Source organism: Carassius auratus, unplaced genomic scaffold (assembly GCF_003368295.1).
Source record: "Carassius auratus strain Wakin unplaced genomic scaffold, ASM336829v1 scaf_tig00217424, whole genome shotgun sequence".
Lineage (NCBI taxonomy): Eukaryota > Metazoa > Chordata > Actinopteri > Cypriniformes > Cyprinidae > Carassius > Carassius auratus.
The window spans coordinates 1,541-66,465 of record NW_020529063.1 but is presented as its reverse complement, the minus strand read 5'-3'; the positions used below and the strand labels follow the sequence as shown (position 1 = coordinate 66,465).

At 36.3% G+C, this 64,925-nt stretch overlaps 1 long non-coding RNA gene across 1 annotated transcript; it reads right to left on the bottom strand.

Moving 5' to 3' along the window:
• Window positions 1-10,458: 10,458 nt before the first annotated feature.
• On the bottom strand, window positions 10,459-40,683 carry LOC113100950 (uncharacterized). The gene is made up of 2 exons (XR_003289861.1): window positions 40,540-40,683; window positions 10,459-10,688 (listed from the first exon to the last, which is right to left on the bottom strand). It is a non-coding gene; the product is annotated as an uncharacterized LOC113100950 (long non-coding RNA).
• Between the last annotated feature and the right edge of the window lie 24,242 nt (window positions 40,684-64,925).

Below are 64,925 nucleotides of genomic sequence, written 5' to 3'. Positions count from 1 at the left end.
GGAACATGCTCCGAAGTGCCGATCTGAATCAACCGAGTCGCGAAACAAGCTCCGAAGTGCCGCTCTGAATCAACCGAGTCGCGAACAGCTCCGAAGTCCCGATCTGAAAACTTCGATATTTTTCAATTTCAAGGGTAGAGTAAGAATATTTACAGTATTGCGCAAGTTAGTTCATACTTAGATATAATTTTATATGCAATATTACTTTTATTTTCATCATCATCTTAAGAGTTCATGATAATTAATGTTCAACTTTATTTCTCAGTTGATTAATCCATCCACAATTCATAAAACACAACACATGCAAACTGAGGCTACAAGAAGTATTGACATCCAAAAGTCATTGAAATCATTTAAAAATCACATTGACAGTTTAAAAAAAAAAAAAACTCAGGTCAAATAATTCATTTATCACAATAAAACTGTTTGACAAACACTCCGAAGTGCCTGATCTGACCGAGTCGCGAACATGCTCCGAAGTGCCGATCTGAATCAACCGAGTCGCGAACATGCTCCGAAGTGCCGATCTGAATCAAGCGAGTCGCGAACATGCTCCGAAGTGCCAATGTGAATCAACGGAGTCGCGAACAGGCTCCGAAGTGCCAATCTGAACCAACCGAGTCGCGAACAGGCTCCGAAGTGCCGATCTGAATCAAGCAAATCGCGAACATGCTCCGAAGTGCCAATGTGAATCAACGGAGTCGCGAACAGGCTCCGAAGTGCCGATCTGAATCAACCGAGTCGCGAACAGGCTCCGAAGTGCCGATCTGAATCAACCGAGTCGCGAACAGGCTCCGAATTGACAATCTGAATCAACCGAGTCGCGAACAGGTTCCGAAGTGCCGATCTGAATCAACAGATTTCGCGAACAGGCTCCGAAGTCCCGATCTGAAAACGTCGACCAAAGAATGTAAAAAATAACTCTATTTCTCTAATAACTCTAATAACTCTACAACTCATGAAAGACTCACACCACGTATCTAAAAATAAATCGCTATAGTAAAAGAGAAATAATAAGAAGAGTGAAGTTTCCTACCGTTCTGCTGTGTTTGGTCCTCACGCGCGTCTGACTCTCCGCGGCGCGTCTCCGCCCCATCACACGCGCGTTTACAGCGCTAAATTAATCATCTTTGCTAATTATTATACATTTACTTCATTGTCAGCATCAGGTAATTCATTTATTATTGTTCAATAAACTGTTTGATACAAAAAAGGTTGTATTTCAGTAATAATTCAAAATTATCAAAATAAAATATATAAAATAATGGTTTATATTTTAATATCCTTTAAAATATAATTTATTTCTGTGATGTGCAGCTGTATTTTCAGCATCATTCCTCCAGTCTTCAGTGTAACATGATCTTCAGAAATCAGTCTAATATGATGATTTATTATTAGAATTATTAATAGTTGTGATGCCAAATATTATTTTTGAATCTGCGATACTTTTTTCCGGATTCTTCGATGTATACTTTTTTTTTTTAAAGAACAGCGTTTATTCAAAATATAAATCTCTTCTAACAATATTAATCTTTGATTTCACTTCTTATCAATTTAATACATCCTAAAAGAGTTATAAACTTTTGAACTCTATTGTTTATTGTTAGAAAAGACTTCTATTTTAAATAAATGCTCTTCTTTTTAACATTTCATTCATCAAAGAATCCTGAAAGAAGTATCACAGTTTCAGCAGCACAACTCTGATAATAAATCATCATATTATTCTGATTTGTGAAGATCATGTGACACTGAAGACTGGAGGAATGATGCTGACAATCACAGAAATAAAATAGATTTTAATGTATATTAAAATAAAATAGTTGTTTTACTTCATAATAATATTTCACTTTTTTCCTGTATTTTTGATCAAATAAATTCAGTTTTGATGAGTAAACTCCTGTAAAAAAAAAAAAAACAACAACAACAACACATAAAAAATCAATCTGATCCCAAACTCTGACCGGTGTGTGTGTGTGTGTGTGTGTGTTTGTGTATAGCACTTACACACTAATCCCCACAAGAATAAAGATGTTAAATACTCATCTGAGGAGAAAACTATGTTGCATAATAATGAAAGGATGTGTGACGTACACTTTCTGTAAACTGAGCCAAACATTTTCACTGATTTAGGGTAGAGTAAGAATATTTACAGTATTGCGCAAGTTAGTTCATACTTGGATATAATTTTATATGCAATATTACCTTTTCTTTTCATCATCATCTTTAAGAGTTCATGATCATTTCTGTTCAACTTTATTTCTCAGTTGATAAATCCATCCACAATTCATAAAACTCAACACATGCAACTTCCTGTCATTGAAATCATTTAAAAATCAAATCGACAACTTAGAAAAAAAAAGCCTCAGGCCCAAATATTCAGTTATCACTAATGAACTGTTTGACAAACACTTCTTGCTTCGAAGTACAGATCTGAATAAAAAAAAAAAAAAATCACAAACAGTCCCCGGAGTCTCAATCTGAATCAACGGAGTCGCGAACATGCTCCGAAGTGCCGATCTGAATCAACCGAGTCGCGAAAATGCTCCGAAGTGCCGATCTGAATCAACCGAGTCGCGAACATGCTCCGAAGTGTCGATCTGAATCAACCGAGACGCGAACATGCTCCGAAGTGCCGATCTGAATCAACCGAGTCGCGAACATGCTCCGAAGTGCCGATCTGAATCAACCGAGTCGCGAACATGCTCCGAAGTGCCGATCTGAATCAACCGAGTCGCGAACAGGCTCCGAAGTCCCGATCTGAAAACTTCGACCAAAGAATGTAAAAAATAACTCTATTTCTCTAATAACTCTACAACTCTATGAAAGACTCAGACCATGTATCTAAAAATAAATCGCTATAGTAAAAGAGAAATAATAAGAGGAGTGAAGTTTCCTACCGTTCTGCTGTATTTGGTCCTCACGCGCGTCTGACGCTCCGCGGCGCGTCTCCGCCCCATCACAGGCGCGTTTACAGCGCTAAATTAATCATCTTTGCTAATTATTATACATTTACTTCATTGTCAGCTTCAGGTAATTCCTTTATTATTGTTCATTGAACTGTTTGATACAAAAATGGTTGTATTTCAGTAATAATTCAAAATTATCCAAATAAAATATATAAAATAATGGTTTATATTTTAATATCCTTTAAAATATAATTTATTACTGTGATGTGCAGCTGTATTTTCAGCATCATTCCTCCAGTCTTCAGTGTCACATGATCTTCAGAAATCAGTCTAATATGATGATTTATTATTAGAATTATTAATAGTTGTGATGCCAAATATTATTTTGGAATCTTTTTAAGGATTCTTCGATGTATACTTTTTTTTTTAAAGAACAGCGTTTATTAAAAATATAAATCTCTTCTAACAATATTAATCTTTGATTTCACTTCTTATCAATTTAATACATCCTAAAAGAGTTATAAACTTTTTAACTCTATTGTTTATTGTTAGAAAATACTTCTATTTTAAATAAATGCTTTTCTTTTTAACATTTCTTTCATCAAAGAATCCTGTTAGAAGAGATACTTTCAAAGTATCACAATTTCAGCAGCACAACTCTGATAATAAATCATCATATTATTCTGATTTGTGAAGATCATGTGACACTGAAGACTGGAGGAATGATGCTCACAATCACAGAAATAAAATAGATTTTAATGCATATTAAAATAAAAAAGTTGTTTTACTTCATAATATTTCACTTTTTTTCCTGTATTTTTGATCAAATTGTTGCAGATTGTCAACCTTGTTAAATTTTCAGTTCTACTGGCGGACAAATATGGACATTGATTCCGGTTAGAGAATCAGGCATGGTCGATGTGAATCCTTTCAAGCTTTTCTTTAATAGTACTTTCAGGTAAGCAGTGATATCCCTTACAACATCATCTGAAGATGTGATGGATCAAATGGCAGTATTTGACATAGGTTATTGCGTTGTGTGTGTGGTCTGTTAAACAGATAAAGAGAATACAATATGAATACAACATCTGTATATATTCACTGCAAATTAACTCACAAAATATCAATAACTGATTAAATCACTCATCACAAACGAATATTTAACTATCAGATAATATATGAATATTATATATGTAAACTCCAATACAAGGCATGACGCAGCATGAAATACAACAACAGGTGTGATCAGACTAACGCGTCTTATGGAAATTAGCGCCTATTTGCGGTCAAATCGCGATCGTCATTACACATATCTAAACATTCCACAGATCGCCAGACATTCACAATTATAACTACAAAGTGTTAATTAAATATTTACATGATTACTCACATTTGTTTGCATGAACGCACAACATTGAACAATAATGGAGATCGCACGTCTGGAGCTGGCTATTGCATCAGTCTACTGGAAGTAGCAACTACAATATCAGTCCGTCAGAAACAGTTTCTTAATTTCCGTTCCTATGGTCTTTCTGACATTGCCGCCCCCAATTACCCGCAGGCTAATTGTAGCCCTTAAGAAAGGCCATCCAAAGTGTCTTTATCCCCATCCCTCTTTGGAGAAGTGGAATCAGTTTCACAACAGGACGCAGATATGTTTTGTCCTTGACTTTGACTTTAGCTGTCCGAATCCTCTTGTCTGCTCCTGCATAGGTCTCTGTCACGGTACCCACAGGCCATAGTGCTCGTGGGAGTTGATGGTCAATTAGGAGCACCACTTGTCCTACTGCCAACCCTTTGCCATCCGATGTCCATTTCTGTCTGCCCTGTAGTTCTGGTAGATAGCTGCGTATGAAAGCAGTCCAGAACTGATCAGCCAATACCTGGCTATGTCGCCACCTGCGTTTGCCCAAGAGCTCGTTGGAGTCATAAAGGACTTGTGGTAAGGAGGCATCACGGCGTCCCATGAGTAACATGTTCGGGGTCACAGGGTCCGGGTCTGCAATGTCCGACGAAACATAGCCAAGTGGCTTGGAATTGAGTATGCCCTCTACTTCCACTAGTAATGTTTGCAGCACAGATTCAGGCACGGATTGTTCCCGTAAAATGACTCGTAAAGCAGTCTTAACTGACTTCACCTCTCGCTCCCATGTACCGCCAAAGTGAGGGGCGCTCGGTGGGATATGGCGAAACTGGATCTGTTGTTTAGCCAGTTGTGTCTGAAGTTCAGGTGTCATTTGACTAAAGGATTCTCTTAACTCATGATCACCTCCAGTGAAGTTGGTGCCGTTGTCACATAATATCTCAAAGGGCTTCCCTCTGCGGGCTATAAAGCGTCGTAATGACAGGAGAAAAGCGTCTGTGTCTAGGTGTTCAAGGAGATCAAGATGTAAACATCTGGTTGTCAAGCACTTATATAAGATCCCCCATCTCTTTTCATGACGTCGACCTATCTTCACCTGAAAGGGCCCGAAGCAGTCTACGCCAGTGGAGAAGAATGGTGGCTTGAACAGACGTAGCCTGCATGGTGGAAGGTCAGCCATCTTTGGGTTCTGTGGCTTGGAGCGCCAAAATTGGCAATCCTGACAGAAATGTTGGTGTCTGCGCACAGCTTCACGGCCTCTAAGCACCCAATATCGACGCCGTAGCTCCGCTAGTACTCGTTCTGCACCAGGATGATTGAGCTGTTGATCTATGTCTTGGATGAGCAACTTTGTGACCTGATGTTGAGGGTCTAGAACAATAGGGTGAATGACATCAGGAGGCAGGGTTTCAATACGACGAAGTCGTCCTCCCACTCTGATAAGACCAGTATCTTTGTCATATTCTGGAGCGAGAGACTCCAATCGGCTGTCTGTCGAGATGAATTAATCCAGCTTTCAAAGCCCTGCAATTCTTCTGGAAATGAATCAAGCTGTGCCTGTGCTAAGAGGAGCTTCTCTGCCTGTATATACCTTGAGGCTTCAGAAGAATTGGTCAGAGTTGGCCGCCCCATCACAGGACTCCACAGTTGCTTGAAGTAGCTCCTTCCAGGTTCTGAATTGACTGATGTCTAAAGGCACTGGACTGGGAACAACTGTGATTGCTCCAACAAAGGATGCTCTTTTCATCTCACTCAGTTCTGGTTCAGATCTGTACTGGGTAATGCTGGCCACTTATTCTGTGGTTGAGTCAGGAAGGAAGGACCAGATCTCCATTGGTGGGGGCAAGCTAGTTCCGCTAAAGTAAGACCCCTGGTGATGTGGTCAGCGGGATTTCTAGCGGAGTCAACATACCGCCATCTGGAAACATCTGTCAATGTCTGGATCTCGGCTACTCTGGACCCCACAAAGACTTTGTATCAGCAAGATTCTGATTTTAACCAATGCAGCACCGTGGTTGAATCGGTCCAGTATGTGACTTGGTGTATGGGAATGGTAAGTTCAGTCTGTATGACTTTGGCCATCTGAGCTCCAGAGAGCGCCGCACACAACTCCAGGCGGGGCATAGATAGACACTTCCTAGGGGCCACTCTCGATCGAGCAAGGACAAAGGTGACATGGACTTCATCACTCCCGTCGGTGACCTGAAGGTAGGCGACAGATCCATATACCCTCTCTGAGGCGTCGCAAAGACATGTAACTCTCTGACAGTGGAAGGAGTGTCGGACTTGCCAGGAGCATAAGGTCGAGGGAATTGTAGTTTGGTGATACTGGAAAGCTCTGCAATCCATGTGGACCATTTCTCACGCAGATGTATGGGTTCAATAGGGTCATCCCAGCTTAGGTTGTGTTTCCAGAGATCCTGGATCAGAGTCTTTGCCCTCGTGTTGAAGGGAAGGATGAACCCCAAGGGGTCATATTGGCTTGCCAAAGTCTTATACAGGTTCCTCATAGTGGGCTGAGCAAGTTCTGCTACACGGTTTCCTATACCCAAGGGTGTCGTCGAGGAAATTCCATTGTAAGCCGAGTGTAAGTTCTTGCAGGTCAGTACTACTCTGAGACAACCAGCAACTCACTACTAGCTGATCTGGCTTCCGATGGGAGGTGCCGGAGAATGGATGGCACATTGGATGCCCATTGTCGGATTTCAAAGGCCTCCCTGTAGCAAGGACTGACGCAATCCATCTATTATGGCCTTGGCCTCCGTATATATTCACCTTGATCGGGGGTACTGTGAAGACAGTTATCCACATAGAATGAGGTCTCCACAATGTCAACTAATCCAGCCATGGTATGTCGTATGTCATGGTATTCTTGGGCATGATACTGAAGAGCATAAGTGGCGCAGCATGGGCTGCAGGTCGTACCGAAGGGAAGTACTTTGCCACTCGTAAATGTCTGTGTGAGCTTCCTGGTTCATGTTCCTCCAGATGAATCGCAGTAACGATTTGTCACCAGGTAATAAACGTACTTGGTGGAACATGCCTTTTATGTCCCTGCTCACTGCAACTGCATGTTGCCCGGAACCTCAATATCACGCCCAACAGAGATGGCCCAAGTGTTGGCCCTGGAAGGAGTTGTTCATTCAAGCTCTGACCATGGTACTGGAAGGAACAGTTGTAGACTATTCGATCCTTTCCATTGTGGTGCACTATGTGGTGGGGAATGAACCACGACTCTGTGGACTTGTCTACCTCATCTGGTGCTATCTTAGCAATGTAGCCTGCTGATTCAAGCTTTTGAATCTCAGAACAGTAAACTTGTGCTTGCTCAGGATTCTAGGCCAGTTTTCTCTCAATGTTTCTTAAGCTGGGGAGCACAGACTCCATCCCTGCGTTAAGCAAAGTGATAGGAGTGCGCCTCAGCAGTGGAGTATCATACCGCAGGACACCATCCACGTTCACTCTGACAGTGGCAGTCTGCAAAAGGTTATAGCACTGTTGGTCTTGTTTCGATCTTATCATCACCCTTTTTCATTGTATGGAACAGTGTCAACTTGCCACAAGCGCTCAACATGCTGATACAGCTCGTCACGTGTTGGGGCTGTCATAATATGCAAACATTGTTGCAGACCTTTAGGGGGCTGAATTGGACACATTGGGCCTTGGAGTACCCAACCAAGCTTGGTACATATGGCAAATGGGGCTGCTCTCTGCTCCTCTTTGCACTGGCTGAACTGGCATCAGGAGGTGTGGCATATCAGACCCTATGAGGAGTAAGGGTTTGACGTTGTCAACTGGCTGTAAGGGTAGACCTCTCAAGTGGCGATATGCTTTCTGGAGTGCTGCCACAGGGTAAGTATGTTCAGCAAGGCTTAAACCAGAGGCAGTAAAGGCATTTCGAATCACATACCTCTCAGTAGGTTTGGTGAGAGAAGACACCTCAAAGGTTACTGTGGACCCATCAAGTTTGGTATGGCTCTGGTGGATTGTCTGCAAGGGAAGAACTTCTGGAGCTCCATTTAGCCTGAGCTGTTGAACCACTTGGGGAAGGACGATAGTTCTTTCAGAGCCGTCATCTAAGACAGCGTGAGCTTCCATGGTTTGGCCACCATTGTGCAAGAGGACTCTGACTACTTTAAGCATGACTTTCTGTGAGCGGTTGGGTCTATCTAGATGGATCTGTGTCGATGGTAGGCTTACCATAAGCACTGCTCTGGAGGTGTCATTAATTGAGTCATGCAGCACGGTAAGGTGAAGCTCTTTGCAGATTTTACACGGTCGCTTGAGGTTACAGGAGTCAGCTGAATGATTCCGACCACACTTCCAACAGCGTTTGCCCTCTGCGATCCAGGTGATGATCTGTGCAGTGGTCAGCCTTTTGAATTTATCACAGGAGTTGAGATAGTGATCTTGGTTGTCGCAATGAGGACAATAGGGCTTTGGCTTGGAAATGACTTTTACTTGTGCCGGTGCAAAAGGCTTGACAGATTTCTCTGATGTCAGAAGTATAGGTGTTGAACGCTCTCGATGATATGGAGTGTATTTACTCTTCCCAGATAACTTTGTAGTGTCGGAACTGAAATTCAGCGGCTGCTCGGCTTGAGATACGTTTAGCTTGTGACTTCGTTTGTAACCAGGATGCTAAGTCGGGGAGAGTATAGGTTCTGTCTGTACCAGTTTGTAGAATTCCATGACTCAGGCAGTATTCTACGAAGCTGTCTCGGTAAGCAGGTGGCAGTTTACTCAGAAGGCGGTCTACGTCAGAACCACACATGAGCTCATACCCGTTTTGACCTTCCAGTGTTCTCAGCATGCCTACTAGGGACTGGACAGATAAGGCGAATGAGTCAAATACATTGGAATCACCCATTTTAAGGGGTGGTGTACTCATGATTGCACCTAACTCAGATTGCACAAGCTGTCTGGGCTGGCCATACTTCTCCTGCAAAGCTTGCAAGGCTGTGGTGTATGGCTGTGGGTGGTGCATATATGCTTTAGCCAGTTGTTGGGCACTAGCAAATTTCAGGTGACTCAGCAACACTTGGTATTTGTACTGCTTGCTGATGTGAGTATGGTGACTTAAGAGATTATCTAAGGCCAACTTCAACAAAGCAAAGTCACTTTCAGTGCCACTCTCAAACACTGGTAGTGTGGGGCGAGGAATGCCATAGGCTGCTGCCATCAGAAGTTCTGTCCCGGGTTGAGGTATGTAACCAGCTTGAGGAACAGGTAGAGGTGAATATGGTTGAGGGCAGATAGGTGTGTTAGATAAGAGAGGTGCTCTATGATGAGTGGTTGGAATAGGCCTGATTCTGACTCATAAGAGGGGCTGATTGCCTTTGTAATGGAGTATTCACATGTGAGGTTGATGCAATGGGTGCAACAGGAGGTCTAGTCTGTGATATCAGAACACTACCTGTGTATGGTGTCGCAAGCTGAGTCGCTGCTTGTTGCACAGGGCAGAATGGAGGTAGTGGTATTGAGACTGGGCTTGGCTGCTGCAAGACATGTGACATATTCTCCTCATAATGTGCTACTTGTGATCTTCCTTGGGTTTGAGTGACTGTACATGCGGACAATGGATGTGCGGTGTAAGCTGGAACCAGTAATGGCATAGTTGCTTGTAATGTCAATGGAGGAGTTTTGAGTGACTGAACTATGCATGGTCCCCTTGATGTGCTCTGTGCCTCTGAGACAGTCTGCTTTGCTTGCATCATGGAAAATACAGGGCTGGGAGATTGCGGAGATACATGAGACTGGACTGGGCTGGCATGAAGTGACTGTGGTGGTGGCACAGTTGTGTCTGGGGATCCTTCAGAACTTGCATCGTCCACACTCAAATTTTGGCTGAGCAAAGAATTCACCAGTTTGGCCACTTCTAGGTCAGTCTCTGCCTTTTTTAGCTTACGTTGTCGTTCTAATTGGTTAGTTAGTGCTTCCTTTGCCATGAGAGCCTCTTCCTGAACACGTTGAGCCTCTTTAGCTTGTGTTTGCAGCCTCTGATATTCTATTTCTGCCAACGTGTCCTCCTCTATCTGCTGACGTTAGTTGTCATACTGCCTCTGCTTGATTCTCTCATCCACCATGGCTGCCTGACTGCTTGTGAGTGCAGAAGTAGCTTGCACACCAGAGATAATGGAATGACCACTGGATCTGGAATGAGAGCTGGCTTTACTGTGGGACGTTTTCCTCGATTGGCTCTTATGTTGGCTGTGACAGCGAGAAGAAGAGATTGGAGGAGGGTCCACTGGAGGTATGTAGCCAACCTCATAGTCACTCAGATGTGAAGGTGGTTTACTTTGTCTCTTGGGTCTGGCCACAGGCTCCACTGCATCACTAGCTGCAGTGTCCATATTGTTTGCTGTTGCCAGTATCCGGCTCGAAGGACCAATTTGTTGCAGATTACCACCTCTGTCAACCTTATTAAATTTTCAGTTCTACTGGCGGACAAATATGGACATTGATTCTGGTTAGAGAATCAGGCATGGTCGATGTGAATCCTTTCAAGCTTTTCTTTAATAGTACTTTCAGGTAAGCAGTGATATCCCTTACAACATCATCTGAAGATGTGATGGATCAAATGGCAGTATTTGACATAGGTTATTGTGTTGTGTGTGTGGTCTGTTAAACAGATAAAAGAGAATACAATATGAATACAACATCTGTATATATTCACTGCAAATTAACTCACAAAATATCAATAACTGATTAAATCACTCATCACAAACGAATATTTAACTATCAGATAATATATGAATATTATATATGTAAACTCCAATACAAGGCATGACGCAGCATGAAATACAACAACAGGTGTGTTCAATGTGATCAGACTAACGCGTCTTATGGAAATTAGCGCCTATTTGCGGTCAAATCGCCATCGTCATTACACATATCTAAACATTCCACAGATCGCCAGACATTCACAATTATAACTACAAAGTGTTAATTAAATATTTACATGATTACTCACATTTGTTTGCATGAACGCACAACATTTAACAATAATGGAGATCGCACGTCTGGAGCTGGCTATTGCATCAGTCTACTGGAAGTAGCAACTACAATATCAGTCCGTCAGAAACAGTTTCTTAATTTCCGTTCCTATGGTCTTTCTGACACAAATAAATGCAGTTTTGATGAGTAAACTCCTGTAAAAACAACAACAACACATAAAAAATCAATCTGATCCCAAACTCTGACCAGTGTGTGTGTATAGCACTTACACACTAATCCCCACAAGAATAAAGATGTTAAATACTCATCTGAGGAGAAGTCTATGTTGCATAATAATGAAAGGATGAGTGACGTACACTTTCTGTAAACTGAGCCAAACATTTTAACTGATTTAGGGTAGAGTAAGAATATTTAAAGTATTGCGCAAGTTAGTTCATACTTGGATATAATTTTATATGCAATATTACCTTCTCTTTTCATCATCATCTTTAAGAGTTCATGATCATTTCTGTTCATCTTTATTTCTCAGTTGATAAATCCATCCACAATTCATAAAACACAACGCATGCAACTTCCTGTCATTGAAATCATTTAAAAATCAAATCGACAGGTTAGAAAAAAAAAGCCCCAGGCCCAAATATTCAGTTATCACTAATGAACTGTTTGACAAACACTTCTTGCTTCGAAGTACAGATCTGAATTAAAAAAAAAAAATCACAAACAGTCCCCGGAGTCTCAATCTGAATCAACGGAGTCACGAACATGCTCCGAAGTGCCGATCTGAATCAACCGAGTCACGAAACATGCTCCGAAGTGTCGATCTGAATCAACCGAGTCGCGAACATGCTCCGAAGTGCCGATCTGAATCAACCGAGTCGCGAACATGCTCCGAAGTGCCGATCTGAATCAACCGAGTCGCGAACAGGCTCCGAAGTGCCGATCTGAATCAACCGAGTCGCGAACATGCTCCGAAGTGCCGATCTGAATCAACCTAGTCGCGAACATGCTCCGATGTGCCGATCTGAATCAACCGAGTCGCGAACATGCTCCGAAGTGCCGATCTGAATCAACCGAGTAGCGAACAGGCTCCGAAGTGCCGATCTGAATCAACCGAGTCACGAACATGCTCCGAAGTGCCGATCTGAATCAACCCAGTCGCGAACATGCTCCGATGTGCCGATCTGAATCAACCGAGTAGCGAACAGACTCCGATGTGACAATCTGAAAACTTCGACCAACGAATGTAAAAATTTAATGCGTTTTAATATAGTAAAATAATTTAGAAATGATCTTTCTCTATATTATATTAACAGCCTAACTTTTAACGAGGAATGCACCATAATTTCACCTTTACACTATAAAAAACACTATATTTCAGCCTATATTAATAACCTCTATGTAAATAAAACAGAATACCGTTCTACCAAATTCATTCAACATGTTATTAAATCATAATTAGTTTTTAAACACTGACAGGAACTTTCAGAGCTGATTTCAAAGTTACTGCGTTTATAAAACAACTCTATGAAAGACTCAGATCACGTATCTAAAAATAAATCGGCTATAGTAAAAGAGAAATAATAAGAGGAGTGAAGTTTCCATACCGTTCTGCTGTGTTTGGTCCTCACGCGCGTCTGACGCTCCGCGGCGCGTCTCCGCCCCTCACACGCGCGTTTACAGCGCTAAATTAATCATCTGTGCTAATTATTATACCATTTACTTCATTGTCAGCTTCAGGTAACTCATTTATTATTGTTCAATGAACTGTTTGATACAAAAAAGGTTGTATTTCAGTAATAATTCAAATTATCAAAATAAAATATATAAAATAATGGTTTATATTTTAATATCCTTTAAAATATAATTTATTTCTGTGATGTGCAGCTGTATTTTCGGCATCATTCCTCCAGTCTTCAGTGTCACATGATCTTCAGAAATCAGTCTAATATGATGATTTATTATTAGAATTATTAATAGTTGTGATGCCAAATATTATTTTGGAATCTGCGATACTTTTTTTCCGGATTCTTCGATGTATATATACTTTTTTAAAGAACAGCGTTTATTCAAAATATAAATCTCTTCTAACAATATTAATCTTTGATTTCACTTCTTATCAATTTAATACATCCTAAAAGAGTTATAAACTTTTGAACTATATTGTTTATTGTTAGAAAAGACTTCTATTTTAAATAAATGCTCTTCTTTTTAACATTTCATTCATCAAAGAATCCTGAAGAAGTATCACAGTTTCAGCAGCACAACTCTGATAATAAATCATCATATCATTCTGATTTGTGAAGATCATGTGACACTGAAGACTGGAGGAATGATGCTGACAATCCCAGAAATAAAATAGATTTTAATGTATATTAAAATTAAAAAAGTTGTTTTACTTCATAATAATATTTCACTTTTTTCCTGTATTTTTGATCAAATAAATGCAGTTTTGATGAGTAAACTCCTGTAAAAACAACAACAACAACAACAACAACACATAAAAAATCAATCTGATCCCAAACTCTGACCGGTGTGTGTGTGTGTGTTTGTGTATAGCACTTACACACTAATCCCATAAGAATAAAGATGTTAAATACTCATCTGAGGAGAAACTATGTTGCATAATAATGAAAGGATGTGTGACGTACACTTTCTGTAAACTGAGCCCAACATTTTCACTGATTTAGGGTAGAGTAAGAATATTTACAGTATTGCGCAAGTTAGTTCATACTTGGATATAATTTTATATGCAATATTACCTTTTCTTTTCATCATCATCTTTAAGAGTTCATGATCATTTCTGTTCAACTTTATTTCTCAGTTGATAAATCCATTCCACAATTCATAAAACACAACACATGCAACTTCCTGTCATTGAAATCATTTAAAAAATCAAATCGACAGGTTAGAAAAAAAAGCCTCAGGCCCAAATATTCAGTTATCACTAATGAACTGTTTGACAAACACTTCTTGCTGCGAAGTACAGATCTGAATTAAAAAAAAAAAAAAAAAAATCACAAACAGTCCCCGGAGTCTCAATCTGAATCAACGGAGTCGCGAAAATGCTCCGAAGTGCCGATCTGAATCAACCGAGTCGCGAAAAATGCTCCGAAGTGCCGATCTGAATCAACCGAGTCGCGAACATGCTCCGAAGTGTCGATCTGAATCAACCGAGACGCGAACATGCTCCGAAGTGCCGATCTGAATCAACCCAGTCGCGAACATGCTCCGATGTGCCGATCTGAATCAACCGAGTAGCGAACAGACTCCGATGTGACAATCTGAAAACTTCGACCAACGAATGTAAAAATTTAATGCGTTTTAATATAGTAAAAATAATTTATAATGATCTTTCTCTATATTATATTAACAGCCTAACTTTTAAAGAGCAATGCACCATAATTTCAACCTTTACACTATAAAAAACACTATATTTCAGCCTATATTAATAACCTCTATGGTAAATAAAACAGAATACCGTTCTTACCAAATTCATTCAACATGTTATTAAATCATAATTAGTTTTTAAACACTGACAGGAACTTTCAGAGCTGATTTCAAAGTTACTGCGTTTATAAAACAACTCTATGAAAGACTCAGATCACGTATCTAAAAATAAATCGCTATAGTAAAAGAGAAATAATAAAGAGGGAGTGAAGTTTCCATACCGTTCTGCTGTGTTTGGTCCTCACGCGCGTCTGACGCTCCGCGGCGCGTCTCCGCCCCTCACACGCGCGTTTACAGCGCTAAATTAATCATCTGTGCTAATTATTATACATTTACTTCATTGTCAGCTTCAGGTAACTCATTTATTATTGTTCAATGAACTGTTTGATACAAAAAGGTTGTATTCAGTAATAATTCAAAATTATCAAAATAAAATATATAAATAATGGTTTATATTTTAATATCCTTTAAAATATAATTTATTTCTGTGATGTGCAGCTGTATTTTCGGCATCATTCCTCCAGTCTTCAGTGTCACATGATCTTCAGAAATCAGTCTAATATGATGATTTATTATTAGAATTATTAATAGTTTGTGATGCCAAATATTATTTGAATTGGAATCTTTTTTTCCGATTCTTCGATGTATATATTTTTTTTTAAAGAACAGCGTTTATTCAAAAATATAAATCTCTTCTAACAATATTAATCTTTGATTTCACTTCTTATCATTTAATACATCCTAAAAGAGTTATAAACTTTTGAACTCTATTGTTTATTGTTAGAAAATACTTCTATTTTAAATAAATGCTCTTCTTTTTAACATTTCATTCATCAAAGAATCCTGAAGAGAAGTATCACAGTTTCAGCAGCACAACTCTGATAATAATCATCATATATTTCTGATTTGTGAAGATCATGTGACACTGAAGACTGGAGGAATGATGCTGCACAATCACAGAAATAAAATAGATTTTAATGTATATTAAAATAAAAAAGTTGTTTTACTTCATAATAATATTTCACTTTTTTCCTGTATTTTTGATCAAATAAATGCAGTTTTGATGAGTAAACTCCTGTAAAAAACAACAACAACAACACAAAAACAACAACAACAACAACAAACATAACAATCAATCTGATCCCAAACTCTGACCGGTGTGTGTGTGTGTGTTTTGTGTATAGCACTTACACACTAATCCCCACAAGAATAAAGATGTTAAATACTCATCTGAGGAGAAAACTATGTTGCATAATAATGAAAGGATGTGTGACGTACACTTTCTGTAAACTGAGCCAAACATTTTCACTGATTTAGGGTAGAGTAAGAATATTTAAAGTATAAATAAATGCTCTTCTTTTTAACATTTCATTCATCAAAGAATCCTGAAAGAAGTATCACAGTTTCAGCAGCACAACTCTGATAATAAATCATCATATTCATTCTGATTTGTGAAGATCATGTGACACTGAAGACTGGAGGAATGATGCTGACAATCACAGAAATAAAATAGATTTTAATGTATATTAAAATAAAAAAAGTTGTTTTACTTCATAATAATATTTCACTTTTTTCCTGTATTTTTGATCAAATAAATGCAGTTGATGAGTAAACTCCTGTAAAAACAACACAACAAACAACAACACACATAAAAATCAATCTGATCCCAAACTCTGACCGGTGTGTGTGTGTGTGTGTTGTGTATAGCACTTACACACTAATCCCCATAAGAATAAAGATGTTAAATACTCATCTGAGGAGAAAACTATGTTGCATAATAATGAAAGGATGTGTGACGTACACTTTCTGTAAACTGAGCCAAACATTTTCACTGATTTAGGGTAGAGTAAGAATATTTAAAGTATTGCGCAAGTTAGTTCATACTTGGATATAATTTTATATGCAATATTACCTTTTCTTTTCATCATCATCTTTAAGAGTTCATGATCATTTCTGTTCAACTTTATTTCTCAGTTGATAAATCCATCCACAATTCATAAAACACAACACATGCAACTTCCTGTCATTGAAATCATTTAAAAATCAAATCGACAGGTTAGAAAAAAAAGCCTCAGGCCCAAATATTCAGTTATCACTAATTAACTGCTTGACAAACACTTCTTGGCTTCGAAGTACAGATCTGAATAAAAAAAATAAAAAAAAAAAAATTCACAAACAGTCCCCGGAGTCTCAATCTGAATCAACGGAGTCGCGAACATGCTCAGAAGTGCCGATCTGAATCAACCGAGTCGCGAAAATGCTCCGAAGTGCCGATCTGAATCAACCGAGTCGCGAACATGCTCCGAAGTGCCGATCTGAATCAACCAAGTCGCGAACATGCTCCGAAGTGCCGATCTGAATCAACCGAGTCGCGAACATGCTCCGAAGTGCCGATCTGAATCAACCGAGTCGCGAACAGGCTCCGAAGTCCCGATCTGAAAACTTCGACCAAAGAATGTAAAAAATAACTCTATTTCTCTAATAACTCTACAACTCTATGAAAGACTCAGACCACGTATCTAAAAATAAATCGCTATAGTAAAAGAGAAATGATAAGAGGAGTGAAGTTTCCTACCGTTCTGCTGTGTTTGGTCCTCACGCGCGTCTGACGCTCCGCGGCGCGTCTCCGCCCCTCACACGCGCTTTTACAGCGCTAAATTAATCATCTTTGCTAATTATTATACATTTACTTCATTGTCAGCTTCAGGTAATTCATTTATTATTGTTCATTGAACTGTTTGATACAAAAATGGTTGTATTTCACTAATAATTCAAAATTATCAAAATAAAATATATAAAATAATGGTTTATATTTTAATATCCTTTAAAATATAATTTATTACTGTGATGTGCAGCTGTATTTTCAGCATCATTCCTCCAGTCTTCAGTGTCACATGATCTTCAGAAATCAGTCTAATATGATGATTTATTATTAGAATTATTAATAGTTGTGATGCCAAATATTATTTTGGAATCTTTTTAAGGATTCTTCGATGTATACTTTTTTTTTTAAAGAACAGCGTTTATTAAAAATATAAATCTCTTCTAACAATATTAATCTTTGATTTCACTTCTTATCAATTTAATACACCCTAAAAGAGTTATAAACTGTTAAACTCTATTGTTTATTGTTAGAAAATACTTCTATTTTAAATAAATGCTTTTCTTTTTAACATTTCTTTGATCAAAGAATCCTGTTAGAAGAGATACTTTCAAAGTATCACAGTTTCAGCAGCACAACTCTGATAATAAATCATCATAATATTCTGATTTGTGAAGATCATGTGACACTGAAGACTGGAGGAATGATGCTCACAATCACAGAAATAAAATAGATTTTAATGCATATTAAAATAAAAAAGTTGTTTTACTTCATAATAATATTTCACTTTTTTTCCTGTATTTTTGATCAAATAAATGCTGTTTTGATGAGTGAACTCCTGTAAAAACAACAACAACAACAACACATAAAAAATCAATCTGATCCCAAACTCTGACCGGTGTGTGTTTGTGTGTGTGTGTGTGTGTGTGTGTGTATAACACTTACACACTAATCCCCACAAGAATAAAGATGTTAAATACTCACCTGAGGAGAAAACTATGTTGCATAATAATGAAATGATGTGTGACGTACACTTTCTGTAAACTGAGCCAAACATTTTCACTGATTTAGGGTAGAGTAAGAATATTTAAAGTATTGCGCAAGTTAGTTCATACTTGGATATAATTTTATATACAATATTACCTTTTCTTTTCATCATCATCTTTAAGAGTTCATGATCATTTCTGTTCAACTTTATTTCTCAGTTGATAAATCCATCCACAATTCATAAAACACAACACATGCAACTTCCTGTCATTGAAATCATTTAAAAATCAAATCGACAGGTTAGAAAAAAAAGCCCTAGGCCCAAATATTCAGTTATCACTAATGAACTGTTTGACAAACACTTCTTGCTGCGAAGTACAGATCTGAATTAAAAAAAAAAAAAAAAAAAAAAAAAAAAAAATCACAAACAGTCCCCGGAGTCTCAATCTGAATCAACGGAGTCGCGAACATGCTCCGAAGTGCCGATCTGAATCAACCGAGTCGCGAAAATGCTCCGAAGTGCCGATCTGAATCAACCGAGTCGCGAACATGCTCCGAAGTGTCGATCTGAATCAACCGAGACGCGAACATGCTCCGAAGTGCCGATCTGAATCAACCCAGTCGCGAACATGCTCCGATGTGCCGATCTGAATCAACCGAGTAGCGAACAGACTCCGATGTGACAATCTGAAAACTTCGACCAACGAATGTAAAAATTTAATGCGTTTTAATATAGTAAAAATAATTTATAATGATCTTTCTCTATATTATATTAACAGCCTAACTTTTAAAGAGCAATGCACCATAATTTCACCTTTACACTATAAAAAACACTATATTTCAGCCTATATTAATAACCTTTATGTAAATAAAACAGAATACCGTTCTTACCAAATTCATTCAACATGTTATTAATTCATAATTAGTTTTTAAACACTGACAGGAACTTTCAGAGCTGATTTCAAAGTTACTGCGTTTATAAAACAACTCTATGAAAGACTCAGATCACGTATCTAAAAATAAATCGCTATAGTAAAAGAGAAATAATAAGAGGAGTGAAGTTTCCATACCGTTCTGCTGTGTTTGGTCCTCACACGCGTCTGACGCTCCGCGGCGCGTCTCCGCCCCTCACACGCGCGTTTACAGCGCTAAATTAATCATCTGTGCTAATTATTATACATTTACTTCATTGTCAGCTTCAGGTAACTCATTTATTATTGTTCAATGAACTGTTTGATACAAAAAAGGTTGTATTTCAGTAATAATTCAAAATTATCAAAATAAAATATATAAAATAATGGTTTATATTTTAATATCCTTTAAAATATAATTTATTTCTGTGATGTGCAGCGGTATTTTCGGCATCATTCCTCCAGTCTTCAGTGTCACATGATCTTCAGAAATCAGTCTAATATGATGATTTATTATTAGAATTATTAATAGTTGTGATGCCAAATATTATTTTGGAATCTGCGATACTTTTTTCCGGATTCTTCGATGTATATATATTTTTTTAAAGAACAGCGTTTATTCAAAATATAAATCTCTTCTAACAATATTAATCTTTGATTTCACTTCTTATCAATTTAATACATCCTAAAAGAGTTCTAAACTTTTGAACTCTATTGTTTATTGTTAGAAAAGACTTCTATTTTAAATAAATGCTCTTCTTTTTAACATTTCATTCATCAAAGAATCCTGAAAGAAGTATCACAGTTTCAGCAGCACAACTCTGATAATAAATCATCATATCATTCTGATTTGTGAAGATCATGTGACACTGAAGACTGGAGGAATGATGCTGACAATCACAGAAATAAAATAGATTTTAATGTATATTAAAATAAAAAAAGTTGTTTTACTTCATAATAATATTTCACTTTTTTCCTGTATTTTTGATCAAATAAATGCAGTTTTGATGAGTAAACTCCTGTAAAAACAACAACAACAACAACAACAACACATAAAAAATCAATCTGATCCCAAACTCTGACCGGTGTGTGTGTGTGTGTTTGTGTATAGCACTTACACACTAATCCCCATAAGAATAAAGATGTTAAATACTCATCTGAGGAGAAAACTATGTTGCATAATAATGAAAGGATGTGTGACGTACACTTTCCGTAAACTGAGCCAAACATTTTCACTGATTTAGGGTAGAGTAAGAATATTTACAGTATTGCGCAAGTTAGTTCATACTTGGATATAATTTTATATGCAATATTACCTTTTCTTTTCATCATCATCTTTAAGAGTTCATGATCATTTCTGTTCAACTTTATTTCTCAGTTGATAAATCCATCCACAATTCATAAAACACAACACATGCAACTTCCTGTCATTGAAATCATTTAAAAATCAAATCGACAGGTTAGAAAAAAAAGCCTCAGGCCCAAATATTCAGTTATCACTAATTAACTGCTTGACAAACACTTCTTGCTTCGAAGTACAGATCTGAATAAAAAAAAAAAAAAAAAAAAAAAATTCACAAACAGTCCCCGGAGTCTCAATCTGAATCAACGGAGTCGCGAACATGCTCAGAAGTGCCGATCTGAATCAACCGAGTCGCGAAAATGCTCCGAAGTGCCGATCTGAATCAACCGAGTCGCGAACATGCTCCGAAGTGCCGATCTGAATCAACCAAGTCGCGAACATGCTCCGAAGTGCCGATCTGAATCAACCGAGTCGCGAACATGCTCCGAAGTGCCGATCTGAATCAACCGAGTCGCGAACAGGCTCCGAAGTCCCGATCTGAAAACTTCGACCAAAGAATGTAAAAAATAACTCTATTTCTCTAATAACTCTACAACTCTATGAAAGACTCAGACCACATATCTAAAAATAAATCGCTATAGTAAAAGAGAAATGATAAGAGGAGTGAAGTTTCCTACCGTTCTGCTGTGTTTGGTCCTCACGCGCGTCTGACGCTCCGCGGCGCGTCTCCGCCCCTCACACGCGCTTTTACAGCGCTAAATTAATCATCTTTGCTAATTATTATACATTTACTTCATTGTCAGCTTCAGGTAATTCATTTATTATTGTTCATTGAACTGTTTGATACAAAAATGGTTGTATTTCAGTAATAATTAAAAATTATCAAAATAAAATATATAAAATAATGGTTTATATTTTAATATCCTTTAAAATATAATTTATTACTGTGATGTGCAGCTGTATTTTCAGCATCATTCCTCCAGTCTTCAGTGTCACATGATCTTCAGAAATCAGTCTAATATGATGATTTATTATTAGAATTATTAATAGTTGTGATGCCAAATATTATTTTGGAATCTTTTTAAGGATTCTTCGATGTATACTTTTTTTTTTAAAGAACAGCGTTTATTAAAAATATAAATCTCTTCTAACAATATTAATCTTTGATTTCACTTCTTATCAATTTAATACACCCTAAAAGAGTTATAAACTGTTAAACTCTATTGTTTATTGTTAGAAAATACTTCTATTTTAAATAAATGCTTTTCTTTTTAACATTTCTTTGATCAAAGAATCCTGTTAGAAGAGATACTTTCAAAGTATCACAGTTTCAGCAGCACAACTCTGATAATAAATCATCATAATATTCTGATTTGTGAAGATCATGTGACACTGAAGACTGGAGGAATGATGCTCACAATCACAGAAATAAAATAGATTTTAATGCATATTAAAATAAAAAAGTTGTTTTACTTCATAATAATATTTCACTTTTTTTCCTGTATTTTTGATCAAATAAATGCTGTTTTGATGAGTGAACTCCTGTAAAAACAACAACAACAACAACACATAAAAAATCAATCTGATCCCAAACTCTGACCGGTGTGTGTTTGTGTGTGTGTGTGTGTGTGTGTGTGTGTGTGTGTATAACACTTACACACTAATCCCCACAAGAATAAAGATGTTAAATACTCACCTGAGGAGAAAACTATGTTGCATAATAATGAAATGATGTGTGACGTACACTTTCTGTAAACTGAGCCAAACATTTTCACTGATTTAGGGTAGAGTAAGAATATTTAAAGTATTGCGCAAGTTAGTTCATACTTGGATATAATTTTATATGCAATATTACCTTTTCTTTTCATCATCATCTTTAAGAGTTCATGATCATTTCTGTTCAACTTTATTTCTCAGTTGATAAATCCATCCACAATTCATAAAACACAACACATGCAACTTCCTGTCATTGAAATCATTTACAAATCAAATCGACAGGTTAGAAAAAAAAGCCTCAGGCCCAAATATTCAGTTATCACTAATTAACTGTTTGACAAACACTTCTTGCTTCGAAGTACAGATCTGAATAAAAAAAAAAAAAAAAAAAAAAAATTCACAAACAGTCCCCGGAGTCTCAATCTGAATCAACGGAGTCGCGAACATGCTCCGAAGTGCCGATCTGAATCAACCGAGTCGCGAAAATGCTCCGAAGTGCCGATCTGAATCAACCGAGTCGCGAACATGCTCCGAAGTGTCGATCTGAATCAACCGAGACGCGAACATGCTCCGAAGTGCCGATCTGAATCAACCGAGTCGCGAACATGCTCCGAAGTGCCGATCTGAATCAACCGAGTCGCGAACATGCTCCGAAGTGCCGATCTGAATCAACCAAGTCGCGAACAGGCTCCGAAGTGCCGATCTGAATCAACCGAGTCACGAACATGCTCCGAAGTGACAATCTGAAAACTTCGACCAACGAATGTAAAAATTTAATGCGTTTTAATATAGTAAAAATAATTTAGAATGATCTTTCTCTATATTATATTAACAGCCTAACTTTTAAAGAGCAATGCACCATAATTTCACCTTTACACTATAAAAAACACTATATTTCAGCCTATATTAATAACCTCTATGTAAATAAAACAGAATACCGTTCTTACCAAATTCATTCAACATGTTATTAAATCATAATTAGTTTTTAAACACTGACAGGAACTTTCAGAGCTGATTTCAAAGTTACTGCGTTTATAAAACAACTCTATGAAAGACTCAGATCACGTATCTAAAAATAAATCGCTATAGTAAAAGATAAATAATAAGAGGAGTGAAGTTTCCATACCGTTCTGCTGTGTTTGGTCCTCACGCGCGTCTGACGCTCCGCGGCGCGTCTCCGCCCCTCACACGCGCGTTTACAGCGCTAAATTAATCATCTGTGCTAATTATTATACATTTACTTCATTGTCAGCTTCAGGTAACTCATTTATTATTGTTCAATGAACTGTTTGATACAAAAAAGGTTGTATTTCAGTAATAATTCAAAATTATCAAAATAAAATATATAAAATAATGGTTTATATTTTAATATCCTTTAAAATATAATTTATTTCTGTGATGTGCAGCTGTATTTTCGGCATCATTCCTCCAGTCTTCAGTGTCACATGATCTTCAGAAATCAGTCTAATATGATGATTTATTATTAGAATTATTAATAGTTGTGATGCCAAATATTATTTTGGAATCTGCGATACTTTTTTCCGGATTCTTCGATGTATATATATTTTTTTAAAGAACAGCGTTTATTCAAAATATAAATCTCTTCTAACAATATTAATCTTTGATTTCACTTCTTATCAATTTAATATATCCTAAAAGAGTTATAAACTTTTGAACTCTATTGTTTATTGTTAGAAAAGACTTCTATTTTAAATAAATGCTCTTCTTTTTAACATTTCATTCATCAAAGAATCCTGAAAGAAGTATCACAGTTTCAGCAGCACAACTCTGATAATAAATCATCATATCATTCTGATTTGTGAAGATCATGTGACACTGAAGACTGGAGGAATGATGCTGACAATCACAGAAATAAAATAGATTTTAATGTATATTAAAATAAAAAAAGTTGTTTTACTTCATAATAATATTTCACTTTTTTCCTGTATTTTTGATCAAATAAATGCAGTTTTGATGAGTAAACTCCTGTAAAAACAACAACAACAACAACACATAAAAAATCAATCTGATCCCAAACTCTGACCAGTGTGTGTGTGTGTGTGTGTGTGTGTATAGCACTTACACACTAATCCCCATAAGAATAAAGATGTTAAATACTCATCTGAGGAGAAAACTATGTTGCATAATAATGAAAGGATGTGTGACGTACACTTTCTGTAAACTGAGCCAAACATTTTCACTGATTTAGGGTAGAGTAAGAATATTTACAGTATTGCGCAAGTTAGTTCATACTTGGACATAATTTTATATGCAATATTACCTTTTCTTTTCATCATCATCTTTAAGAGTTCATGATCATTTCTGTTCAACTTTATTTCTCAGTTGATAAATCCATCCACAATTCATAAAACACAACACATGCAACTTCCTGTCATTGAAATCATTTAAAAATCAAATCGACAGGTTAGAAAAAAAAGCCTCAGGCCCAAATATTCAGTTATCACTAATGAACTGTTTGACAAACACTTCTTGCTGCGAAGTACAGATCTGAATTAAAAAAAAAAAAAAAAAAAAAAAAAAAAAAAAAAAAAATCACAAACAGTCCCCGGAGTCTCAATCTGAATCAACGGAGTCGCGAACATGCTCCGAAGTGCCGATCTGAATCAACCGAGTCGCGAACATGCTCCGAAGTGTCGATCTGAATCAACCGAGACGCGAACATGCTCCGAAGTGCCGATCTGAATCAACCCAGTCGCGAACATGCTCCGATGTGCCGATCTGAATCAACCGAGTAGCGAACAGACTCCGATGTGACAATCTGAAAACTTCGACCAACGAATGTAAAAATTTAATGCGTTTTAATATAGTAAAAATAATTTATAATGATCTTTCTCTATATTATATTAACAGCCTAACTTTTAAAGAGCAATGCACCATAATTTCACCTTTACACTATAAAAAACACTATATTTCAGCCTATATTAATAACCTCTATGTAAATAAAACAGAATACCGTTCTTACCAAATTCATTCAACATGTTATTAAATCATAATTAGTTTTTAAACACTGACAGGAACTTTCAGAGCTGATTTCAAAGTTACTGCGTTTATAAAACAACTCTATGAAAGACTCAGATCACGTATCTAAAAATAAATCGCTATAGTAAAAGAGAAATAATAAGAGGAGTGAAGTTTCCATACCGTTCTGCTGTGTTTGGTCCTCACACGCGTCTGACGCTCCGCGGCGCGTCTCCGCCCCTCACACGCGCGTTTACAGCGCTAAATTAATCATCTGTGCTAATTATTATACATTTACTTCATTGTCAGCTTCAGGTAACTCATTTATTATTGTTCAATGAACTGTTTGATACAAAAAAGGTTGTATTTCAGTAATAATTCAAAATTATCAAAATAAAATATATAAAATAATGGTTTATATTTTAATATTCTTTAAAATATAATTTATTTCTGTGATGTGCAGCGGTATTTTCGGCATCATTCCTCCAGTCTTCAGTGTCACATGATCTTCAGAAATCAGTCTAATATGATGATTTATTATTAGAATTATTAATAGTTGTGATGCCAAATATTATTTTGGAATCTTTTTAAGGATTCTTCGATGTATACTTTTTTTTTTAAAGAACAGCGTTTATTAAAAATATAAATCTCTTCTAACAATATTAATCTTTGATTTCACTTCTTATCAATTTAATACACCCTAAAAGAGTTATAAACTGTTAAACTCTATTGTTTATTGTTAGAAAATACTTCTATTTTAAATAAATGCTTTTCTTTTTAACATTTCTTTGATCAAAGAATCCTGTTAGAAGAGATACTTTCAAAGTATCACAGTTTCAGCAGCACAACTCTGATAATAAATCATCATAATATTCTGATTTGTGAAGATCATGTGACACTGAAGACTGGAGGAATGATGCTCACAATCACAGAAATAAAATAGATTTTAATGCATATTAAAATAAAAAAGTTGTTTTACTTCATAATAATATTTCACTTTTTTTCCTGTATTTTTGATCAAATAAATGCTGTTTTGATGAGTGAACTCCTGTAAAAACAACAACAACAACAACACATAAAAAATCAATCTGATCCCAAACTCTGACCGGTGTGTGTTTGTGTGTGTGTGTGTGTGTGTGTGTGTGTGTATAACACTTACACACTAATCCCCACAAGAATAAAGATGTTAAATACTCACCTGAGGAGAAAACTATGTTGCATAATAATGAAATGATGTGTGACGTACACTTTCTGTAAACTGAGCCAAACATTTTCACTGATTTAGGGTAGAGTAAGAATATTTAAAGTATTGCGCAAGTTAGTTCATACTTGGATATAATTTTATATGCAATATTACCTTTTCTTTTCATCATCATCTTTAAGAGTTCATGATCATTTCTGTTCAACTTTATTTCTCAGTTGATAAATCCATCCACAATTCATAAAACACAACACATGCAACTTCCTGTCATTGAAATCATTTACAAATCAAATCGACAGGTTAGAAAAAAAAGCCTCAGGCCCAAATATTCAGTTATCACTAATTAACTGTTTGACAAACACTTCTTGCTTCGAAGTACAGATCTGAATAAAAAAAAAAAAAAAAAAAAAAATTCACAAACAGTCCCCGGAGTCTCAATCTGAATCAACGGAGTCGCGAACATGCTCCGAAGTGCCGATCTGAATCAACCGAGTCGCGAAAATGCTCCGAAGTGCCGATCTGAATCAACCGAGTCGCGAACATGCTCCGAAGTGTCGATCTGAATCAACCGAGACGCGAACATGCTCCGAAGTGCCGATCTGAATCAACCGAGTCGCGAACATGCTCCGAAGTGCCGATCTGAATCAACCGAGTCGCGAACATGCTCCGAAGTGCCGATCTGAATCAACCAAGTCGCGAACAGGCTCCGAAGTGCCGATCTGAATCAACCGAGTCACGAACATGCTCCGAAGTGACAATCTGAAAACTTCGACCAACGAATGTAAAAATTTAATGCGTTTTAATATAGTAAAAATAATTTATAATGATCTTTCTCTATATTATATTAACAGCCTAACTTTTAAAGAGCAATGCACCATAATTTCACCTTTACACTATAAAAAACACTATATTTCAGCCTATATTAATAACCTCTATGTAAATAAAACAGAATACCGTTCTTACCAAATTCATTCAACATGTTATTAAATCATAATTAGTTTTTAAACACTGACAGGAACTTTCAGAGCTGATTTCAAAGTTACTGCGTTTATAAAACAACTCTATGAAAGACTCAGATCACGTATCTAAAAATAAATCGCTATAGTAAAAGATAAATAATAAGAGGAGTGAAGTTTCCATACCGTTCTGCTGTGTTTGGTCCTCACGCGCGTCTGACGCTCCGCGGCGCGTCTCCGCCCCTCACACGCGCGTTTACAGCGCTAAATTAATCATCTGTGCTAATTATTATACATTTACTTCATTGTCAGCTTCAGGTAACTCATTTATTATTGTTCAATGAACTGTTTGATACAAAAAAGGTTGTATTTCAGTAATAATTCAAAATTATCAAAATAAAATATATAAAATAATGGTTTATATTTTAATATCCTTTAAAATATAATTTATTTCTGTGATGTGCAGCTGTATTTTCGGCATCATTCCTCCAGTCTTCAGTGTCACATGATCTTCAGAAATCAGTCTAATATGATGATTTATTATTAGAATTATTAATAGTTGTGATGCCAAATATTATTTTGGAATCTGCGATACTTTTTTCCGGATTCTTCGATGTATATATATTTTTTTAAAGAACAGCGTTTATTCAAAATATAAATCTCTTCTAACAATATTAATCTTTGATTTCACTTCTTATCAATTTAATACATCCTAAAAGAGTTATAAACTTTTGAACTCTATTGTTTATTGTTAGAAAAGACTTCTATTTTAAATAAATGCTCTTCTTTTTAACATTTCATTCATCAAAGAATCCTGAAAGAAGTATCACAGTTTCAGCAGCACAACTCTGATAATAAATCATCATATCATTCTGATTTGTGAAGATCATGTGACACTGAAGACTGGAGGAATGATGCTGACAATCACAGAAATAAAATAGATTTTAATGTATATTAAAATAAAAAAAGTTGTTTTACTTCATAATAATATTTCACTTTTTTCCTGTATTTTTGATCAAATAAATGCAGTTTTGATGAGTAAACTCCTGTAAAAACAACAACAACAACAACACATAAAAAATCAATCTGATCCCAAACTCTGACCAGTGTGTGTGTGTGTGTGTGTGTGTGTATAGCACTTACACACTAATCCCCATAAGAATAAAGATGATAAATACTCATCTGAGGAGAAAACTATGTTGCATAATAATGAAAGGATGTGTGACGTACACTTTCTGTAAACTGAGCCAAACATTTTCACTGATTTAGGGTAGAGTAAGAATATTTACAGTATTGCGCAAGTTAGTTCATACTTGGATATAATTTTATATGCAATATTACCTTTTCTTTTCATCATGATCTTTAAGAGTTCATGATCATTTCTGTTCAACTTTATTTCTCAGTTAAAAAATACATCCACAATTCATAAAACACAACACATGCAACTTCCTGTCATTGAAATCATTTAAAAATCAAATCGACAGGTTAGAAAAAAAAGCCTCAGGCCCAAATATTCAGTTATCACTAATGAACTGTTTGACAAACACTTCTTGCTGCGAAGTACAGATCTGAATTAAAAAAAAAAAAAAAAAAAAAAAAAAAAAATCACAAACAGTCCCCGGAGTCTCAATCTGAATCAACGGAGTCGCGAACATGCTCCGAAGTGCCGATCTGAATCAACCGAGTCGCGAACATGCTCCGAAGTGTCGATCTGAATCAACCGAGACGCGAACATGCTCCGAAGTGCCGATCTGAATCAACCCAGTCGCGAACATGCTCCGAAGTGCCGATCTGAATCAACCGAGTCGCGAACAGGCTCCGAAGTGCCGATCTGAATCAACCGAGTAGCGAACAGACTCCGATGTGACAATCTGAAAACTTCGACCAACGAATGTAAAAATTTAATGCGTTTTAATATAGTAAAAATAATTTAGAATGATCTTTCTCTATATTATATTAACAGCCTAACTTTTAAAGAGCAATGCACCATAATTTCACCTTTACACTATAAAAAACACTATATTTCAGCCTATATTAATAACCTCTATGTAAATAAAACAGAATACCGTTCTTACCAAATTCATTCAACATGTTATTAAATCATAATTAGTTTTTAAACACTGACAGGAACTTTCAGAGCTGATTTCAAAGTTACTGCGTTTATAAAACAACTCTATGAAAGACTCAGATCACGTATCTAAAAATAAATCGCTATAGTAAAAGAGAAATAATAAGAGGAGTGAAGTTTCCATACCGTTCTTCTGTGTTTGGTCCTCACGCGCGTCTGACGCTCCGCGGCGCGTCTCCGCCCCTCACACGCGCGTTTACAGCGCTAAATTAATCATCTGTGCTAATTATTATACATTTACTTCATTGTCAGCTTCAGGTAACTCATTTATTATTGTTCAATGAACTGTTTGATACAAAAAAGGTTGTATTTCAGTAATAATTCAAAATTATCAAAATAAAATATATAAAATAATGGTTTATATTTTAATATCCTTTAAAATATAATTTATTTCTGTGATGTGCAGCTGTATTTTCGGCATCATTCCTCCTGTCTTCAGTGTCACATGATCTTCAGAAATCAGTCTAATATGATGATTTATTATTAGAATTATTAATAGTTGTGATGCCAAATATTATTTTGGAATCTGCGATACTTTTTTCCGGATTCTTCGATGTATATATATTTTTTTAAAGAACAGCGTTTATTCAAAATATAAATCTCTTCTAACAATATTAATCTTTGATTTCACTTCTTATCAATTTAATACATCCTAAAAGAGTTATAAACTTTTGAACTCTATTGTTTATTGTTAGAAAAGACTTCTATTTTAAATAAATGCTCTTCTTTTTAACATTTCATTCATCAAAGAATCCTGAAAGAAGTATCACAGTTTCAGCAGCACAACTCTGATAATAAATCATCATATCATTCTGATTTGTGAAGATCATGTGACACTGAAGACTGGAGGAATGATGCTGACAATCACAGAAATAAAATAGATTTTAATGTATATTAAAATAAAAAAAGTTGTTTTACTTCATAATAATATTTCACTTTTTTCCTGTATTTTTGATCAAATAAATGCAGTTTTGATGAGTAAACTCCTGTAAAAACAACAACAACAACAACAACAACACATAAAAAATCAATCTGATCCCAAACTCTGACCGGTGTGTGTGTGTGTGTTTGTGTATAGCACTTACACACTAATCCCCATAAGAATAAAGATGTTAAATACTCATCTGAGGAGAAAACTATGTTGCATAATAATGAAAGGATGTGTGACGTACACTTTCCGTAAACTGAGCCAAATATTTTCACTGATTTAGGGTAGAGTAAGAATATTTACAGTATTGCGCAAGTTAGTTCATACTTGGATATAATTTTATATGCAATATTACCTTTTCTTTTCATCATCATCTTTAAGAGTTCATGATCATTTCTGTTCAACTTTATTTCTCAGTTGATAAATCCATCCACAATTCATAAAACACAACACATGCAACTTCCTGTCATTGAAATCATTTAAAAATCAAATCGACAGGTTAGAAAAAAAAGCCTCAGGCCCAAATATTCAGTTATCACTAATTAACTGCTTGACAAACACTTCTTGCTTCGAAGTACAGATCTGAATAAAAAAAAAAAAAAAAAAAAAAAAATTCACAAACAGTCCCCGGAGTCTCAATCTGAATCAACGGAGTCGCGAACATGCTCAGAAGTGCCGATCTGAATCAACCGAGTCGCGAAAATGCTCCGAAGTGCCGATCTGAATCAACCGAGTCGCGAACATGCTCCGAAGTGCCGATCTGAATCAACCAAGTCGCGAACATGCTCCGAAGTGCCGATCTGAATCAACCGAGTCGCGAACATGCTCCGAAGTGCCGATCTGAGTCAACCGAGTCGCGAACAGGCTCCGAAGTCCCGATCTGAAAACTTCGACCAAAGAATGTAAAAAATAACTCTATTTCTCTAATAACTCTACAACTCTATGAAAGACTCAGACCACGTATCTAAAAATAAATCGCTATAGTAAAAGAGAAATGATAAGAGGAGTGAAGTTTCCTACCGTTCTGCTGTGTTTGGTCCTCACGCGCGTCTGACGCTCCGCGGCGCGTCTCCGCCCCTCACACGCGCTTTTACAGCGCTAAATTAATCATCTTTGCTAATTATTATACATTTACTTCATTGTCAGCTTCAGGTAATTCATTTATTATTGTTCATTGAACTGTTTGATACAAAAATGGTTGTATTTCAGTAATAATTCAAAATTATCAAAATAAAATATATAAAATAATGGTTTATATTTTAATATCCTTTAAAATATAATTTATTTATGTGATGTGCAGCTGTATTTTCAGCATCATTCCTCCAGTCTTCAGTGTCACATGATCTTCAGAAATCAGTCTAATATGATGATTTATTATTAGAATTATTAATAGTTGTGATGCCAAATATTATTTTGGAATCTTTTTAAGGATTCTTCGATGTATACTTTTTTTTTTAAAGAACAGCGTTTATTAAAAATATAAATCTCTTCTAACAATATTAATCTTTGATTTCACTTCTTATCAATTTAATACACCCTAAAAGAGTTATAAACTGTTAAACTCTATTGTTTATTGTTAGAAAATACTTCTATTTTAAATAAATGCTTTTCTTTTTAACATTTCTTTGATCAAAGAATCCTGTTAGAAGAGATACTTTCAAAGTATCACAGTTTCAGCAGCACAACTCTGATAATAAATCATCATAATATTCTGATTTGTGAAGATCATGTGACACTGAAGACTGGAGGAATGATGCTCACAATCACAGAAATAAAATAGATTTTAATGCATATTAAAATAAAAAAGTTGTTTTACTTCATAATAATATTTCACTTTTTTTCCTGTATTTTTGATCAAATAAATGCTGTTTTGATGAGTGAACTCCTGTAAAAACAACAACAACAACAACACATAAAAAATCAATCTGATCCCAAACTCTGACCGGTGTGTGTTTGTGTGTGTGTGTGTGTGTGTGTGTGTGTGTGTGTATAACACTTACACACTAATCCCCACAAGAATAAAGATGTTAAATACTCACCTGAGGAGAAAACTATGTTGCATAATAATGAAATGATGTGTGACGTACACTTTCTGTAAACTGAGCTAAACATTTTCACTGATTTAGGGTAGAGTAAGAATATTTAAAGTATTGCGCAAGTTAGTTCATACTTGGATATAATTTTATATGCAATATTACCTTTTCTTTTCATCATCATCTTTAAGAGTTCATGATCATTTCTGTTCAACTTTATTTCTCAGTTGATAAATCCATCCACAATTCATAAAACACAACACATGCAACTTCCTGTCATTGAAATCATTTACAAATCAAATCGACAGGTTAGAAAAAAAAGCCTCAGGCCCAAATATTCAGTTATCACTAATTAACTGTTTGACAAACACTTCTTGCTTCGAAGTACAGATCTGAATAAAAAAAAAAAAATAAAAAAAAAATTCACAAACAGTCCCCTGAGTCTCAATCTGAATCAACGGAGTCGCGAACATGCTCCGAAGTGTCGATCTGAATCAACCGAGTCGCGAAAATGCTCCGAAGTGCCGATCTGAATCAACCGAGTCGCGAACATGCTCCGAAGTGTCGATCTGAATCAACCGAGACGCGAACATGCTCCGAAGTGCCGATCTGAATCAACCGAGTCGCGAACATGCTCCGAAGTGCCGATCTGAATCAACCGAGTCGCGAACATGCTCCGAAGTGCCGATCTGAATCAACCAAGTCGCGAACAGGCTCCGAAGTGCCGATCTGAATCAACCGAGTCACGAACATGCTCCGAAGTGACAATCTGAAAACTTCGACCAACGAATGTAAAAATTTAATGCGTTTTAATATAGTAAAAATAATTTAGAATGATCTTTCTCTATATTATATTAACAGCCTAACTTTTAAAGAGCAATGCACCATAATTTCACCTTTACACTATAAAAAACACTATATTTCAGCCTATATTAATAACCTCTATGTAAATAAAACAGAATACCGTTCTTACCAAATTCATTCAACATGTTATTAAATCATAATTAGTTTTTAAACACTGACAGGAACTTTCAGAGCTGATTTCAAAGTTACTGCGTTTATAAAACAACTCTATGAAAGACTCAGATCACGTATCTAAAAATAAATCGCTATAGTAAAAGAGAAATAATAAGAGGAGTGAAGTTTCCATACCGTTCTTCTGTGTTTGGTCCTCACGCGCGTCTGACGCTCCGCGGCGCGTCTCCGCCCCTCACACGCGCGTTTACAGCGCTAAATTAATCATCTGTGCTAATTATTATACATTTACTTCATTGTCAGCTTCAGGTAACTCATTTATTATTGTTCAATGAACTGTTTGATACAAAAAAGGTTGTATTTCAGTAATAATTCAAAATTATCAAAATAAAATATATAAAATAATGGTTTATATTTTAATATCCTTTAAAATATAATTTATTTCTGTGATGTGCAGCTGTATTTTCGGCATCATTCCTCCAGTCTTCAGTGTCACATGATCTTCAGAAATCAGTCTAATATGATGATTTATTATTAGAATTATTAATAGTTGTGATGCCAAATATTATTTTGGAATCTGCGATACTTTTTTCCGGATTCTTCGATGTATATATATTTTTTTAAAGAACAGCGTTTATTCAAAATATAAATCTCTTCTAACAATATTAATCTTTGATTTCACTTCTTATCAATTTAATATATCCTAAAAGAGTTATAAACTTTTGAACTCTATTGTTTATTGTTAGAAAAGACTTCTATTTTAAATAAATGCTCTTCTTTTTAACATTTCATTCATCAAAGAATCCTGAAAGAAGTATCACAGTTTCAGCAGCACAACTCTGATAATAAATCATCATATCATTCTGATTTGTGAAGATCATGTGACACTGAAGACTGGAGGAATGATGCTGACAATCACAGAAATAAAATAGATTTTAATGTATATTAAAATAAAAAAAGTTGTTTTACTTCATAATAATATTTCACTTTTTTCCTGTATTTTTGATCAAATAAATGCAGTTTTGATGAGTAAACTCCTGTAAAAACAACAACAACAACAACACATAAAAAATCAATCTGATCCCAAACTCTGACCAGTGTGTGTGTGTGTGTGTGTGTGTGTGTATAGCACTTACACACTAATCCCCATAAGAATAAAGATGTTAAATACTCATCTGAGGAGAAAACTATGTTGCATAATAATGAAAGGATGTGTGACGTACACTTTCTGTAAACTGAGCCAAACATTTTCACTGATTTAGGGTAGAGTAAGAATATTTACAGTATTGCGCAAGTTAGTTCATACTTGGATATAATTTTATATGCAATATTACCTTTTCTTTTCATCATCATCTTTAAGAGTTCATGATCATTTCTGTTCAACTTTATTTCTCAGTTGATAAATCCATCCACAATTCATAAAACACAACACATGCAACTTCCTGTCATTGAAATCATTTACAAATCAAATCGACAGGTTAGAAAAAAAGCCCTAGGCCCAAATATTCAGTTATCACTAATGAACTGTTTGACAAACACTTCTTGCTGCGAAGTACAGATCTGAATTAAAAAAAAAAAAAAAAAAAAAATCACAAACAGTCCCCGGAGTCTCAATCTGAATCAACGGAGTCGCGAACATGCTCCGAAGTGCCGATCTGAATCAACCGAGTCGCGAAAATGCTCCGAAGTGCCGATCTGAATCAACCGAGTCGCGAACATGCTCCGAAGTGTCGATCTGAATCAACCGAGACGCGAACATGCTCCGAAGTGCCGATCTGAATCAACCCAGTCGCGAACATGCTCCGATGTGCCGATCTGAATCAACCGAGTAGCGAACAGACTCCGATGTGACAATCTGAAAACTTCGACCAACGAATGTAAAAATTGAATGCGTTTTAATATAGTAAAAATAATTTATAATGATCTTTCTCTATATTATATTAACAGCCTAACTTTTAAAGAGCAATGCACCATAATTTCACCTTTACACTATAAAAAACACTATATTTCAGCCTATATTAATAACCTTTATGTAAATAAAACAGAATACCGTTCTTACCAAATTCATTCAACATGTTATTAATTCATAATTAGTTTTTAAACACTGACAGGAACTTTCAGAGCTGATTTCAAAGTTACTGCGTTTATAAAACAACTCTATGAAAGACTCAGATCACGTATCTAAAAATAAATCGCTATAGTAAAAGAGAAATAATAAGAGGAGTGAAGTTTCCATACCGTTCTGCTGTGTTTGGTCCTCACACGCGTCTGACGCTCCGCGGCGCGTCTCCGCCCCTCACACGCGCGTTTACAGCGCTAAATTAATCATCTGTGCTAATTATTATACATTTACTTCATTGTCAGCTTCAGGTAACTCATTTATTATTGTTCAATGAACTGTTTGATACAAAAAAGGTTGTATTTCAGTAATAATTCAAAATTATCAAAATAAAATATATAAAATAATGGTTTATATTTTAATATCCTTTAAAATATAATTTATTTCTGTGATGTGCAGCGGTATTTTCGGCATCATTCCTCCAGTCTTCAGTGTCACATGATCTTCAGAAATCAGTCTAATATGATGATTTATTATTAGAATTATTAATAGTTGTGATGCCAAATATTATTTTGGAATCTGCGATACTTTTTTCCGGATTCTTCGATGTATATATATTTTTTTAAAGAACAGCGTTTATTCAAAATATAAATCTCTTCTAACAATATTAATCTTTGATTTCACTTCTTATCAATTTAATACATCCTAAAAGAGTTCTAAACTTTTGAACTCTATTGTTTATTGTTAGAAAAGACTTCTATTTTAAATAAATGCTCTTCTTTTTAACATTTCATTCATCAAAGAATCCTGAAAGAAGTATCACAGTTTCAGCAGCACAACTCTGATAATAAATCATCATATCATTCTGATTTGTGAAGATCATGTGACACTGAAGACTGGAGGAATGATGCTGACAATCACAGAAATAAAATAGATTTTAATGTATATTAAAATAAAAAAAGTTGTTTTACTTCATAATAATATTTCACTTTTTTCCTGTATTTTTGATCAAATAAATGCAGTTTTGATGAGTAAACTCCTGTAAAAACAACAACAACAACAACAACAACACATAAAAAATCAATCTGATCCCAAACTCTGACCGGTGTGTGTGTGTGTGTTTGTGTATAGCACTTACACACTAATCCCCATAAGAATAAAGATGTTAAATACTCATCTGAGGAGAAAACTATGTTGCATAATAATGAAAGGATGTGTGACGTACACTTTCCGTAAACTGAGCCAAACATTTTCACTGATTTAGGGTAGAGTAAGAATATTTACAGTATTGCGCAAGTTAGTTCATACTTGGATATAATTTTATATGCAATATTACCTTTTCTTTTCATCATCATCTTTAAGAGTTCATGATCATTTCTGTTCAACTTTATTTCTCAGTTGATAAATCCATCCACAATTCATAAAACACAACACATGCAACTTCCTGTCATTGAAATCATTTAAAAATCAAATCGACAGGTTAGAAAAAAAAGCCTCAGGCCCAAATATTCAGTTATCACTAATTAACTGCTTGACAAACACTTCTTGCTTCGAAGTACAGATCTGAATAAAAAAAAAAAAAAAAAAAAAAAATTCACAAACAGTCCCCGGAGTCTCAATCTGAATCAACGGAGTCGCGAACATGCTCAGAAGTGCCGATCTGAATCAACCGAGTCGCGAAAATGCTCCGAAGTGCCGATCTGAATCAACCGAGTCGCGAACATGCTCCGAAGTGCCGATCTGAATCAACCAAGTCGCGAACATGCTCCGAAGTGCCGATCTGAATCAACCGAGTCGCGAACATGCTCCGAAGTGCCGATCTGAATCAACCGAGTCGCGAACAGGCTCCGAAGTGCCGATCTGAATCAAGCGAGTCGCGAACATGCTCCGAAGTGCCAATGTGAATCAACGGAGTCGCGAACAGGCTCCGAAGTGCCAATCTGAACCAACCGAGTCGCGAACAGGCTCCGAAGTGCCGATCTGAATCAAGCAAATCGCGAACATGCTCCGAAGTGCCAATGTGAATCAACGGAGTCGCGAACAGGCTCCGAAGTGCCGATCTGAATCAACCGAGTCGCGAACAGGCTCCGAAGTGCCGATCTGAATCAACCGAGTCGCGAACAGGCTCCGAATTGACAATCTGAATCAACCGAGTCGCGAACAGGTTCCGAAGTGCCGATCTGAATCAACAGATTTCGCGAACAGGCTCCGAAGTCCCGATCTGAAAACGTCGACCAAAGAATGTAAAAAATAACTCTATTTCTCTAATAACTCTAATAACTCTACAACTCATGAAAGACTCACACCACGTATCTAAAAATAAATCGCTATAGTAAAAGAGAAATAATAAGAAGAGTGAAGTTTCCTACCGTTCTGCTGTGTTTGGTCCTCACGCGCGTCTGACTCTCCGCGGCGCGTCTCCGCCCCATCACACGCGCGTTTACAGCGCTAAATTAATCATCTTTGCTAATTATTATACATTTACTTCATTGTCAGCATCAGGTAATTCATTTATTATTGTTCAATAAACTGTTTGATACAAAAAAGGTTGTATTTCAGTAATAATTCAAAATTATCAAAATAAAATATATAAAATAATGGTTTATATTTTAATATCCTTTAAAATATAATTTATTTCTGTGATGTGCAGCTGTATTTTCAGCATCATTCCTCCAGTCTTCAGTGTAACATGATCTTCAGAAATCAGTCTAATATGATGATTTATTATTAGAATTATTAATAGTTGTGATGCCAAATATTATTTTTGAATCTGCGATACTTTTTTCCGGATTCTTCGATGTATACTTTTTTTTTTTAAAGAACAGCGTTTATTCAAAATATAAATCTCTTCTAACAATATTAATCTTTGATTTCACTTCTTATCAATTTAATACATCCTAAAAGAGTTATAAACTTTTGAACTCTATTGTTTATTGTTAGAAAAGACTTCTATTTTAAATAAATGCTCTTCTTTTTAACATTTCATTCATCAAAGAATCCTGAAAGAAGTATCACAGTTTCAGCAGCACAACTCTGATAATAAATCATCATATTATTCTGATTTGTGAAGATCATGTGACACTGAAGACTGGAGGAATGATGCTGACAATCACAGAAATAAAATAGATTTTAATGTATATTAAAATAAAATAGTTGTTTTACTTCATAATAATATTTCACTTTTTTCCTGTATTTTTGATCAAATAAATTCAGTTTTGATGAGTAAACTCCTGTAAAAAAAAAAAAAAACAACAACAACAACACATAAAAAATCAATCTGATCCCAAACTCTGACCGGTGTGTGTGTGTGTGTGTGTGTGTGTTTGTGTATAGCACTTACACACTAATCCCCACAAGAATAAAGATGTTAAATACTCATCTGAGGAGAAAACTATGTTGCATAATAATGAAAGGATGTGTGACGTACACTTTCTGTAAACTGAGCCAAACATTTTCACTGATTTAGGGTAGAGTAAGAATATTTACAGTATTGCGCAAGTTAGTTCATACTTGGATATAATTTTATATGCAATATTACCTTTTCTTTTCATCATCATCTTTAAGAGTTCATGATCATTTCTGTTCAACTTTATTTCTCAGTTGATAAATCCATCCACAATTCATAAAACTCAACACATGCAACTTCCTGTCATTGAAATCATTTAAAAATCAAATCGACAACTTAGAAAAAAAAAGCCTCAGGCCCAAATATTCAGTTATCACTAATGAACTGTTTGACAAACACTTCTTGCTTCGAAGTACAGATCTGAATAAAAAAAAAAAAAAATCACAAACAGTCCCCGGAGTCTCAATCTGAATCAACGGAGTCGCGAACATGCTCCGAAGTGCCGATCTGAATCAACCGAGTCGCGAAAATGCTCCGAAGTGCCGATCTGAATCAACCGAGTCGCGAACATGCTCCGAAGTGTCGATCTGAATCAACCGAGACGCGAACATGCTCCGAAGTGCCGATCTGAATCAACCGAGTCGCGAACATGCTCCGAAGTGCCGATCTGAATCAACCGAGTCGCGAACATGCTCCGAAGTGCCGATCTGAATCAACCGAGTCGCGAACAGGCTCCGAAGTCCCGATCTGAAAACTTCGACCAAAGAATGTAAAAAATAACTCTATTTCTCTAATAACTCTACAACTCTATGAAAGACTCAGACCATGTATCTAAAAATAAATCGCTATAGTAAAAGAGAAATAATAAGAGGAGTGAAGTTTCCTACCGTTCTGCTGTATTTGGTCCTCACGCGCGTCTGACGCTCCGCGGCGCGTCTCCGCCCCATCACAGGCGCGTTTACAGCGCTAAATTAATCATCTTTGCTAATTATTATACATTTACTTCATTGTCAGCTTCAGGTAATTCCTTTATTATTGTTCATTGAACTGTTTGATACAAAAATGGTTGTATTTCAGTAATAATTCAAAATTATCCAAATAAAATATATAAAATAATGGTTTATATTTTAATATCCTTTAAAATATAATTTATTACTGTGATGTGCAGCTGTATTTTCAGCATCATTCCTCCAGTCTTCAGTGTCACATGATCTTCAGAAATCAGTCTAATATGATGATTTATTATTAGAATTATTAATAGTTGTGATGCCAAATATTATTTTGGAATCTTTTTAAGGATTCTTCGATGTATACTTTTTTTTTTAAAGAACAGCGTTTATTAAAAATATAAATCTCTTCTAACAATATTAATCTTTGATTTCACTTCTTATCAATTTAATACATCCTAAAAGAGTTATAAACTTTTTAACTCTATTGTTTATTGTTAGAAAATACTTCTATTTTAAATAAATGCTTTTCTTTTTAACATTTCTTTCATCAAAGAATCCTGTTAGAAGAGATACTTTCAAAGTATCACAATTTCAGCAGCACAACTCTGATAATAAATCATCATATTATTCTGATTTGTGAAGATCATGTGACACTGAAGACTGGAGGAATGATGCTCACAATCACAGAAATAAAATAGATTTTAATGCATATTAAAATAAAAAAGTTGTTTTACTTCATAATATTTCACTTTTTTTCCTGTATTTTTGATCAAATTGTTGCAGATTGTCAACCTTGTTAAATTTTCAGTTCTACTGGCGGACAAATATGGACATTGATTCCGGTTAGAGAATCAGGCATGGTCGATGTGAATCCTTTCAAGCTTTTCTTTAATAGTACTTTCAGGTAAGCAGTGATATCCCTTACAACATCATCTGAAGATGTGATGGATCAAATGGCAGTATTTGACATAGGTTATTGCGTTGTGTGTGTGGTCTGTTAAACAGATAAAGAGAATACAATATGAATACAACATCTGTATATATTCACTGCAAATTAACTCACAAAATATCAATAACTGATTAAATCACTCATCACAAACGAATATTTAACTATCAGATAATATATGAATATTATATATGTAAACTCCAATACAAGGCATGACGCAGCATGAAATACAACAACAGGTGTGATCAGACTAACGCGTCTTATGGAAATTAGCGCCTATTTGCGGTCAAATCGCGATCGTCATTACACATATCTAAACATTCCACAGATCGCCAGACATTCACAATTATAACTACAAAGTGTTAATTAAATATTTACATGATTACTCACATTTGTTTGCATGAACGCACAACATTGAACAATAATGGAGATCGCATGTCTGGAGCTGGCTATTGCATCAGTCTACTGGAAGTAGCAACTACAATATCAGTCCGTCAGAAACAGTTTCTTAATTTCCGTTCCTATGGTCTTTCTGACATTGCCGCCCCCAATTACCTGCAGGCTAATTGTAGCCCTTAAGAAAGGCCATCCAAAGTGTCTTTATCCCCATCCCTCTTTGGAAGAAGTGGAATCAGTTTCACAACAGGACGCAGATATGTTTTGTCCTTGACTTTGACTTTAGCTGGCCGAATCCTCTTATCTGCTCCTGCATAGGTCTCTGTCACAGTACCCACAGGCCATAGTGCTCGTGGGAGTTGATGGTCAATTAGGAGCACCACTTGTCCTACTGCCAACCCTTTGCCATCCGATGTCCATTTCTGTCTGCCCTGTAGTTCTGGTAGATAGCTGCGTATGAAAGCAGTCCAGAACTGATCAGCCAATACCTGGCAATGTCGCCACCTGCGTTTGCCCAAGAGCTCGTTGGAGTCATAAAGGACTTGTGGTAAGGAGGCATCACGGCGTCCCATGAGTAACATGTTCGGGGTCACAGGGTCCGGGTCTGCAATGTCCGACGAAACATAGCCAAGTGGCTTGGAATTGAGTATGCCCTCTACTTCCACTAGTAATGTTTGCAGCACAGATTCAGGCACGGATTGTTCCCGTAAAATGACTCGTAAAGCAGTCTTAACTGACTTCACCTCTCGCTCCCATGTACCGCCAAAGTGAGGGGCGCTCGGTGGGATATGGCGAAACTGGATCTGTTGTTTAGTCAGTTGTGTCTGAAGTTCAGGTGTCATTTGACTAAAGGATTCTCTTAACTCATGATCACCTCCAGTGAAGTTGGTGCCGTTGTCACATAATATCTCAAAGGGCTTCCCTCTGCGGGCTATAAAGCATCGTAATGACAGGAGAAAAGCGTCTGTGTCTAGGTGTTCAAGGAGATCAAGATGTAAACATCTGGTTGTCAAGCACTTATATAAGATCCCCCATCTCTTTTCATGACGTCGACCTATCTTCACCTGAAAGGGCCCGAAGCAGTCTACGCCAGTGGAGAAGAATGGTGGCTTGAACAGACGTAGCCTGCATGGTGGAAGGTCAGCCATCTTTGGGTTCTGTGGCTTGGAGCACCAAAATTGGCAATCCTGACAGAAATGTTGGTGTCTGCGCACAGCTTCACGGCCTCTAAGCACCCAATATCGACGCCGTAGCTCCGCTAGTACTCGTTCTGCACCAGGATGATTGAGCTGTTGATCTATGTCTTGGATGAGCAACTTTGTGACCTGATGTTGAGGGTCTAGAACAATAGGGTGAATGACATCAGGAGGCAGGGTTTCAATACGACGAAGTCGTCCTCCCACTCTGATAAGACCAGTATCTTTGTCATATTCTGGAGCGAGAGACCTCAATCGGCTGTCTGTCGAGATGAATTATCCAGCTTTCAAAGCCCGCAATTCTTCTGGAAATGAATCAAGCTGTGCCTGTGCTAAGAGGAGCTTCTCTGCCTGTATATACCTTGAGGCTTCAGAAGAATTGTCAGAGTTGGCCGCCCCATCACAGGACTCCACAGTTGCTTGAAGTAGCTCCTTCCAGGTTCTGAATTGACTGATGTCTAAAGGCACTGGACTGGGAACAACTGTGATTGCTCCAACAAAGGATGCTCTTTTCATCTCACTCAGTTCTGGTTCAGATCCTGTACTGGGTAATGCTGGCCACTTATTCTGTGGTTGAGTCAGGAAGGAAGGACCAGATCTCCATTGGTGGGGGCAAGCTAGTTCCGCTAAAGTAAGACCCCTGGTGATGTGGTCAGCGGGATTTCTAGCGGAGTCAACATACCGCCATCTGGAAACATCTGTCAATGTCTGGATCTCGGCTACTCTGGACCCCACAAAGACTTTGTATCAGCAAGATTCTGATTTTAACCAATGCAGCACCGTGGTTGAATCGGTCCAGTATGTGACTTGGTGTATGGGAATGGTAAGTTCAGTCTGTATGACTTTGGCCATCTGAGCTCCAGAGAGCGCCGCACACAACTCCAGGCGGGGCATAGATAGACACTTCCTAGGGGCCACTCTCGATCGAGCAAGGACAAAGGTGACATGGACTTCATCACTCCCGTCGGTGACCTGAAGGTAGGCGACAGATCCATATACCCTCTCTGAGGCGTCGCAAAAGACATGTAACTCTCTGACAGTGGAAGGAGTGTCGGACTTGCCAGGAGCATAAGGTCGAGGGAATTGTAGTTTGGTGATACTGGAAAGCTCTGCAATCCATGTGGACCATTTCTCACGCAGATGTATGGGTTCAATAGGGTCATCCCAGCTTAGGTTGTGTTTCCAGAGATCCTGGATCAGAGTCTTTGCCCTCGTGTTGAAGGGAAGGATGAACCCCAAGGGGTCATATTGGCTTGCCAAAGTCTTATACAGGTTCCTCATAGTGGGCTGAGCAAGTTCTGCTACACGGTTTCTATACCCAAGGGTGTCGTCGAGGAAATTCCATTGTAAGCCGAGTGTAAGTTCTTGCAGGTCAGTACTACTCTGAGACAACCAGCACTCACTACTAGCTGATCTGGCTTCCGATGGGAGGTGCCGGAGAATGGATGGCACATTGGATGCCCATTGTCGGATTTCAAAGCCTCCCTGTAGCAAGGACTGACGCAATCCATCTATTATGGCCTTGGCCTCCGTATATATTCACCTTGATCGGGGGTACTGTGAAGACAGTTATCCACATAGAATGAGGTCTCCACAATGTCAACTAATCCAGCCATGGTATGTCGTATGTCATGGTATTCTTGGGCATGATACTGAAGAGCATAAGTGGCGCAGCATGGGCTGCAGGTCGTACCGAAGGGAAGTACTTGCCACTCGTAAATGTCTGTGTGAGCTTCCTGGTTCATGTTCCTCCAGATGAATCGCAGTAACGATTTGTCACCAGGTAATAAACGTACTTGGTGGAACATGCCTTTTATGTCCCTGCTCACTGCAACTGCATGTTGCCGGAACCTCAATATCACGCCCAACAGAGATGGCCCAAGTGTTGGCCCTGGAAGGAGTTGTTCATTCAAGCTCTGACCATGGTACTGGAAGGAACAGTTGTAGACTATTCGATCCTTTCCATTGTGGTGCACTATGTGGTGGGGAATGAACCACGACTCTGTGGACTTGTCTACCTCATCTGGTGCTATCTTAGCAATGTAGCCTGCTGATTCAAGCTTTTGAATCTCAGAACAGTAAACTTGTGCTTGCTCAGGATTCTAGGCCAGTTTTCTCTCAATGTTTCTTAAGCTGGGGAGCACAGACTCCATCCCTGCGTTAAGCAAAGTGATAGGAGTGCGCCTCAGCAGTGGAGTATCATACCGCAGGACACCATCCACGTTCACTCTGACAGTGGCAGTCTGCAAAAGGTTATAGCACTGTTGGTCTTGTTTCGATCTTATCATCACCTTTTCATTGTATGGAACAGTGTCAACTTGCCACAAGCGCTCAACATGCTGATACAGCTCGTCACGTGTTGGGGCTGTCATAATATGCAAACATTGTTGCAGACCTTTAGGGGGCTGAATTGGACACATTGGGCCTTGGAGTACCCAACCAAGCTTGGTACATATGGCAATGGGGCTGCTCTCTGCTCCTCTTTGCACTGGCTGAACTGGCATCAGGAGGTGTGGCATATCAGACCCTATGAGGAGTAAGGGTTTGACGTTGTCAACTGGCTGTAAGGGTAGACCTCTCAAGTGGCGATATGCTTTCTGGAGTGCTGCCACAGGGTAAGTATGTTCAGCAAGGCTTAAACCAGAGGCAGTAAAGGCATTTCGAATCACATACCTCTCAGTAGGTTTGGTGAGAGAAGACACCTCAAAGGTTACTGTGGACCCATCAAGTTTGGTATGGCTCTGGTGGATTGTCTGCAAGGGAAGAACTTCTGGAGCTCCATTTAGCCTGAGCTGTTGAACCACTTGGGGAAGGACGATAGTTCTTTCAGAGCCGTCATCTAAGACAGCGTGAGCTTCCATGGTTTGGCCACCATTGTGCAAGAGGACTCTGACTACTTTAAGCATGACTTTCTGTGAGCGGTTGGGTCTATCTAGATGGATCTGTGTCGATGGTAGGCTTACCATAAGCACTGCTCTGGAGGTGTCATTAATTGAGTCATGCAGCACGGTAAGGTGAAGCTCTTTGCAGATTTTACACGGTCGCTTGAGGTTACAGGAGTCAGCTGAATGATTCCGACCACACTTCCAACAGCGTTTGCCCTCTGCGATCCAGGTGATGATCTGTGCAGTGGTCAGCCTTTTGAATTTATCACAGGAGTTGAGATAGTGATCTTGGTTGTCGCAATGAGGACAATAGGGCTTTGGCTTGGAAATGACTTTTACTTGTGCCGGTGCAAAAGGCTTGACAGATTTCTCTGATGTCAGAAGTATAGGTGTTGAACGCTCTCGATGATATGGAGTGTATTTACTCTTCCCAGATAACTTTGTAGTGTCGGACTGAAATTCAGCGGCTGCTCGGCTTGAGATACGTTTAGCTTGTGACTTCGTTTGTAACCAGGATGCTAAGTCGGGGAGAGTATAGGTTCTGTCTGTACCAGTTTGTAGAATTCCATGACTCAGGCAGTATTCTACGAAGCTGTCTCGGTAAGCAGGTGGCAGTTTACTCAGAAGGCGGTCTACGTCAGAACCACACATGAGCTCATACCCGTTTTGACCTTCCAGTGTTCTCAGCATGCCTACTAGGGACTGGACAGATAAGGCGAATGAGTCAAATACATTGGAATCACCCATTTTAAGGGGTGGTGTACTCATGATTGCACCTAACTCAGATTGCACAAGCTGTCTGGGCTGGCCATACTTCTCCTGCAAAGCTTGCAAGGCTGTGGTGTATGGCTGTGGGTGGTGCATATATGCTTTAGCCAGTTGTTGGGCACTAGCAAATTTCAGGTGACTCAGCAACACTTGGTATTTGTACTGCTTGCTGATGTGAGTATGGTGACTTAAGAGATTATCTAAGGCCAACTTCAACAAAGCAAAGTCACTTTCAGTGCCACTCTCAAACACTGGTAGTGTGGGGCGAGGAATGCCATAGGCTGCTGCCATCAGAAGTTCTGTCCCGGGTTGAGGTATGTAACCAGCTTGAGGAACAGGTAGAGGTGAATATGGTTGAGGGCAGATAGGTGTGTTAGATAAGAGAGGTGCTCTATGATGAGTGGTTGGAATAGGCTGATTCTGACTCATAAGAGGGGCTGATTGCCTTTGTAATGGAGTATTCACATGTGAGGTTGATGCAATGGGTGCAACAGGAGGTCTAGTCTGTGATATCAGAACACTACCTGTGTATGGTGTCGCAAGCTGAGTCGCTGCTTGTTGCACAGGGCAGAATGGAGGTAGTGGTATTGAGACTGGGCTTGGCTGCTGCAAGACATGTGACATATTCTCCTCATAATGTGCTACTTGTGATCTTCCTTGGGTTTGAGTGACTGTACATGCGGACAATGGATGTGCGGTGTAAGCTGGAACCAGTAATGGCATAGTTGCTTGTAATGTCAATGGAGGAGTTTTGAGTGACTGAACTATGCATGGTCCCCTTGATGTGCTCTGTGCCTCTGAGACAGTCTGCTTTGCTTGCATCATGGAAAATACAGGGCTGGGAGATTGCGGAGATACATGAGACTGGACTGGGCTGGCATGAAGTGACTGTGGTGGTGGCACAGTTGTGTCTGGGGATCCTTCAGAACTTGCATCGTCCACACTCAAATTTTGGCTGAGCAAAGAATTCACCAGTTTGGCCACTTCTAGGTCAGTCTCTGCCTTTTTTAGCTTACGTTGTCGTTCTAATTGGTTAGTTAGTGCTTCCTTTGCCATGAGAGCCTCTTCCTGAACACGTTGAGCCTCTTTAGCTTGTGTTTGCAGCCTCTGATATTCTATTTCTGCCAACGTGTCCTCCTCTATCTGCTGACGTTAGTTGTCATACTGCCTCTGCTTGATTCTCTCATCCACCATGGCTGCCTGACTGCTTGTGAGTGCAGAAGTAGCTTGCACACCAGAGATAATGGAATGACCACTGGATCTGGAATGAGAGCTGGCTTTACTGTGGGACGTTTTCCTCGATTGGCTCTTATGTTGGCTGTGACAGCGAGAAGAAGAGATTGGAGGAGGGTCCACTGGAGGTATGTAGCCAACCTCATAGTCACTCAGATGTGAAGGTGGTTTACTTTGTCTCTTGGGTCTGGCCACAGGCTCCACTGCATCACTAGCTGCAGTGTCCATATTGTTTGCTGTTGCCAGTATCCGGCTCGAAGGACCAATTTGTTGCAGATTACCACCTCTGTCAACCTTATTAAATTTTCAGTTCTACTGGCGGACAAATATGGACATTGATTCTGGTTAGAGAATCAGGCATGGTCGATGTGAATCCTTTCAAGCTTTTCTTTAACCCTCTGGGGTTCTTCGGTCATTTATGACCCGAAATTTTTTTTTAAAAAAATTTTACAAATCGTAGCTTCATCGGAATGGTCCGAAACTTGGTGACTTTTTTGGTACTTGGTATATGAACACCCCAAAAAATTGGGGACAGGATTTTAAAAGTCTAAGTGGTCGTAAAAAAAATAGTCACACTCAGGGTCTTCGGGTCAAAAATGACCCGACATAGGAAATGAATGGGAAATTTGCAAAAATATGAAAATACTGAGTTTTTTTGTGTGTACAATCTACAAATCAGCCACGATGCAGAAAAAAAGCATACAACAGTGAAGGGGTGAATCTCTAAAACATCAAGAGTGCAAAACAGACAAAAAAATTCACACACACACACACACACACACACTTATACACACAAAAACACACACAAATGAAAGTATCATTGCAAAAGCTAATTTTGGGAAATGTGTGAAATAAAAGAAATTATTCATCAATGTAAGAAATAAAGTGCACAGCAATAAAAGCATGAGGCTGTAAGCCATCAAGGTTGCAAAATAGACACACTCACTCACACACACACACACACACACACACACACACATAGGGAAATATGAGACTGGTGAAACTGTAACAGAGATATGTGAGAATATGTGAAATAAAATCAATGAATCAAATAAAGGGGAGACATTGGATCCAAAATGCAAAAGTCACACACCATGTCTCTCTCTTGAACACACACACACACACACAAACACACACACACAAGCACGTGTGCACGCACGCACGCACACACGTACAAACAGAGTAAGGTCAAAGGATGGAATTCTTCCCTAGTAACCTCCAGGCCTATTCGAGCGACCCAGGCCCAGCGTGACACTTTTTTTTATTTTTCTATTTTCCATTTACATGTACTGTTTGAAAATGATTATACGTTTGCTGTTATTTTTGTTTTTTGTTCATAATTGCTGTTGGCAATTTTGAAGAGTTACTGTTCATTGAATTGCAAAAAATAATTTTAATGGAAATGTTTATAATAAAAGGTAAATAAAAATATGTTATGATTTAAATAATGTAATTTTTTTTATTAAGTTAGAATTAAAACAATGGGTAACAAAATGCTTTCCATTTGTTCTCTTTCTAGTGCAATGTTCAGGTTTGACTGTATTATAAAGTAAAACTGGCACTTGAAATTACCATTTAAATCAACCAAACAAAAAAAAAAAAAAAAAAAACTTGACAAAAATAGTCTTTGAGAATCTGTGATTATATATTAAAATCCACAACCTGAAATAAATAGGCAAATATGTGCAAAAATCACTAGAATTCACAAGCCTTTCTACAGAGAGCTGTACATTCTCTCTAGTGGTAAAAATGTGCTATTGCATGATAAAAATGCTTAATTTGTCCACCAGATGGCACCAATCTAATTTCAAAAATTGTTTTCTATAGGCCTTGGCTGTACTTTAAAATAAAATACAGCATTAATAAAAATAAAAATAAAAATACATATATATATAAATTTTCTATTATATTCAATGGGAAAAAATGGATCATAATTATTGCATAAAAATTCATTATTCATTATTATTATCATAAAATTCTCTCAAAACACAAAAAAAGAAAGAAAAAATATTATTGAACAAAAATACATTTGATTGATTTTACTGAAAAAAAGTATACCTGAATCCCGGCCTCTGGGTCATTTTTGACCCGAAGGTCCTGAGTGTGACTCATAAATGAAGAACCCCAGAGGGTTAATAGTACTTTCAGGTAAGCAGTGATATCCCTTACAACATCATCTGAAGATGTGATGGATCAAATGGCAGTATTTGACATAGGTTATTGTGTTGTGTGTGTGGTCTGTTAAACAGATAAAGAGAATACAATATGAATACAACATCTGTATATATTCACTGCAAATTAACTCACAAAATATCAATAACTGATTAAATCACTCATCACAAACGAATATTTAACTATCAGATAATATATGAATATTATATATGTAAACTCCAATACAAGGCATGACGCAGCATGAAATACAACAACAGGTGTGTTCAATGTGATCAGACTAACGCGTCTTATGGAAATTAGCGCCTATTTGCGGTCAAATCGCCATCGTCATTACACATATCTAAACATTCCACAGATCGCCAGACATTCACAATTATAACTACAAAGTGTTAATTAAATATTTACATGATTACTCACATTTGTTTGCATGAACGCACAACATTTAACAATAATGGAGATCGCACGTCTGGAGCTGGCTATTGCATCAGTCTACTGGAAGTAGCAACTACAATATCAGTCCGTCAGAAACAGTTTCTTAATTTCCGTTCCTATGGTCTTTCTGACACAAATAAATGCAGTTTTGATGAGTAAACTCCTGTAAAAACAACAACAACACATAAAAAATCAATCTGATCCCAAACTCTGACCAGTGTGTGTGTATAGCACTTACACACTAATCCCCACAAGAATAAAGATGTTAAATACTCATCTGAGGAGAAGTCTATGTTGCATAATAATGAAAGGATGAGTGACGTACACTTTCTGTAAACTGAGCCAAACATTTTAACTGATTTAGGGTAGAGTAAGAATATTTAAAGTATTGCGCAAGTTAGTTCATACTTGGATATAATTTTATATGCAATATTACCTTCTCTTTTCATCATCATCTTTAAGAGTTCATGATCATTTCTGTTCATCTTTATTTCTCAGTTGATAAATCCATCCACAATTCATAAAACACAACGCATGCAACTTCCTGTCATTGAAATCATTTAAAAATCAAATCGACAGGTTAGAAAAAAAAAGCCCCAGGCCCAAATATTCAGTTATCACTAATGAACTGTTTGACAAACACTTCTTGCTTCGAAGTACAGATCTGAATTAAAAAAAAAAAAATCACAAACAGTCCCCGGAGTCTCAATCTGAATCAACGGAGTCACGAACATGCTCCGAAGTGCCGATCTGAATCAACCGAGTCACGAACATGCTCCGAAGTGTCGATCTGAATCAACCGAGTCGCGAACATGCTCCGAAGTGCCGATCTGAATCAACCGAGTCGCGAACATGCTCCGAAGTGCCGATCTGAATCAACCGAGTCGCGAACAGGCTCCGAAGTGCCGATCTGAATCAACCGAGTCGCGAACATGCTCCGAAGTGCCGATCTGAATCAACCTAGTCGCGAACATGCTCCGATGTGCCGATCTGAATCAACCGAGTCGCGAACATGCTCCGAAGTGCCGATCTGAATCAACCGAGTAGCGAACAGGCTCCGAAGTGCCGATCTGAATCAACCGAGTCACGAACATGCTCCGAAGTGCCGATCTGAATCAACCCAGTCGCGAACATGCTCCGATGTGCCGATCTGAATCAACCGAGTAGCGAACAGACTCCGATGTGACAATCTGAAAACTTCGACCAACGAATGTAAAAATTTAATGCGTTTTAATATAGTAAAAATAATTTAGAATGATCTTTCTCTATATTATATTAACAGCCTAACTTTTAACGAGGAATGCACCATAATTTCACCTTTACACTATAAAAAACACTATATTTCAGCCTATATTAATAACCTCTATGTAAATAAAACAGAATACCGTTCTTACCAAATTCATTCAACATGTTATTAAATCATAATTAGTTTTTAAACACTGACAGGAACTTTCAGAGCTGATTTCAAAGTTACTGCGTTTATAAAACAACTCTATGAAAGACTCAGATCACGTATCTAAAAATAAATCGCTATAGTAAAAGAGAAATAATAAGAGGAGTGAAGTTTCCATACCGTTCTGCTGTGTTTGGTCCTCACGCGCGTCTGACGCTCCGCGGCGCGTCTCCGCCCCTCACACGCGCGTTTACAGCGCTAAATTAATCATCTGTGCTAATTATTATACATTTACTTCATTGTCAGCTTCAGGTAACTCATTTATTATTGTTCAATGAACTGTTTGATACAAAAAAAGGTTGTATTTCAGTAATAATTCAAAATTATCAAAATAAAATATATAAAATAATGGTTTATATTTTAATATCCTTTAAAATATAATTTATTTCTGTGATGTGCAGCTGTATTTTCGGCATCATTCCTCCAGTCTTCAGTGTCACATGATCTTCAGAAATCAGTCTAATATGATGATTTATTATTAGAATTATTAATAGTTGTGATGCCAAATATTATTTTGGAATCTGCGATACTTTTTTTCCGGATTCTTCGATGTATATATACTTTTTTAAAGAACAGCGTTTATTCAAAATATAAATCTCTTCTAACAATATTAATCTTTGATTTCACTTCTTATCAATTTAATACATCCTAAAAGAGTTATAAACTTTTGAACTATATTGTTTATTGTTAGAAAAGACTTCTATTTTAAATAAATGCTCTTCTTTTTAACATTTCATTCATCAAAGAATCCTGAAAGAAGTATCACAGTTTCAGCAGCACAACTCTGATAATAAATCATCATATCATTCTGATTTGTGAAGATCATGTGACACTGAAGACTGGAGGAATGATGCTGACAATCCCAGAAATAAAATAGATTTTAATGTATATTAAAATTAAAAAAGTTGTTTTACTTCATAATAATATTTCACTTTTTTCCTGTATTTTTGATCAAATAAATGCAGTTTTGATGAGTAAACTCCTGTAAAAACAACAACAACAACAACAACAACACATAAAAAATCAATCTGATCCCAAACTCTGACCGGTGTGTGTGTGTGTGTTTGTGTATAGCACTTACACACTAATCCCCATAAGAATAAAGATGTTAAATACTCATCTGAGGAGAAAACTATGTTGCATAATAATGAAAGGATGTGTGACGTACACTTTCTGTAAACTGAGCCCAACATTTTCACTGATTTAGGGTAGAGTAAGAATATTTACAGTATTGCGCAAGTTAGTTCATACTTGGATATAATTTTATATGCAATATTACCTTTTCTTTTCATCATCATCTTTAAGAGTTCATGATCATTTCTGTTCAACTTTATTTCTCAGTTGATAAATCCATCCACAATTCATAAAACACAACACATGCAACTTCCTGTCATTGAAATCATTTAAAAATCAAATCGACAGGTTAGAAAAAAAAGCCTCAGGCCCAAATATTCAGTTATCACTAATGAACTGTTTGACAAACACTTCTTGCTGCGAAGTACAGATCTGAATTAAAAAAAAAAAAAAAAAAATCACAAACAGTCCCCGGAGTCTCAATCTGAATCAACGGAGTCGCGAAAATGCTCCGAAGTGCCGATCTGAATCAACCGAGTCGCGAAAATGCTCCGAAGTGCCGATCTGAATCAACCGAGTCGCGAACATGCTCCGAAGTGTCGATCTGAATCAACCGAGACGCGAACATGCTCCGAAGTGCCGATCTGAATCAACCCAGTCGCGAACATGCTCCGATGTGCCGATCTGAATCAACCGAGTAGCGAACAGACTCCGATGTGACAATCTGAAAACTTCGACCAACGAATGTAAAAATTTAATGCGTTTTAATATAGTAAAAATAATTTATAATGATCTTTCTCTATATTATATTAACAGCCTAACTTTTAAAGAGCAATGCACCATAATTTCACCTTTACACTATAAAAAACACTATATTTCAGCCTATATTAATAACCTCTATGTAAATAAAACAGAATACCGTTCTTACCAAATTCATTCAACATGTTATTAAATCATAATTAGTTTTTAAACACTGACAGGAACTTTCAGAGCTGATTTCAAAGTTACTGCGTTTATAAAACAACTCTATGAAAGACTCAGATCACGTATCTAAAAATAAATCGCTATAGTAAAAGAGAAATAATAAGAGGAGTGAAGTTTCCATACCGTTCTGCTGTGTTTGGTCCTCACGCGCGTCTGACGCTCCGCGGCGCGTCTCCGCCCCTCACACGCGCGTTTACAGCGCTAAATTAATCATCTGTGCTAATTATTATACATTTACTTCATTGTCAGCTTCAGGTAACTCATTTATTATTGTTCAATGAACTGTTTGATACAAAAAAGGTTGTATTTCAGTAATAATTCAAAATTATCAAAATAAAATATATAAAATAATGGTTTATATTTTAATATCCTTTAAAATATAATTTATTTCTGTGATGTGCAGCTGTATTTTCGGCATCATTCCTCCAGTCTTCAGTGTCACATGATCTTCAGAAATCAGTCTAATATGATGATTTATTATTAGAATTATTAATAGTTGTGATGCCAAATATTATTTTGGAATCTGCGATACTTTTTTCCGGATTCTTCGATGTATATATATTTTTTTAAAGAACAGCGTTTATTCAAAATATAAATCTCTTCTAACAATATTAATCTTTGATTTCACTTCTTATCAATTTAATACATCCTAAAAGAGTTATAAACTTTTGAACTCTATTGTTTATTGTTAGAAAAGACTTCTATTTTAAATAAATGCTCTTCTTTTTAACATTTCATTCATCAAAGAATCCTGAAAGAAGTATCACAGTTTCAGCAGCACAACTCTGATAATAAATCATCATATCATTCTGATTTGTGAAGATCATGTGACACTGAAGACTGGAGGAATGATGCTGACAATCACAGAAATAAAATAGATTTTAATGTATATTAAAATAAAAAAAGTTGTTTTACTTCATAATAATATTTCACTTTTTTCCTGTATTTTTGATCAAATAAATGCAGTTTTGATGAGTAAACTCCTGTAAAAACAACAACAACAACAACAACAACACATAAAAAATCAATCTGATCCCAAACTCTGACCGGTGTGTGTGTGTGTGTTTGTGTATAGCACTTACACACTAATCCCCATAAGAATAAAGATGTTAAATACTCATCTGAGGAGAAAACTATGTTGCATAATAATGAAAGGATGTGTGACGTACACTTTCCGTAAACTGAGCCAAACATTTTCACTGATTTAGGGTAGAGTAAGAATATTTACAGTATTGCGCAAGTTAGTTCATACTTGGATATAATTTTATATGCAATATTACCTTTTCTTTTCATCATCATCTTTAAGAGTTCATGATCATTTCTGTTCAACTTTATTTCTCAGTTGATAAATCCATCCACAATTCATAAAACACAACACATGCAACTTCCTGTCATTGAAATCATTTAAAAATCAAATCGACAGGTTAGAAAAAAAAGCCTCAGGCCCAAATATTCAGTTATCACTAATTAACTGCTTGACAAACACTTCTTGCTTCGAAGTACAGATCTGAATAAAAAAAAATAAAAAAAAAAAAATTCACAAACAGTCCCCGGAGTCTCAATCTGAATCAACGGAGTCGCGAACATGCTCAGAAGTGCCGATCTGAATCAACCGAGTCGCGAAAATGCTCCGAAGTGCCGATCTGAATCAACCGAGTCGCGAACATGCTCCGAAGTGCCGATCTGAATCAACCAAGTCGCGAACATGCTCCGAAGTGCCGATCTGAATCAACCGAGTCGCGAACATGCTCCGAAGTGCCGATCTGAATCAACCGAGTCGCGAACAGGCTCCGAAGTCCCGATCTGAAAACTTCGACCAAAGAATGTAAAAAATAACTCTATTTCTCTAATAACTCTACAACTCTATGAAAGACTCAGACCACGTATCTAAAAATAAATCGCTATAGTAAAAGAGAAATGATAAGAGGAGTGAAGTTTCCTACCGTTCTGCTGTGTTTGGTCCTCACGCGCGTCTGACGCTCCGCGGCGCGTCTCCGCCCCTCACACGCGCTTTTACAGCGCTAAATTAATCATCTTTGCTAATTATTATACATTTACTTCATTGTCAGCTTCAGGTAATTCATTTATTATTGTTCATTGAACTGTTTGATACAAAAATGGTTGTATTTCAGTAATAATTCAAAATTATCAAAATAAAATATATAAAATAATGGTTTATATTTTAATATCCTTTAAAATATAATTTATTACTGTGATGTGCAGCTGTATTTTCAGCATCATTCCTCCAGTCTTCAGTGTCACATGATCTTCAGAAATCAGTCTAATATGATGATTTATTATTAGAATTATTAATAGTTGTGATGCCAAATATTATTTTGGAATCTTTTTAAGGATTCTTCGATGTATACTTTTTTTTTTAAAAAACAGCGTTTATTAAAAATATAAATCTCTTCTAACAATATTAATCTTTGATTTCACTTCTTATCAATTTAATACACCCTAAAAGAGTTATAAACTGTTAAACTCTATTGTTTATTGTTAGAAAATACTTCTATTTTAAATAAATGCTTTTCTTTTTAACATTTCTTTGATCAAAGAATCCTGTTAGAAGAGATACTTTCAAAGTATCACAGTTTCAGCAGCACAACTCTGATAATAAATCATCATAATATTCTGATTTGTGAAGATCATGTGACACTGAAGACTGGAGGAATGATGCTCACAATCACAGAAATAAAATAGATTTTAATGCATATTAAAATAAAAAAGTTGTTTTACTTCATAATAATATTTCACTTTTTTTCCTGTATTTTTGATCAAATAAATGCTGTTTTGATGAGTGAACTCCTGTAAAAACAACAACAACAACAACACATAAAAAATCAATCTGATCCCAAACTCTGACCGGTGTGTGTTTGTGTGTGTGTGTGTGTGTGTGTGTGTATAACACTTACACACTAATCCCCACAAGAATAAAGATGTTAAATACTCACCTGAGGAGAAAACTATGTTGCATAATAATGAAATGATGTGTGACGTACACTTTCTGTAAACTGAGCCAAACATTTTCACTGATTTAGGGTAGAGTAAGAATATTTAAAGTATTGCGCAAGTTAGTTCATACTTGGATATAATTTTATATACAATATTACCTTTTCTTTTCATCATCATCTTTAAGAGTTCATGATCATTTCTGTTCAACTTTATTTCTCAGTTGATAAATCCATCCACAATTCATAAAACACAACACATGCAACTTCCTGTCATTGAAATCATTTACAAATCAAATCGACAGGTTAGAAAAAAAAGCCTCAGGCCCAAATATTCAGTTATCACTAATGAACTGTTTGACAAACACTTCTTGCTTCGAAGTACAGATCTGAATTAAAAAAAAAAAAAAAAAAAATCACAAACAGTCCCCGGAGTCTCAATCTGAATCAACGGAGTCGCGAACATGCTCCGAAGTGCCGATCTGAATAAACCAGTCGCGAACATGCTCCGAATAGTCGATCTGAATCAACCGAGTGGCGAACATGCTCCGAAGTGCCGATCTGAATAAACCGAGTCGCGAACAGGCTCCGAAGTGCCGATCTGAATCAACCGAGTCGCGAACATGCTCCGAAGTGCCGATCTGAATCAACCTAGTCGCGAACATGCTCCGAATAGTCGATCTGAATCAACCGAGTCGCGAACATGCTCCAAAATGCCGATCTGAATCAACCAAGTCGCGAACATGCTCCGAAGTGCCGATCTGAATCAACCGAGTCACGAACATGCTCCGAAGTGCCGATCTGAATCAACCCAGTCGCGAACATGCTCCGATGTGCCGATCTGAATCAACCGAGTAGCGAACAGACTCCGATGTGACAATCTGAAAACTTCGGACCAACGAATGTAAAAATTTAATGCGTTTTAATATAGTAAAAATAATTTAGAATGATCTTTCTCTATATTATATTAACAGCCTAACTTTTAACGAGCAATGCACCATAATTTAACCTTTACACTATAAAAAACACTATATTTCAGCCTATATTAATAACCTCTATGTAAATAAAACAGAATACCGTTCTTACCAAATTCATTCAACATGTTATTAAATCATAATTAGTTTTTAAACACTGACAGGAACTTTCAGAGCTGATTTCAAAGTTACTGCGTTTATAAAACAACTCTATGAAAGACTCAGATCACGTATCTAAAAATAAATCGCTATAGTAAAAGAGAAATAGTAAGAGGAGTGAAGTTTCCATACCGTTCTGCTGTGTTTGGTCCTCACGCGCGTCTGACGCTCCGCGGCGCGTCTCCGCCCCTCACACGCGCGTTTACAGCGCTAAATTAATCATCTGTGCTAATTATTATACATTTACTTCATTGTCAGCTTCAGGTAACTCATTTATTATTGTTCAATGAACTGTTTGATACAAAAAAGGTTGTATTTCAGTAATAATTCAAAATTATCAAAATAAAATATATAAAATAATGGTTTATATTTTAATATCCTTTAAAATATAATTTATTTCTGTGATGTGCAGCTGTATTTTCGGCATCATTCCTCCAGTCTTCAGTGTCACATGATCTTCAGAAATCAGTCTAATATGATGATTTATTATTAGAATTATTAATAGTTGTGATGCCAAATATTATTTTGGAATATGCGATACTTTTTTCCGGATTCTTCGATGTATATATATTTTTTTAAAGAACAGCGTTTATTCAAAATATAAATCTCTTCTAACAATATTAATCTTTGATTTCACTTCTTATCAATTTAATATATCCTAAAAGAGTTATAAACTTTTGAACTCTATTGTTTATTGTTAGAAAAGACTTCTATTTTAAATAAATGCTCTTCTTTTTAACATTTCATTCATCAAAGAATCCTGAAAGAAGTATCACAGTTTCAGCAGCACAACTCTGATAATAAATCATCATATCATTCTGATTTGTGAAGATCATGTGACACTGAAGACTGGAGGAATGATGCTGACAATCACAGAAATAAAATAGATTTTAATGTATATTAAAATAAAAAAAGTTGTTTTACTTCATAATAATATTTCACTTTTTTCCTGTATTTTTGATCAAATAAATGCAGTTTTGATGAGTAAACTCCTGTAAAAACAACAACAACAACAACACATAAAAACATCAATCTGATCCCAAACTCTGACCAGTGTGTGTGTGTGTGTGTGTGTGTGTATAGCACTTACACACTAATCCCCATAAGAATAAAGATGTTAAATACTCATCTGAGGAGAAAACTATGTTGCATAATAATGAAAGGATGTGTGACGTACACTTTCTGTAAACTGAGCCAAACATTTTCACTGATTTAGGGTAGAGTAAGAATATTTACAGTATTGCGCAAGTTAGTTCATACTTGGATATAATTTTATATGCAATATTACCTTTTCTTTTCATCATCATCTTTAAGAGTTCATGATCATTTCTGTTCAACTTTATTTCTCAGTTGATAAATCCATCCACAATTCATAAAACACAACACATGCAACTTCCTGTCATTGAAATCATTTAAAAATCAAATCGACAGGTTAGAAAAAAAAGCCCTAGGCCCAAATATTCAGTTATCACTAATGAACTGTTTGACAAACACTTCTTGCTGCGAAGTACAGATCTGAATTAAAAAAAAAAAAAAAAAAAAAAAAATCACAAACAGTCCCCGGAGTCTCAATCTGAATCAACGGAGTCGCGAACATGCTCCGAAGTGCCGATCTGAATCAACCGAGTCGCGAAAATGCTCCGAAGTGCCGATCTGAATCAACCGAGTCGCGAACATGCTCCGAAGTGTCGATCTGAATCAACCGAGACGCGAACATGCTCCGAAGTGCCGATCTGAATCAACCCAGTCGCGAACATGCTCCGATGTGCCGATCTGAATCAACCGAGTAGCGAACAGACTCCGATGTGACAATCTGAAAACTTCGACCAACGAATGTAAAAATTTAATGCGTTTTAATATAGTAAAAATAATTTATAATGATCTTTCTCTATATTATATTAACAGCCTAACTTTTAAAGAGCAATGCACCATAATTTCACCTTTACACTATAAAAAACACTATATTTCAGCCTATATTAATAACCTTTATGTAAATAAAACAGAATACCGTTCTTACCAAATTCATTCAACATGTTATTAATTCATAATTAGTTTTTAAACACTGACAGGAACTTTCAGAGCTGATTTCAAAGTTACTGCGTTTATAAAACAACTCTATGAAAGACTCAGATCACGTATCTAAAAATAAATCGCTATAGTAAAAGAGAAATAATAAGAGGAGTGAAGTTTCCATACCGTTCTGCTGTGTTTGGTCCTCACACGCGTCTGACGCTCCGCGGCGCGTCTCCGCCCCTCACACGCGCGTTTACAGCGCTAAATTAATCATCTGTGCTAATTATTATACATTTACTTCATTGTCAGCTTCAGGTAACTCATTTATTATTGTTCAATGAACTGTTTGATACAAAAAAGGTTGTATTTCAGTAATAATTCAAAATTATCAAAATAAAATATATAAAATAATGGTTTATATTTTAATATCCTTTAAAATATAATTTATTTCTGTGATGTGCAGCGGTATTTTCGGCATCATTCCTCCAGTCTTCAGTGTCACATGATCTTCAGAAATCAGTCTAATATGATGATTTATTATTAGAATTATTAATAGTTGTGATGCCAAATATTATTTTGGAATCTGCGATACTTTTTTCCGGATTCTTCGATGTATATATATTTTTTTAAAGAACAGCGTTTATTCAAAATATAAATCTCTTCTAACAATATTAATCTTTGATTTCACTTCTTATCAATTTAATACATCCTAAAAGAGTTCTAAACTTTTGAACTCTATTGTTTATTGTTAGAAAAGACTTCTATTTTAAATAAATGCTCTTCTTTTTAACATTTCATTCATCAAAGAATCCTGAAAGAAGTATCACAGTTTCAGCAGCACAACTCTGATAATAAATCATCATATCATTCTGATTTGTGAAGATCATGTGACACTGAAGACTGGAGGAATGATGCTGACAATCACAGAAATAAAATAGATTTTAATGTATATTAAAATAAAAAAAGTTGTTTTACTTCATAATAATATTTCACTTTTTTCCTGTATTTTTGATCAAATAAATGCAGTTTTGATGAGTAAACTCCTGTAAAAACAACAACAACAACAACAACAACACATAAAAAATCAATCTGATCCCAAACTCTGACCGGTGTGTGTGTGTGTGTTTGTGTATAGCACTTACACACTAATCCCCATAAGAATAAAGATGTTAAATACTCATCTGAGGAGAAAACTATGTTGCATAATAATGAAAGGATGTGTGACGTACACTTTCCGTAAACTGAGCCAAACATTTTCACTGATTTAGGGTAGAGTAAGAATATTTACAGTATTGCGCAAGTTAGTTCATACTTGGATATAATTTTATATGCAATATTACCTTTTCTTTTCATCATCATCTTTAAGAGTTCATGATCATTTCTGTTCAACTTTATTTCTCAGTTGATAAATCCATCCACAATTCATAAAACACAACACATGCAACTTCCTGTCATTGAAATCATTTAAAAATCAAATCGACAGGTTAGAAAAAAAAGCCTCAGGCCCAAATATTCAGTTATCACTAATTAACTGCTTGACAAACACTTCTTGCTTCGAAGTACAGATCTGAATAAAAAAAAATAAAAAAAAAAAAATTCACAAACAGTCCCCGGAGTCTCAATCTGAATCAACGGAGTCGCGAACATGCTCAGAAGTGCCGATCTGAATCAACCGAGTCGCGAAAATGCTCCGAAGTGCCGATCTGAATCAACCGAGTCGCGAACATGCTCCGAAGTGCCGATCTGAATCAACCAAGTCGCGAACATGCTCCGAAGTGCCGATCTGAATCAACCGAGTCGCGAACATGCTCCGAAGTGCCGATCTGAATCAACCGAGTCGCGAACAGGCTCCGAAGTCCCGATCTGAAAACTTCGACCAAAGAATGTAAAAAATAACTCTATTTCTCTAATAACTCTACAACTCTATGAAAGACTCAGACCACGTATCTAAAAATAAATCGCTATAGTAAAAGAGAAATGATAAGAGGAGTGAAGTTTCCTACCGTTCTGCTGTGTTTGGTCCTCACGCGCGTCTGACGCTCCGCGGCGCGTCTCCGCCCCTCACACGCGCTTTTACAGCGCTAAATTAATCATCTTTGCTAATTATTATACATTTACTTCATTGTCAGCTTCAGGTAATTCATTTATTATTGTTCATTGAACTGTTTGATACAAAAATGGTTGTATTTCACTAATAATTCAAAATTATCAAAATAAAATATATAAAATAATGGTTTATATTTTAATATCCTTTAAAATATAATTTATTACTGTGATGTGCAGCTGTATTTTCAGCATCATTCCTCCAGTCTTCAGTGTCACATGATCTTCAGAAATCAGTCTAATATGATGATTTATTATTAGAATTATTAATAGTTGTGATGCCAAATATTATTTTGGAATCTTTTTAAGGATTCTTCGATGTATACTTTTTTTTTTAAAGAACAGCGTTTATTAAAAATATAAATCTCTTCTAACAATATTAATCTTTGATTTCACTTCTTATCAATTTAATACACCCTAAAAGAGTTATAAACTGTTAAACTCTATTGTTTATTGTTAGAAAATACTTCTATTTTAAATAAATGCTTTTCTTTTTAACATTTCTTTGATCAAAGAATCCTGTTAGAAGAGATACTTTCAAAGTATCACAGTTTCAGCAGCACAACTCTGATAATAAATCATCATAATATTCTGATTTGTGAAGATCATGTGACACTGAAGACTGGAGGAATGATGCTCACAATCACAGAAATAAAATAGATTTTAATGCATATTAAAATAAAAAAGTTGTTTTACTTCATAATAATATTTCACTTTTTTTCCTGTATTTTTGATCAAATAAATGCTGTTTTGATGAGTGAACTCCTGTAAAAACAACAACAACAACAACACATAAAAAATCAATCTGATCCCAAACTCTGACCGGTGTGTGTTTGTGTGTGTGTGTGTGTGTGTGTGTGTATAACACTTACACACTAATCCCCACAAGAATAAAGATGTTAAATACTCACCTGAGGAGAAAACTATGTTGCATAATAATGAAATGATGTGTGACGTACACTTTCTGTAAACTGAGCCAAACATTTTCACTGATTTAGGGTAGAGTAAGAATATTTAAAGTATTGCGCAAGTTAGTTCATACTTGGATATAATTTTATATACAATATTACCTTTTCTTTTCATCATCATCTTTAAGAGTTCATGATCATTTCTGTTCAACTTTATTTCTCAGTTGATAAATCCATCCACAATTCATAAAACACAACACATGCAACTTCCTGTCATTGAAATCATTTAAAAATCAAATCGACAGGTTAGAAAAAAAAGCCCTAGGCCCAAATATTCAGTTATCACTAATGAACTGTTTGACAAACACTTCTTGCTGCGAAGTACAGATCTGAATTAAAAAAAAAAAAAAAAAAAAAAAAAAAAAAAAATCACAAACAGTCCCCGGAGTCTCAATCTGAATCAACGGAGTCGCGAACATGCTCCGAAGTGCCGATCTGAATCAACCGAGTCGCGAAAATGCTCCGAAGTGCCGATCTGAATCAACCGAGTCGCGAACATGCTCCGAAGTGTCGATCTGAATCAACCGAGACGCGAACATGCTCCGAAGTGCCGATCTGAATCAACCCAGTCGCGAACATGCTCCGATGTGCCGATCTGAATCAACCGAGTAGCGAACAGACTCCGATGTGACAATCTGAAAACTTCGACCAACGAATGTAAAAATTTAATGCGTTTTAATATAGTAAAAATAATTTATAATGATCTTTCTCTATATTATATTAACAGCCTAACTTTTAAAGAGCAATGCACCATAATTTCACCTTTACACTATAAAAACACTATATTTCAGCCTATATTAATAACCTTTATGTAAATAAAACAGAATACCGTTCTTACCAAATTCATTCAACATGTTATTAATTCATAATTAGTTTTTAAACACTGACAGGAACTTTCAGAGCTGATTTCAAAGTTACTGCGTTTATAAAACAACTCTATGAAAGACTCAGATCACGTATCTAAAAATAAATCGCTATAGTAAAAGAGAAATAATAAGAGGAGTGAAGTTTCCATACCGTTCTGCTGTGTTTGGTCCTCACACGCGTCTGACGCTCCGCGGCGCGTCTCCGCCCCTCACACGCGCGTTTACAGCGCTAAATTAATCATCTGTGCTAATTATTATACATTTACTTCATTGTCAGCTTCAGGTAACTCATTTATTATTGTTCAATGAACTGTTTGATACAAAAAAGGTTGTATTTCAGTAATAATTCAAAATTATCAAAATAAAATATATAAAATAATGGTTTATATTTTAATATCCTTTAAAATATAATTTATTTCTGTGATGTGCAGCGGTATTTTCGGCATCATTCCTCCAGTCTTCAGTGTCACATGATCTTCAGAAATCAGTCTAATATGATGATTTATTATTAGAATTATTAATAGTTGTGATGCCAAATATTATTTTGGAATCTGCGATACTTTTTTCCGGATTCTTCGATGTATATATATTTTTTTAAAGAACAGCGTTTATTCAAAATATAAATCTCTTCTAACAATATTAATCTTTGATTTCACTTCTTATCAATTTAATACATCCTAAAAGAGTTCTAAACTTTTGAACTCTATTGTTTATTGTTAGAAAAGACTTCTATTTTAAATAAATGCTCTTCTTTTTAACATTTCATTCATCAAAGAATCCTGAAAGAAGTATCACAGTTTCAGCAGCACAACTCTGATAATAAATCATCATATCATTCTGATTTGTGAAGATCATGTGACACTGAAGACTGGAGGAATGATGCTGACAATCACAGAAATAAAATAGATTTTAATGTATATTAAAATAAAAAAAGTTGTTTTACTTCATAATAATATTTCACTTTTTTCCTGTATTTTTGATCAAATAAATGCAGTTTTGATGAGTAAACTCCTGTAAAAACAACAACAACAACAACAACAACACATAAAAAATCAATCTGATCCCAAACTCTGACCGGTGTGTGTGTGTGTGTTTGTGTATAGCACTTACACACTAATCCCCATAAGAATAAAGATGTTAAATACTCATCTGAGGAGAAAACTATGTTGCATAATAATGAAAGGATGTGTGACGTACACTTTCCGTAAACTGAGCCAAACATTTTCACTGATTTAGGGTAGAGTAAGAATATTTACAGTATTGCGCAAGTTAGTTCATACTTGGATATAATTTTATATGCAATATTACCTTTTCTTTTCATCATCATCTTTAAGAGTTCATGATCATTTCTGTTCAACTTTATTTCTCAGTTGATAAATCCATCCACAATTCATAAAACACAACACATGCAACTTCCTGTCATTGAAATCATTTAAAAATCAAATCGACAGGTTAGAAAAAAAAGCCTCAGGCCCAAATATTCAGTTATCACTAATTAACTGCTTGACAAACACTTCTTGCTTCGAAGTACAGATCTGAATAAAAAAAAAAAAAAAAAAAAAAATTCACAAACAGTCCCCGGAGTCTCAATCTGAATCAACGGAG